Source organism: Glycine max, chromosome 17, assembly GCF_000004515.6.
Source record: "Glycine max cultivar Williams 82 chromosome 17, Glycine_max_v4.0, whole genome shotgun sequence".
Taxonomy (NCBI): Eukaryota; Viridiplantae; Streptophyta; class Magnoliopsida; order Fabales; family Fabaceae; genus Glycine; species Glycine max.
Window position 1 is genome coordinate 11,490,422 of NC_038253.2, and position 72,089 is coordinate 11,562,510.

The following is a 72,089-nucleotide window of genomic DNA, read 5'->3' on the forward strand; positions in this document are numbered from 1 at the left end:
AAAAGCATTTATTAAATAAAAGCTATAAAAAGTATACTTAAAAAAGCATTTATTTTCCTATAAAAAACATTTATTTCAGGTAATATTTACTTTTTAACAAATAAGATAAGATATTTAAGAATTAAGAGAGACATTCAATGTCTTTTAATTTTTTCCTATATTTTTTTTTTCATTAACAAATATTTTCCCATATACAATGACTGCAACAAAATTTGAACCTTAAATATTATCTAAACTTTTAACTACTAGATTAACTTTAGTTGGTTTGATTTTTAATCTAAACGCTGAGCATATATATTTTTTATCAGTAAACGCTGATTATATGAAATAGAGAAATATATATTTTTATTTAAAAATCAACCATATGAATACAAAAAAATGAATTTATATCTATTCAACTTGTTTCATTTCAATCAAGAATGAATGAAAAAAAAAACAAAATGGGTCAATTTTTTTGGTTTAGAGAAACTTGTTTTCAATAGTACGAATTAACGTGACAAGCTCAATTCTTTTCGTTTATGCATCCATTTGTTACAAATTATAGTAAATTTTGATTAGAATGCATTGTCTACATAATCTCAATTAATTTTATGATTCAAGAAACCATATGTGATAAATTGAAGAAAGGACTAAATAGAACCAAAATTGTTAAAATAAAATAATAAAATAAAAGGCTAAAATTATAATTTTTCCTATTTTTTTACTTTGTTTTACATATAGAGTATTAAAAATTAAATAATGTATTGTGAATGACGAGAGGGTTAAATATTGAAAAAATTTAGATGAATGAATCATGAATAATAATCCAAGAAAATCTGACACAATTTTAATCTAAAATATGAAGGTTTATCTATAAAAAAAAAACATTAAAAGTAAACTATGACTTATAAGAGTAGATTCCTTTTCGTATGGGGGTAGCAATAGCATCTTGGGTAGCATTTAAAAGCTGCCTTCCTCCTTTCTCTTCATTCAATCCTTTTTTCCCTCGGTTTCCTCCCAAAACTGACTAATTCCAAGACTATTCCTCCACCTTCTCACTACTTTTCGACACGCTCAAATTAAAACAAGAGTTCCACTACTGCAAATAGATATTTTCACTTCCTACATATAACCCTATTCCACCACCTCTCTTTTCATCATCGCTTCAATTAACACTTCCTTTCGTTGTTTTCCTCTGATTTTTTTGGTGGTTGATGGCGTGGGCGAATAAGCGAGGTGACTCAAAAAATGCAGGGTTTATGAGAACGTTGGTGGTGGTGTTGTTGGTGTTGCTATCGGGGTTTTGGTGTGTTTCCGGTGTGAAAGAAGGAAAAAGAAATGCTTACGCGACGATGATGTACGTAGGTACGCCGAGGGACTACGAATTCTACATAGCCATACGCGTGCTTCTCAAATCGCTGGCTACGCTCGACGCTCAAGCCGATCTTGTTGTCATTGCTTCCCTTGATGTTCCTCCTCGATGGATTCGAGCTCTGTAAGTCCCACTCCTTCCCCATCATTTGCCACTTTATTTTTATTTACTTTTATTATATTATTATTTGTAACCTGTGTTTGCATTTGGTTTCGGATATGTGTTGCTTTATTATTCACCCCGGAATTTGGTTGATTTTATTATTTTTGAAAAAGAAGGAAAGAGATTTATTTAGTAGTAATTAAGAACTTTGCCATTATTGTAGGACTTCGAAGTATTCTTACAAAGATCATTTGACTTTCTCGTAGGATTTTATTTTTGAAAAATAAGGAAAAAGATTTTAGGAATACTAACTTAATTATTATTAAAATTCTTCATATATTCTCAGTGTGTTTGAGTAAAGAAATTAAATTTTAAATATTTTAACTGAAATTCTTTTATTTTTAAAATTTTGTATTTAGATAAAAAAAATTAAATTTGTTTATTTTTAACTAAAAAAGTACTAATTGCCACCATGAATCAGTAAATATTGTGTATGGCAAAAATATATAATGTTTGTGCTTAAGAAATATTTTATTTGAAAATGTTAATTGAATTTCTTAAGCACAAAAAATATAACTTCAAGTGCACATTCGATTAGTAATATTTCTTAAGCACAAACATTATATTTGTTTGGTAACAACGCAACCCTCAAACTTGAATCAAATTCAAACTAACCTGTGCAAGTAGTCTGCACAATACGATTCATCATTCATGCGTTTGCAAGCACAACACAAACATCTCCTCTATACAAACAAAATTAACAAAAAAAAAGTCCATGTCACAGCCCCTTGTTAATCTAGTTGCAAAGCTGCATGGGGTTCACAATTTCCTTTATGTGGGTCTCCTTTGTCATCAAAAGGTTTGCCACCTCCTTGTAACTATCTTGCTCCTTCACCGCACTTGATTTTGCCTCCATGACTAAATCCGCGGCTTACGAGTTCATTTGACTTCGATTCGAGGATGGGAGCTCAGCAGCTTCTGGTGCAGCCGGCATGTCAACTTCAGCATGCTTGTCCTTTTTGAGGTTGCAAGATCTACGAGAGATCTGGAGTGAGTTTCATTGGATTTGGGTTTTGAAGATGAAGAGAATGGTTTTCACTAAGTAAACAATGGAGTGAAATCTGATGTTGTCTTTGCTCGTCAATGCAGCACCACTGTCGGCACCGGATCGATCTGCGAAGAGGAAGAGCCATGTTAATCATAGATTAGAGAAGGAAAAAAAAACAAAGATAAGAAATTAACGAACCAGAGAGCAACGGAATTGTGAAAGTAATAGTGAATGTGAGGGTCGAGCGAGAGAGTGAGAGAAAGTCGAGCAAGAGTTTGAGGAAAGGTCACAGGAAAGAGGAAAGAGCGAACGAGAATAACAAGAATTTTCAAATTCTTTCCTTTTAGTTAGAATTTAGAATTCCTTAATTTTAATCAATTGAAATTTTTGTTTAAAATTTCTTGAATTTTAAAATCTTTCAACTAAAATATCCACAAACACCAAGTTTTATCTTAAAGAAGTTTAAATTTCGGTTTAAATTACTTTTCCACTTTATTTAAGTGTTTATTTCATTTAATTTTTTTCAGCTCTCTTTTACCTTTATCAAACTGAGGAACAATCACTTAAAAACTTAAAATCTTTGTCCCTCGCCAAGGATAGAGATTGAATAAAAGGAGGAAAAATAATAGGAAAATGAAAAGGAGTTCATATCATAAAAAATGAGGATCTGGTTGGGGAATTGGGACCCTTAGTTCGGTTTGGGTCGATTTGACTGTGTAGTGACTAGTGACAACCCATAATGTTAATGCCTTAAAGGATTTATGGGCATAGATGCTGATGTCCTAGTCCGATTTGAAAATTTTCAAGTCCCGTTAACTACTTTGCCTGGCTCCACGCTCACTTTCTGTGTTAGGGTAGAGCTAGGATCGGATTTTCAATGGAGTTTAATTTCTATGGATTTCTTTTCATCCTTTGAGATATGCAAGGCAAACAATACAGATAATTCTTAATTTTTTAAAAAAAAATTGTAAATTTAGTCCCTCTTTTCCACGTAAGAGTCTTGCCCCCACTCAAGTCAATTTGAAATGATAATTTCTATTAATGAAAAATATTATAAACACACTCATAATAATTTATTTTATTTTTACAGAAAACACACTCTTAATTTTTGTCATTTTGACTAATGAATATTTCTCTTAATTTTGTAGTCAATTATCCAATGATAGTAAGAGTGTCTTGCCGTGTATGCTGTTACACTCCTCTTATATGGATTGTCTAAAATTTGTACACTATTCATCAATAAATGAAGAATTATATCAGGTTGTTTAATTTTTAAATTAGTTAAAAAATGACATTATTATTATGAAAATGTATTATCAAGTAGTTATCTATAATTTTGTTATTATATATGATAATTTTTAATTAGATGATTAGATAAAAAAATATTAAAAAAATTTAATATAATAAGTTAGTATTTTTTTTCCTTCCTTTTTTAAGTGTAAGTTGTCACATCAAGTGTTATGTGTTGTTTGTTGTGAGGGGCGATGGTGTTCTTAGGGACTTTAGGATTGCGCGTGAAGTTCAAGAGTGAAGAGTGTTTGACGATGGTTTCAACGTCCTTGAGAAATGGGATGGTTGTTCAAGGTTCTTTCGTGTCTTGTTCCTGTTTGGTTATTGTTTCTTGCGGCCGGCAAGTACTACTCTGTCAACAAAAAAATGCATTGAATTTTAATAGGATAAAACTTAGTCCAAATATGTTTTGGTACGTCAATCTAATTAGAATTTTGAAATTTTATTTTAATAGTTTATGTATTAAAAAACATTATAAATCAATATAAGTTATTAAAGTAAATTTTAAATGAAAATAATATAATAAACTATATTTAAATTTTTCTTTTATTACTTCACAATTTTTAATCAATTATTTTATTAAGAAAATTGTTTGACGTTCTTTTAAGATATATATACACTATGGAGAAAAAGAAATTGGAAGTTCCCGAGACAAAAAAAAAATAGAAAGTTTCTAAAAATTTAGTTAAAAGTTAAAAAAATTAGGTTAAAATTGAAAAAAAAAAGTTTAAAGTTGAAAAACTTTGTCAAAAGTTATTAAGTTATTTTATTAAATTAAAGTGTTTGTAAATTGAACCAGCTGAAAAATATAAAATAAATTAAATGAACATATTTTATGATATTTCTATGTAAATTTTAATTTTATTTTATAGATAAAAATATATTATGAGGTGTTATAATTTTAAAATCTTATATTTTTTATGGATAAATTATTTTCATTGTATTTTTAGTTTCAACTATTATTTTTTAAATTATTTTTAATCAAGTTTAAAATAAAATAAAGAAAACATACATTTAAGTAGATATTTTTTTGCAGAGTTTCATTTTATTTTTATTATGTTAATTAATGTAATAGTGAAAATAAATTGTCTAATATAAAATTGTTCGAAAACCTTGTTTTATTTAGAAAAGGATAATAAAAAATTAATAAATATTTTAAGGATAAAAATTTAAAATGTAAAAATTTAAAAATTAGAAATTAATATTTTAAAAGACATTATTTTAAATAGTCTTCTAAAAATGTTAAAAGTTATTAAAAATATTTATTTATCAAATAATTAAATAAACTTTTAACTAATAAAAAAATAGAAACCAATTGAAATGACTTGTTGAAGATAACATAAGTGAACATTTGGATTGGGTACTAATGTCTAATTTAGATAGCAATAAAAATCAAATAATTGATAAGTAAAGGTGTAGTTGAAGTATAGCTGAAAGAAATTTATTTCATTCAGCATAAAAAAAAAAATAGGTGAAAGAAGTTATAAATTTAATCTTAAATTGTAAAAATTAATAATTTTGAATAAATAAAAAATGCTAAAATATCTCTAGTTTAGGGACGTAAGAAATATTAAAGATGTTAGATAGGAGTAATAACGTGCTTACTAATTAATAATATTACTATTAATGAGGCTTCATAATGAGTTGTGACAGGTTTAATGAAATTGATGGCTAGGGCTGTAGACGGTCGTGTGCAGTGGTCCCTAATTTCATGCCATAATTAATTAGATAGTAGATGAAAATTTTGTGGGGACATCTCCACACTTGTTTGTAGAGTACGAGACTGCTCCTTCTTAGATGTGCTAACAAGGGTTCTTTAATCTTTGAGAACAGGCTTACTCATCATTTAGTTTAATCAATTACTCCAAAGTCCAAAGCATGGAGGAATCATGAAGACGAGCATGGTGCCTAATTTGATTGCCGGCTATTTGTCTTATCTGAATTTTCACAACTTTAGCTAACAAGTACTAATGAATGACTAATCATATTTTGATTTGATCCCTAGTCCCTTGGCTAGTGGAACTCTCAACATCTAGTTTTACACTTGGAAGTCATTACATTATAATATTAGTTATCAGAACAATTTGTCACTCAAGCGACTTTGTTGAAAACAAAAGCTAATCACTCAATGAAAAATAATGAGAGAAGAAGAAAAGGACGATTATAAATATTGGACACATCAAAATCAGCAAGAAAACCAATTTGTTGGAGTACCCCTGAGTCTGACAGTGCACAACTTGAAGTATAATTGCCTTTTACTATTTTGTACATTGGACATAATTGCGTCGCGTGTATGGACGTGTTATTGGCATTAATTTGATGAATTGATAATTGACTAGCCTTGATGTTTTTTATTGGTGGATCGTGTAGTGAAAAGGAAGATGGTGCGAAAGTAGTAAGAGTGGAAAATCTGGACAATCCTTACAAGCATCAAGATAATTTTGACAAGAGATTCAAGTTATCGTTGAACAAACTCTACGCGTGGAGCTTAGTGGACTATGACAGGGTGGTGATGTTGGACGCTGATAACCTCTTCCTCCAAAACACGGACGAGTTGTTTCAATGTGGACAATTCTGTGCGGTCTTTATCAATCCTTGTGTCTTTCACACAGGACTCTTCGTCTTGAAGGTACATACCATTTCATTTTTCCAAAGAAAAACCCTACAATTTAACTATCTACTAAACTGCAATATAGCTCCAAATTTCACATAAATTATTGCTACCTTTAAATCGTGTTAAATTAATGCTTCAATATTGTCCTTCTCTATGGTGTAAAGCAGCTTAATAAATCAATATTCTAATTAAGGTGATTCATATACGGGGAAGGAAAATATTGACTCCCTTTTGGATGGATTTGATTAATCGTTTTAATAGTGTATATTACCTCAAAAGATAAATAATAGTATAAGCTGAAGAAAGTAATATTATCAGTGCTTTGAAAAAAGGAAAATGTTTTGTTGATAGGTGCTCTTAGGACTTAGGAGACTCGTCAGGAAAATAAGAAAATACTGTATTCAATTAAATAAAATTATTATACTAAGAAAATTATTTCAGTCTTGATTGATTTGATAGCATTTAATAGATCACATGTCAGTTGGCAAATATCTTCTTCTTCTTTTTTTTTATACCGTTGGCGAATATCTGTGGTAGATATCTATAAAGTAAAGTATATTAAATGCTACTCCTTAACTAGCATGACACACTTTTTTGTGTTAAATGTTTCGGGGAGTTTCGATTCTGAATGAATTAATTTTATAAAATTAATTTTGAAAGTGATGTTATCTATATTTGTATATTTTTATTTTAGTATAAATATAAAAGTTATCGAAATTATTTTAATTTAAAATTAATTCTGAATCAAAATTAATTGTTGAATATGTCATAAGAAAAAAAAATTATTCAATATAAAATTAAACATGAGAACATTTATCTAAAATCATATTAAAAGCAATTACACATGAAACCAAACACACACTTGATTATCTCTATTTTATAGTTTCTAATTATTTGATATTTGCAGCCATCAATGGCCGTGTTCAAGGACATGGTTCATGAATTACGGAATGGGAGAGAAAATCCTGATGGTGCAGACCAGGGTTTCATAGCTAGCTATTTCCCAGAGTTGCTTGATAAGCCAATGTTTCACCCACCACCTAATGCCACCAAGCTTGATGGAACATATAGGCTTCCTTTAGGTTATCAGATGGATGCATCTTACTATTGTAAGTATATACCTTAGTTTTTGAAGCTGCACTTTTGAATGCTTAATGCAATTCTGATCAACCCAGTTCATGCTAATATGAGTCCTATAACTTCTTCAGATCTTAAACTTCGCTGGAGCATACCCTGTGGACCAAATAGTGTGATCACATTCCCAGGGGCACCATGGTTGAAGCCATGGTATTGGTGGTCCTGGCCTGTTCTGCCATTAGGCCTCCAGTGGCACGAAAAACGTCGCCAAACTTTGGGGTAAGGTCGATATTGGATGCATTTTGTTTTTTTGCAAACAAATAGTGATGGTGATCTTTTGTGATTTACTAGTACATTTTAACTTGAAAACACTGAATTTCAGAATAGGATCCTGTTTTAATAAACTTTTCAATAAACAGACACTTACAAGAAAAGAAAATAAATTAAACTTCTTTTGGTAAGTTAAAATTAGCTTATTATAAGTTAAAATCAACTTTTGAAGAAGTTAAACGAGAAAACTGCAATAAAAGTTGAAGTGTATAAGTTAGGAAACTAAATTATCCTCTAAGTGTTTATTGAAAAGTTTATTCAAGCAAGACCAATTTCTATAAACACATAGATAAATCCACAGATTATTATGTTTATTTTATTTTATATAGTAGCACTTTGATTTCTGTCACATAATTTGAGTTAATTTTTAACCCTTTTAAAATGATCTTCCCCTCAAATATTAAGTCATTGTAACAATTGGTCTATAATTTACTACAGGTATGGTGCGGAGATGGCTGTGATACTCATTCAATCAGCAATATACTTGGGAATAATAGCAATGAAACGTTTTGCAAGGCCAAGTCTCTCAAAGCTATGCTATAGGCGTTCCGACAAGAGCATCAACTTGGTGCAGAACATCCTCAAATTTGTGGCACTGTGGAGCATTCTTGCGGCTTACACAACACCCTTCTTCATCATTCCTCCCACGGTTCACCCTTTGTTGGGATGGCCTCTCTACTTGCTTGGTGTCTTTGCATTGTGCTCAATTACGGTCAATGCCTTTCTGCTGCCAATGTTGCCGGTTCTGATGCCATGGCTCGGGATCGCCGGTGCCTTGATTGTCATGGCTTTTCCTTGGTATTCAGATGGGGTGGTGAGAGCATTGTGTGTTTTTGGTTATGCATTCTGTGCTGCACCGTTTGTGTGGGCTTCTATGACTAGGATAATGGCAGGGCTTCATCAGTCTCTAGAAAGGGAAGCTTTTTTGCCAAGATTAGGAGAATCCTCACCACCTTCTTGGTTTAACAAGTTGTACTGAGTTGTCTAATTGAGCATGATTGAATGCTTGGGGACATGGATGACAATTGAGAAGCTCATTGGAAATTGAAGGGGAGGAAGTGCCATGGATTTAGCACCTTTATGATGTTACGGTTGAAATTATATACATTCTTTTGGAGTGAGATGGCCATGCTGCACTTACTAGGAGGAGGAACATCGGGGACTTAGTGTGTACATAGATTGTTTTGCAATTTTTTCGCATACATCTGTATCAATTATTGCACGATTGGTTCTTGTATTCAAATTTTTAAAATTGTTATTAGATAGTTAAATAAGATGAGAGAGTTCTGCATTAGTAAAATTAGTAACAACCAATGAATTTCTTTGCTATATTATTGGCACTCTTAGTAAAAACTGAAGAAAACTCGTCTCAATTATGTATCACAGTCATGAAAACATATTAATATTGGACAAAAGTTAGATGTACTTTCATGCGTCCTCCGAGTACGCTTCTCCAATTAGAATTGGAATTTTATCTTGATAACGCATAATAAATATTTGCATCAAGCCTTAAAGGTCAATGTTGATTACAGAGGCAAACTTAGGGGAACTTAAGGATCATACTCATGCACGCATGAACTAATGGACGAACGAATTCATAACGCAACAGCTTCAATGTCCAAACTGACTCTTTAATAGTGAAACCAGGATTTTATGCTTTACAAAAAAGAGGAATGGTATGTTAGAAAAAGAAGAAGAAGAAGAGGAATGGTGTACCAAAATAAATACTCTTATAAACTAAAACTAACTTAAAATTTCATGAATCATATTAAATACTCGTTATTAGTAGAAATATAATCAATAAGAAAATTTACTTAAAAATACATGCTAAACTGTAATTTTAATCTTCCTAATTTTTAAAATTTATGGTTTTAGTATTTTTTTATTCTATGCAAAAAAAAAATCAAAGACTATTAATCCTGACCTCTTTCACTCAACCTCTCTTCAAATTGCAATTTAGCCATATATAAAAGAGTTTAATGTAAAATAATTTTATACTATTATTCAGTCATCATAAATCATTGTTTGAGTTGTAATTGGATGACAGTGTACATTATTTTACACTGTCAATGCATAATTTTTTTACTTTATGTAAAAAAGTTTAATATCTAAGTACTGTTATAGAACAATTTTATACAATAATTCAATCACAAATAAACGTGTGTTATTAGGGTTTTTTATAAAACTGTTTTCCGGTCATTATTTGATTGACTTTTTGGCAATCGTTAATTGGTTATCTATTGTGTGCTAGACTACTTGTTATTCAACAGCAACAAAAAAATGATAGAGTACTAGCTGAGATGGAAGAAAAGGTGCCATAGGACGAGGGAGCCCAAAGACGCGTCCAATTAGGCCTCAAGACCTGAAATAAATTAATGGGCCTAAATTTTAATATTGCAGCATAGCAGTGGTATAGACGTTCTGTTAAACAATTCTAAGCTTAAATAAGTTTTTAATTGGCTTAAACTTTTTTATGATTCATCTAATTTGATCTTTTCCGTTTTTAGTCGTTCACATTTTTTATTTTAATCTCTGTGATTTTGATTTTTTTTAGTTCCTATCGACTACTTCTGTACTATCAAGTGCAAATTAAAAAGAAAAGGATCCAAAACTATGGACACTAAAATAAATAAAAGTTGTAATACCAAAAAAAAAATGGGAGTAAAACTAAAAAGTGAAATCAAAGATCAAAATATATTTAAATCTTTTTAATTTCTAAACTGATACTTTTACATCAGCTTTTACTAAAAAAAATGTTTTTAATCTTTGAACTGTAAAATCATGTACGTTTTTTATTTCAAATGAAAGACTAACAACACATTAATTATTGAATAGACTAAAAAAAGAATAACATTTTTATATGAATTAAAACTAAAAGAATAATAGACTTATAGAAAACAGAAACGTATTTAAGCTAATTATTTAGATGCTAATATTACTTCAAACTATACTTAAACCATATTTATAGTTTTTTTTGTTGTCATTGTAGAGCATAATACAGTTATTTATTTATTTATTTATAATGAAAAAAAATGAGGTAATATGTGCAAGTGAATATTACCGTTCTCACGATTTTTACTATTTATAGGCTATACTAAGCACCTCTTGAAGGACAAGAAATAAATTTATATTAACACTCTACTAGCTAGAAATTAATTTTTTACTAGCAATGACTTATTACTAAGCATCATACTAGACGTTTATTTCTCACTAGAAATAATTTCTTACTAATTAACCATTACAATGATTCATTAAGACTCCCTAACCATCGTGATGGTTTAGGAAGCCTAAAAATAGTAAAACTAACCTAGGAAAAAAATACTTCACACCCATCCTTAAATATAATATACTTATAATTAATTTACAGCTATTAAAAAAGTTCATTAATTTAGTAAGTAGTGTTGAATTTGTCCTATATAAAAGAATAAAAATATTTCAAAAAATATCTTATATTTAGGAATGGAATAATTAAAAAGGCATATGAACTTATTACAAGAAAAATAAGTGCAAAATTACATTAAAAATAAGAAACTGGAACTAACTATTCAACTAAAAAACTAATTAAACTCCAACCCATGAATGTTTCTTGATAATAATGTGAATTCAAATTTTTCATGTTGTCTTCAAGTTGAGATTAAATAATCATGAACTTGTATAAGAGTGATCCAGTGTAGCCTCTAATCCACTTTGATCATGTGAATACTTCTTGATCATATGAATTTAAATTTTTCATGTTGTTTTGAACTCAAATCGTCATCAACTTGTATAAAAGTGATAGTTGAACTCAAATCGTCATCAATTTGTATAAAAGTGATTTAGTAGTGTAACCTCTAATCCACTTTGATAATGTGAATTTAAATTTTTGATGTTGCCTTCAAGTTGGACTCTAATCATAGTCAACTTGTATCAAAGTTATTCATTATTGTAGCCTTTAATCTACTTTGATTTTAACTTTCCTTAATTATCTCCACAATTAAGCCTTGCAAAATCTCTTTCATTATTTTAGTTTTGCATCTAGTAATGAGACCTTCAATTTCACAGAAAGGATCTTTGAATTGATTGATTAGTTTCTATTTGATTTTAAGTAGTCTAATTTAGTAATTCCATAAAGTTCCAAAATTAATGTGTGGTTTAATGAATAAATTATCAATATTAACTCGTTAACAGATTATAAGAACCCTATACAAATAACATCGTATTTTTATAATCCTCTTTTTTTAAAAAAAGAAAAAGCTAAATATTATTTTTATATTCCTCGTTAAGAAGAGAAACGTCGATCCCACTGAAAAACTAATGTGATTTAGTGAAGAAAATCACAAATCACCTCTGGTACCTGATTGGATATTGTTAGGGTGATTTTGCAATAGTTTATACAATCAATTACAATAAATTCATATGTTTATCGAAATCCATAAAATCTTGATAACCTAATGCTATATATATGGTGTAAATTCCAAACCTGTCAACATTTCATTTTAGAATGTTTACCTGAAATCGTGATTATAGATTAAGAATAATATTTTTTTATCCGAAAGAATTAAATATAAATTAAATATGGTATCAAGATTTACAACAGTTTCAAGTCTTACTAGAATAATACTTGTTGTTAACAGCCAAAAGCCACTAGTATTTTCGAAACTGCTTCCATGAAATGATGAAACTACAATCATTTATTTAATTTTTTTTGTTTTTATTTCCATGATCACTGTCGAATGTCATTGACCTCTGCTGCCCATTTCACTTTTAAATTAAGCATATATACACAACGAAATTTACATCTATTTTCTCCGACAGCAAAACACTACAAAGTATGTAGTATAATGTGTGTTTGAGTAAGTTTTTTTTAGAAGTATTTTTAAAATAAAAAAATGAAATGAATTTTTTTTCATAACTTAAATTAATTTTTTATTAACTAATTTGTTGTAAAATGTCACTCATATAATTTTTCTAAAAAAATGAAATAATATCTATAAATTAATTATGATTAACTAATAAAGAACTAATTACAATTTAGAAAGAAATTCATTTTTTTTTTGTCTTAAAAGTGATTCTAGAAAACTTTAGGCAAAGAATCATAAATATTATCATTAACCCAATTACCCAAATCGAGGATCGTAGACTGTGGTTCTGTTTCCAACTTTCAACGTTCGAAAATATTGTTAAGTGGGGGCCAACTTGTCTGCCCAGAAAGATAAAAAGGTTTGTTCATCACTTTCTTTAGGTTTTATGGAAGGATACCAAAAAATACTACTATTCATAATGCTGGGACCATATCATGCATGTGTTATGCACACACTACTCCAAATGACCGTTTGAAGCACAAAAACACATGCTTTACGACATTGGCAATTGGCAACTTCATTCGACGTGGACAAGGAAAATACTATTAAAAAATAATTAATCTGTTGAATTCCATAAACAAATATCAGTAATTTTTTTAATATATATTTTTATCTCTAATTAAATAGTATTTTTACTCATTTATTTTCATTATACAAAATTTTCATTATTAATGACAAATTCATATACAAATTTGATGGATTAAGAACTTTTCACCTCACCTAATTAATTAAAAAGTATTTATTGTATTTGGTGTTACTAGTGAAAAACAAGTAACTTTTGGAATTAATTAATGATATAAATGTATAAGTAAATATTAATGACTTAGAAAAAAGAATTCACATAGACTTAAAAAGACTATTATATTAATGTGTGAAGTATTGATTAAGGGTAATTTTGAAAAAAATATTTAATATAATATTGATTTTATAAAAAGGATTATATTTTGAAAGAATTTTATTAAGAATATTAATTAATATCACAACGGTGATGAATAATGAATCTTTAGACTTGGACTTTCTTTAAGTAACTCGAGTATTAATTAAGTTGCATCAAGTAATGTTTTTAAAACTAATTTTTATTTTTTATATATAAAATGTTATGTGTATTTAAACTATCACGTTAAATATTTAAGCAATTCAATTTTAATTAAATAAAATTATTATAAATAATACATTTTTCTTACGGATAATAAAATACAATTTTCCTTGCCAAATTTTTATTCAACTGTTTTTTTTTTAAGGATTTGAAGTGAAGACCACTACTAACCACTAATAGTGAAAATTTAGTTATCAAAATTCTTTTGTGAAAAGTTGATGTAGAATAGTTATAAATACTTTTATATTAATTTCTTATATTTTACAATAAATGTTGAATACGTTTTAGATTTCTATCCCATCAAATATATTTATTCTCATTTAATATTTTCATAAAACAATAGAAAGATTTATAGGAAAGTTTAGAAGTAATATTTTGTATTAATGTGTATAGTACAATTAGCCTAATGGCCAGAATTGCAATTTACAAATGCCAAGAGTGGAGAGTGAAATGGGGAATTTATCAAATAGAGTCACGGGTTAATAATAGTTGGACTTTAAGGACATGACGACAGTACCTGAGGCTGGGAGGAGATGACCCACATGTCTTAGGGTATTAGACTTTGTACGCACTGCCACCCCAATCAACGTTCTCAAATCTCAAATTCTCTAATTAAGCTAGTGCTAAGCATGTCATTAGACCAAAAACACGTTATCTATCCGTTTGTAACTATGTAAGTAAAATCAATGGAGGGAACTATTGTTTTTTGTTCTGATGCAAGCAGGGGTCCGGTTTATATCCGTTAATATAATAAAATATTTATTATTTTATAATAGAATAACTGTGAATATAATTAGTATAATTATTAATAGAATATTTAAGTTTATTCTATTTATTACTACATGCATGCTAATAAAGTAAAATATTTATTAGTAAATAACAATAGAACTTTCAATAAAATATTTATTATTAAATATATTTTTCTTGATTACATTAGACTAATTGAATAATTATTTTTTATTTATCATGATAGATTTAACGGATTGATTTGTTAATGCAATCATAATATATATATGAATTATTATATACACATCTTAATAACTATAATTACATGTAATAATTATTTGTTATTATGAATAAAAAAATAAAAAGGAATTGATATACACCTATTAGACACAACTTAATGAATAAAATATTTATTACTAAATACTAATATATACAATTAGCGTCAGAAATTTTAAATTGTAATTTTCTATTTTTGTTATAGTAATTGAACAAAATAATTAAGAAATGTGTAATTAGGCTAATTGAATTATTATTATTTATTTATTATAATAGAAAACAATTTAAAATTTAATGGATTAAATTGTTAATGTAATCATAATATATGTAGAAAAGAGATTCATTTATTTCAAAAGTAATTATTTTAGAGTTATTTTTCATCTTTATCATTTATTTTTTTAAGATATATTGAAAAAAATGATGATATCTCCTCATATTTATATATATATTGTAAACACCTTTATTACAATAATTAAATGTAATAATTTATTATTATGAATAAAAAAAATGGAATTGTTTGTGTGTCGAAACAACATACACCCTAACAAAAAGTGACCGTTGGAAAGACGAGGATATATCTTCGTCTATATATGTTCTTAAAATAGAAAATTATATTATATATATAGAGATATATAGAGTAACACTAACACTGCAGTGATCGTATTAATCAGCTAGCCACAAGGTACCCAAATAGCCTCAGGCTATAAATTTCAATACCCCTCTCGCCAATTGATCTGTTTTAATTTGTACTTCCACTTCCACATTGCATCTGGTGTGTTTTTTCTTCTACTATAGCTATCTTTCATTCTCTCTCTAGCTACACACAACCTCTGTATATTCTCCGCGCGCGCTTTCGATCGATGCTATTATAGTGTTCCCTACCTACCTTATGGCTCCTCTCTTCATCTCAATGCAAATGCTTCTTCTGGTTTTCACTTGCATATTATTGCATGTCACATGCACAACTTACCACGACAGCACCCCCAAAACAGTGCCTTCTACAAACTCCTCTAAGTGGGTGGGGCCCATCGGACACCGAGTAATCACCGTTGACGTTAACGGCGGAGCCCATTTCCGCTCAGTCAAAGCCGCCGTCAATGCTGTCCCGGAGAACAACAGAATGAACGTCCTTATTCAAATAAGCGCCGGATATTACATGTACTATTATTCTTCCACTAATTAATTAATACACATTACAACTTATTTTTTGGTCGGCATCTACCATAGATTAATTCTGCTCGTAATACTCTCATGATCGTTGGTCCCAACGATTTTCATTAAATAGATTGTTTCCACAGTGTATGAGCGCAAAGTGTTTACACTAGAAAGTTGTTTAATTATTTCAGTGTTATTAGCTCACTCTTCACTAATAATAATTCTGACAATTAATGATATAATTAGTAACTAATAATAAGTTTTGCTGTTGGGTTTTGTGGGTGTAGAGAGAAGGTGGTAGTGCCCGTGACGAAGCCGTACATTACGTTTCAAGGTGCGGGAAGGGATGTGACGGTGATAGAATGGCATGATAGGGCTAGTGACCCTGGTCCCAACGGCCAACAACTGCGTACTTACAGAACTGCTTCTGTTACTGTTTTTGCCAATTATTTCTCTGCCAGGAATATCAGCTTCAAGGTAAAATCAATTCAGCTGTCATTTTTTAACACTACATTATTTCTATTCTTAGTCACATTATTACTAATTATCATGCTTATTTATTCTCTCTTTAGCTGTCAAATAGGTTTTTAGATGTCCAAAAATATTTTTTGAAATGATCGAATTCCTTAAAATGACACTCTTATTCTTCTTCAATATGTCTTTTTGTAATTACTACGTCATGTGAAGCATGTTTTAACTAACAACCCCAAAGCCTGTACTCTATGTCTTGTCACCATCGATATATTTATTAGCAGTTAGCGACTTTTTGTTGCATGTGTAAAGATTCTTTTTACTACTAACACTGCGGTTAAGGTTTCATCAAATTTTAAACTTCGATCCTATCTCATTATCATATATGATTTTTTTTTTATTTCTCACTTAAATTTTATTTTTTCATAAACATGTATATCAAAAAAATATTTCACAAAAATCAAAGGAACTGTTATACACAGAATAATTGTACAAAAATCATTTTCCTAGCTATTTGTAAAGAACAGAAGAGAAAAACATTCCCTTGTTGCGTCTTTTTAAAAGTAGCTAGGGTTCCGTATTAATATATTTTTTTTCTTCTGGATAAATGTGGAGTTTAATGTGCAAAGCTTGAGTTGCGGTATAGCTAAGATGATATCATAAAGTCAATAATTAAGTCATAGATGGGTCCATTTCCATGAATCACTACTTCATACTATTATGAACTTTGAATATGTAGAGTGCGATTCCTTTTCCGCCAAAACTTTAGAAGCAATTAATCAATAAATTAATATCAAATGGTGCAGAACACAGCACCGGCACCCATGCCGGGAATGGAGGGGTGGCAAGCGGCGGCGTTTCGCATATCCGGAGACAAAGCCTATTTCTCCGGCTGTGGATTCTACGGTGCACAAGACACTCTTTGCGACGACGCTGGCCGCCATTATTTCAAAGAATGTTACATCGAGGGCTCCATAGATTTCATCTTTGGCAATGGCAGGTCCATGTACAAGGTAATTCATTAATCAATTTCACTGGTGTTTGTGTATTTATATACTATTTTACTTCTTTATTTTTATTTTATTGTCTGCAGAAAATTATTTTCGTCACACTATTCTTATATATTTATATATAATGAAACAAACATTTCAATAAATTATTGTTCCATCTTTTTTATCCATTTGGGTAAGATCAGTAGTTTTAAATTGGCTAGGGTGTTAGTGGGGCACGACATGGTTGCATGAAAAAGGGTATGAGCTTTTTGCCAATTTGACATATATTAATGTACCTTTAACCTTTGTTTCAGAAGACTCATCACTTATCAAAATGTCAATGTGTCACGCACTTTAGATTCTTTTGTCATTTTTTTTAAGCCGGGTGCAGATTTCTAACTTCTACAGCTTTACTGTTTTGGCTTTTGGTTTCATAATGTCTGTGGCTTTTGATATTTGGAATGCTCCATCGCCCTTGGCTCTTTGGGAAAGAGTCTTGTAAACTCTTTTTGAATTTTCTTACCTGCTTGCACACGTGACTTTCATTTATGCTCAATTGTAAGATGTACTCATATAAGCCTAATTTTTTTTTTCTTCTTTATTTAATACATTGGAATTCCTTATTGTAAATTGAAATTTGTAAAAAAATACTTTCTAAACCATAATCTAAATATAAAGTTGATAGAGTAACATGTTTGGGTTATTATAATCTAAACAAGCCTTTAGTTAGTTGTTGGGGTAACTGAGAGTATAGATTGGTCCAGGATTGCAGGCTACACTCAATTGCGACGAGGTTTGGGTCAATAGCAGCCCAAGACAGGCAATTCCCATACGAGAAGACGGGCTTCTCATTCGTACGGTGCAAGGTGACAGGAACAGGCCCAATTTACGTGGGCCGTGCAATGGGCCAGTACTCCAGGATTGTCTATGCCTACACTTACTTTGACGGCATAGTTGCACATGGTGGTTGGGATGATATTGATTGGAACACTTCCAACAATAACAAGTAAGACCTAACTTTTACCAACCTTTTTTTTATTATAAGCTAGAGAATATTACTAATCGTGTTAGATCATGCAAATTTTCTTTTGGCTATAATTCATAGCACACTTCTTTGTACGTGTTCATACTATACATATAATTAATCACTTTACTAATTATGGTATTTTATTATGATTTGGGCTAATATTGAATTCCACTGCCTCAGGACTGTGTTCTTTGGAGTGTACAAATGCTGGGGACCAGGAGCAGCGGCTATACGTGGAGTCCCATTGGCCCAAGAGCTAGATTTCGAATCTGCACATCCATTCCTTGTCAAGAGTTTTGTCAATGGAAGACACTGGATTGCACCCTCTGATGCTTAGTTAACTGATAATATTCCAATCAACCAAAGAAAAAAAAAAAAACTCCATAGGAAATTGCACAGTTACAGTCTATCCAATACTATTGATGTCATTATCTCCTTTTTTTCTGGGTTTAACCATAGGAAATTCATTCATTCAATATTTAATAAGAGATATTTCTTCTTGTTAGGTAACTGACAAATATACTCGATGGCCTGGATTTTATATTGATTATTCTTTTTTATTTTTTATGGATATATTGATTATTCTTTGATCACTTTCAAATGCAATAAATTCTTAATTCTTACATGAATAAACTTTTTCGTTGTGTTTATCTTAATTCAATACATTCTCTTATCACTTTCATATTCAGGGATCTCGAGAATGATAGGAAATGTTTGTCAAAAAATCAGAAAGCAACTTTTTTTTATGAGAATGAAAATAAAGGCCACAAGGCAAAAACTAGAAGAAAATTTTGTTTGCAACTAGCAGTAACTCGTAATGTAATTGCTTTCAGAAAATATTGATAGACAAGCCCTTAGTATCTTCATCTTTCTATAACGGTAGAACCTATGTTGAGTACTTAAATTATTTTTTTTTAGTCCCACAATAGATTTTACATTTTTATAGTTTTATTTTAAATTTAAATAGTTATTTATATAACATTTTAATTATCAAACAACAAATAAAAAATTAATATTATATTTTTTTATTTATCATTAAAAATTAAATTGATTAGAAATTAGAAATACATAACCTTGAGAGAGATAGGGAAATTAAAAAAAAAATTACAACATTAAATTAATTACTTAACTTACACCTAATATACAATTTATAGTTTAATCGTTGACTTCCACACATGATAAATGTATCCTTCATTAGGATATCATATAACATCATTATGTTCTCTATCTATTTTGTCTCGGTCATTTTTATTGTTCCGTACCACACAAATTGATATTATTAGAATTTAGAAGATGTTGTAACTTCTTTTCGCTTGCTCTTCTAGATTGATGAGGGTGTGAATTGAACTCATGAGGATCCATTTAGAGGGAAAAAATGAATTGAGATATAGATTGTGAAAATGAAACTAAAACAAGAGAATGAGATTAGAAAAAATTGAGTTTGAGAAATTAAGAATGAGAATGAGAATAATAGTTGGGATACATGTGATCACCAATCTTCTCAATTTATAGGATTAAGTTGGTATCTACTTTTATAATATTTTAATAAGAAAGAGAAAATACACAATACTGATCAGATGCCCTAATAACAAACGATTAAATTTTATGAGTAAAGTGTAGATTTTTGTAACATTCTCTTCTTCACCTACTCTGGTTATCTGAGTGACAAGCAACTACACATTTCACAATGACACTTTACCTTCCTCCTCCACTTTCTTTTATTTTTTTCCCCCCCAATTCCCACATGAGCCCTCCTCTTCCTCCTCCTCCACTTTTTTTTTTTTTTCTTTCATTCCCACACAATTACCTCTGTTGCCCCACCCTACTCTATTTCTGGAATCAAGATCATCGGACCTCCTCTGTCAAGGAATGACAGTTTGGGGGAAAACCTGTTCGTGCATTAGATTTGTCTTTTCTTTTTTATTATTTATCATTTTGATTGTTGTTGTTGGATGAATTGTTCTTGTTGCCTGGACTGTATTTGATTTTGATCTGGTGTTCTTTCTTTGGCTCTTGAGTTAGTCGTTTCCCTCTAGAAGTCATTAAACAATGGACATTAAAAAATACTTTTTAAAAAAAAAAAAACAATGAGATTCTTCGGGGTTCTTCTTCAGGATCAGTTCTTACACAGTGTAGAACCTGCATCACTCTCTATTGCTGGTTCTTGGGAAGAACCATTCTTGTGTGCAAGAACCCACTCCAAGATCATACAGTAAAGATACTCTTATGATCACCAATTAGTGCCTTATAATCAAATAGCTTATGTTACTTATTATGGACATCATCATATTCAAGGATTCAGGGATCTCGGGAATGATAGGAAATGATTCTCAAAATATCAGAAAGCAAATTTCGTTTGCAACTCGTAATCTATTAGCTTCCAGAGAAAATATTGATAGACAAGCACTCATCATATACAACCTTAAAAAGAGGCTTTAATTGTGGATTCCTCATAACCTTATAGTAAGTAGGAAAAAACATTGTAGCGCATAAAACTATTTTATTCTGACAAGTGAAAATTAAATATTCCTAAAAAACTGTAAACCAGCAGCTGCAACATAGTAAAAGGGAAGAAATAGCTTCACATTATGCAACAATTTGGCTGAGTTTCAAGCATCTCTGGAGATCTGCAAAAGAAAATGTTCCTTTCAGTTGATGCAGATACAATAATGTAGTTGAAAACTACATGATATATATATATATATTAAAAAAGTAAGTTTCCAGAAAAGCTAAAAGAATAGAATGACAATGCATGCTGCCCAGTGGAGGATCAAACGTTTAATGTTGGTGGTTCATTCCTCAACTAGGGTCTAGTCAATCCTGCATGAAATTGTAGCTTTTATATGATGATTTAATACCCATTTCAGCAGTAGTAATTCCTCCCAAGTTAGATTACTGAATTCCTACTGCATTTATGTGACATATAATGCTACCCTACCCCCCGCCCCCCCCAAAAAAAAAAAAAAAAAATTTACAGATTGTAAGTAGCCATTTTATTTGGGTGAGTACTGATTATCAACTATAAGTTTCAACTGATATGATATAATAAGCTTCACCTATAAACAGCAGCTCTACAGTTAACTTATAACTCTTATTAATGCAAGACAAATCATTTACTTGAGTATTTAGGGAGCTAAAAATAAACAATGCATATTTTCTAATGAGGGTCTTATTTCAAGATAAATAAATAAAGATTAATGTTACATACATAGGGTAATAAACAACAGCACATGCCCTAAGCTTGCATATTCAAGATTCCAAGGGGACTTACAACTGGCCAAGACTGGCTAAATCAAAATCAGGAGCAAGCTCCTGGACGATATCATTTGGTGGTTGTCCACATTCTTGCATTTTTTGCATAAGCTCAACAATCTTGTTGAAGTTTCCGGGATCATTATCGTAAACTTCATTAAGATTTCGTATCAGTTCATATTGGTGTGAATAGCGATCATACTCTTCTTTGCTTAAGCTGGATTTGTGCTCTTCCAACCACTTAGGATACTTCTCTGCTATTTCCTTCATTGGTTCATGAAGAATCTCCTTGGACAGAAGTTGCTGCATCATGGTCTCCACAATAGATTCCATGTCCTAACAAATTGATAACATTGTTAGCATTAAATCCAGGGAAGGAAGTCAAGACATGGTCTTCCCATCATGAAGAATTTTAAAATAGCACCATAAGTAGTTAAAATATCTTTGATGACCTTAATCACTTGCTTCATCATAGTAAAAATCTATAACCAAACTTGGCGAATTATTTTGGTTTAGTTTAATTCACTTATCCCTCATCTCATTTCACAGAAGATATAATAGATGCCAAGTTTGTAAATGAAAGCAGTATTTGAGGCCCCAATGGTATTGGTTGCTCTGCTCAACTATCATCAATCACTAATCACTTTTCCATGCGAACCCCAGAAAAAGTCACATCAAAGTTCATACGGTCCAAATTTCTCTTAATTTTCATTCTCCTAATTAATAGATTCCAACTTGAATTCTTCATATATTTTTGGACATCTTTAAGAAAAATGGAAGTTATAAATTGAATATAAAAAACAAATAAAATAATTTGCAATCATGATGACAGACACCCATCTGAATGTAATATATGAAGCAGAGGTATTACATTAAGAAATAAGATCACTGCATTCCATTAGAGAAAAACTTGACATCCCCAAAATATGTGCCAAAATCTAGGATGAACTGAATGCATAATTTCACAAGGCATACAAACTCAGAAAATACAAAACGTAGTAAGCCATCACAATGGTAGTACCAAAGCTTTGTAAAGTATTAGCACTCAGATTTTGTCATTACATAAAAAATAAGTAATAACCCAATTTTCAATTTAAATATAAACAGAGAGCATAATAGAATAAAGGCTATATATGAGCAATCCATTTCCTTAATAAAGTAGGTTCTAGCAAGCATCAGTTCAAAAGCACCTCATAGGTGGACCACTCCAAAATACCAGAGCTATTAATGGTTAAGTTCTTTTTTTTGTTTTGCCCTCCCCCACCCCACATCTCACCCTAAATATACCAACATTGCAAGTTAATATTTTAAGATATGCATAAACGCATGTTTTAATAAGCGGAAGAACAATCACTTATAAAAGTGGAATTCTAATATGAGTAAGAAAGAATGTCACAGTACAACATATGGTTTTAATCCTTGATGTTCATTTAAAGCATCATAAACATCAAACTCGACAAGATACAAATCCAAGAATCAAGTGGTGGTTGCTCAAGAGTGATCAACATTTAACTTTTAGAAAATGATTGAAGGTAATTGGGGACAACAAGGTAGTACTAACCTCATTTGGGATGAGATGCCTAAGAATGTTACGAAGGTTGCTAATGCAGTCTTAGGTGAATCAAAAGATTTTGGACTGAAAGACAAGGAATTTTGTTAAGAAATTACATCTCAACCACATATCTATTTAATGATCTCACCTCTCACAATAAGACACTCCTCTCACCAGATAGATATGCATCTAATACCTGTATCGTATCAGTGCATCTTAGATGAAGTCCCTTAATAACCATCTCTTCACCACCAATCCATACTTAACAAAACACACACTTCTATCACAAACAGAACATGCCAACCAGGCCACAGTTCACGATTGTCCAATGCAGCAGCAGGCAAATTAATTACCACAAGTACAACACAACAAATGACACTATTGTCAAAATTTAATCTTGTTCCAATTTTCCAGAGTATCCCCACCCAATAGGTGAGAGACTAATCTCCTGGGAGAGGAGCGGAAAACATTTTTTTCTACTAGCTCAGTGAGGTGTTTTCTATCTAAGGACAATACATTGCGCACTTCAACCCAAGCTAATCTAAACTCTTCCTCTGTTATATTTATCCTATGTATTAATTGATTGTTATTATAAGCATTCCTTGTGTGTTTGATTCTCTGTGTGTTGTGTATGGCTCATATTTTATGGGTCGGACAAATATTGGAGTGGAGCGTAAGGGCCACCTTTTGTTGGATTACGAAGCAGGTTGGGGTATGGGTAAAGCCCATGGTATGCGTGATATTATATACTGTGATGTAACTTTACTATTTATGAATAAGAAATAGAAACAGTTATTTTGCTCCTAAGGACGTAGACATACTTCCCGAACCTTGTTAAATCTCTTGTGTTTGCATGTGTGCATGTGCTTTCTCTCATTCTCTTTAGAATTCTGGTTACTATTGTTAATATTGTTAAATAATACTGCTATGCTTGCTGTTTTGGTTTTCTAATTTTTGTTATCTAACACAACATTCTCAAACTGTAAGACCCCATGAGAATATGCAAAACACAATCAACTGCCCGTTAAATCCACAACCGATATTCACCTCACAACTAGATAACATGGAGATATAAGGCGAGTTGGATGGTTAATAGATAACATGGAGATATAAGGCGAGTTGGATGGTTAATAGAGAAAGATAGGGGAGAAAGGTTGTGGGTTTGATCCCCTCTCCTAACAAAACTGACATTCTAACCACTAACATTTGCCGATAAAAACAAATAGATAACAAACTTAAAGCGCTTTGACAAGAGAAATAATTAATAACTGATATCAAATTCAAGAACAAATTGGTTAGAAGAAGTTAAAAAAAGAATACCTGAGAGCCAGCAAGCTGCTCAAACTGTTTCACCCAATCCTCCATCAAGGCATCCTTCCCCAAATCATCGGCAGTGGGTGTGGAAATAGACTCCAGCCCTTTAACAGCCTCTTTGGTCTGCTCCCTGAGCTTGTTGAGCGCCTCCGACACGTGGCTGTCTTTGGAAGCAGCCTTCTGTTTCCCCTTTTTCTTCGTTCTCAAATCGGGTAAACCCATGCCCAATCCTTGCACCCCCGACGCCAAAGAAGGACTCTCCTTCTTCTTGTTCGCACTTGCTTCCCCACTACCAAAACATCACATAATAATTAAACAACGACCTTCAAAATTCAGTATGATAATAATAATGATAAAATTGCAGGGACAAAGGGGGAAAACCTTGGAGGGGGAGGATTGAGGTTGAAGGACTGAAAATCATCCAAAGCACCTGAAATTATCGAATGGAGCAATCTCAGATAGAGATAAAAAAAATGATTAAAAAATAGAGAGTAGGGAAGAAAGAGCGTACTATCGAGGAGTTGGTCAAGGTCTTGAGATGAGTCGGCCATGGTTGTCACCGCCACACAACGCTGCTACTACGGCCAATGGAGGGAATAAAATAATCCCTCCCTATGCAATGCTGCTTCTGGGTTCTCATCCATATTCATATTAATATTTTTATTTAATTTCTTTAGATTTTTTTCCTTTTTATTACTATTTTAAACTTTTAAGATATATCTATCAAAAAAATTATTAGATGGTTAAAGATTATTATATTATTCACGATCCCTCATAATAATTATTTGATGTGTGAACAATAAAAAATATATTCACTAAATTAAAAATATTCATTAATCATCTAACAAAAATAAAATGTGTTATTCTTTAATTTAAGGAATTTATCAATTTAAAATATTAAATTATGTATATATCACCGATCAAGATTATTGATGATGATCTTAGATGCTAATAATTTTTCTAGTTGAGGGGCATACTTTAAATATTATAAATGCTTTATTTTCCTTTTAAAATATGTTTTATATTAATATTGTAGCTTGTATGGTATGGTGGCTCTTCCTTTGTTGTTTTGGTGCAATAAGAAACTCATCATCACGAAGACATAGGTAATTTTGCAAGTTGGTTCATCTTTCTTCCAAGAAACTCATCACCACGAAGCAGGGACGGAGGATGAACCTGGCATAAGGGTTCCATGAATGTCAAACAATGGAGTTGGTGGTTCTTCCTCTGTTGTTTTGGTACAACAACAAGAAACTCATTATCACGAAGGAGAGACAAAGGTAATTTTGTAAGTTGGTTCATCTTACTTCCAAGAAACCCATCACCACAAAATAGGGACAGAAGATGAACCTAGTATTAGGGTTCCAAGAATGTCGCAAAATGGTGTTGGTGGTTATTCCTTTGCTGGCTTGGTGTGACAACAAGAAACTCTTCATCACGAAGTAGAGATGAAGGTAATTCGCAAGCTGGTTCATCTTTCTTCCAAGAAATCCATCACAAAGCAGGGATGGAGGGTGAACTTGGTATTAGGGTTCCAAGAATATCGAACGATGGAGCTAGTGGTTCTTCCTATACTCTTTTGGTGCGATAAGAAAAAACTCATCATGGAGAAACAAGGATAGAGGTAATCCTATCTCTTATAATTTTTAATTTTAATTGAAAATGTGTTAATCTTGATATTTTATTTTAATTTAATAATTGAGATTAATTATTCTCATTTTCACATAAAATATTTATATTCATATGATATGTCCTTTCTATACCGTACACAAATTATATATTAATGAGTGGCTTTTTCTTTTAAAAAATGTGCATTTTATTTCACCTATTATTAATATTTGAAATACAAGATGAGTTTGGTGATTAAAAGAGAACCAAAAAAAAAAGGATGGCAAGTTCAATTTCCTTTGCAAACAAAAAAATAACGTTCAAACCAAACTAACATTATTGATAAAAAGATGATTAATATTTAATAAACTTTTGTTGACAAAAAAAAACTCAATAAATTTTTCTCAACTAGTTTTTTTTGGAAATGTCTCTCTTAGAGTCTCAGGCATCCAAAACTACTTCTTTTATAATTTTTATCATAATATACCTTCTCGAGTGCTTAATTGTTTTAATTTATTATTTTTTTACCCTTTATCTATAAATTAATTTTAATATATTTTAAAAAATTCACTAAATAAAAATATTCTCATATCATAATTTTAATTATTTATTATAAATTTAAAGTATAATTTACATATTTAAAATATTTATTTATTATTAATTTGAAAGAATATAATTTATATTAAAAAAATATTTATTTATTACAATTCTTATTTATATAAAGATGTTTATCATTTCAAATAATTCACCATAAACACAAATTCAGAGGTGAAAACAATGGAATGATACCCTTAAGTGTCATAAGCATAATTGAGTCAATTGTGAGAGTTTATGTAGAGTTTCAATCTCTTCTAGAGTCAAACAATTATAAGAGTCTTGTAATATAATACTTAGGTGGAATTGACATGTAAAGATTGAAACTCTGCAAAAATTTCTCATAATTAATTTAGTTGTGCTTATAACACTTTCCATAAGCATCAAATGATCGTTTTTGTGTCTGTACTTATAATTAGATGTATGTGGTTGATTTTCTAAAATGACAATTAAACAAAATGGTCCAATTAAAAAAAGTTCAAGGACCTAATTAGAAAATATGTGAAAGTATGGCAACCTTCAAATCGATTTAATCTTATATAAATATGAATAAATTAAGGCAAAATTGCAAATTTAGTTGCCTATTTGTCTTAGAATTCTATTTTGATCCCCCTATAATTTAATTAAGGAATTTAGTCCCCCAATTTTTTTGTAATTCCATTATTTCAGTCCTGACATTAATTTTGGAGGTTGACTATCATGTGTTGTACTTTTATTAGACATTGACTGTCATGTGTTACGCGTTTATTGAACATTAATTTCGTGTACTTAATTAATGTTAACCTCCAATAAAATCGTGATATGTGAAAGTCAACGTCCAATAAAAACACAATACGTGGTAGTCAAGGTAAGTAATTAACAAAAGTCCAATTTTGGGATTGGTGACTGAAATAATGAAATTACAAAAAATGAGGGACTAAATTCGTAAATTAAATTATAAGGGGACCAAAATTAAATTCTGAAACAAATAGAAGGACCAAATTTATAATTTTTTCATAAATTAATAAAAGGTCATTGATGACGGAGACCTAATTGAAAAAAAAGAAATAAAAGTTGTTGAAAAAAAATTAATTCATAGACTTGTTTAAAAAAATTGTCAAATAATTTAAAGACATGCAAATTAATTAAAAATAATTAGTATTATTTTGTGGTTAATAATTTTTATTTATATGAATATGTACAAAATAATAAAAGTCTGATAGGTCGGCTCGATCCACATGAACTGCCTTTTTTTTTTTAACCAGTTAAAACAACATGAAATTAACAACTTGGTGGGTTGAGATCTTTCAAGTTTCAAACAACCTCACTAAAATTAAGAGTGAGTTTGTTTTTGTGGTAGTGAAAAAAAAAACGGAAAAGAATGGAGAACAATTATTTGAAATAAATCAGAAAAAAAAGTCCAAAACCACAATTTTTTTTAAGTTACTCATGAATAGTAATTTCTTTTTCACCGCCAAACAAGCAAACACTAACGGATTAATCTGGTAGCACAACGGCTAGTGCCGCACGCACTCACTCGTTTCTTGTCTTACTCCACACTGTGTCCTTTGAACTTTGAGTCCAAATTTCCCTCTCATTAATCTTTTTCGCTCACTTCATTAACTCCACTCCTTCCATCTCCAACAAAACACCACCACTGTTGGCTTCGGTCTTTCCATCTCTTTCGGCTTGCCTTCGCTTCGTGCTCTAAGGCCTCCATTTTTTGTAAGTTATTATGCTTTATTTTTATCAGTGTTCATAATTATGGAGGAACAGTGAGCTCTGTTGAAGTTTGGATTCAAAGTTCTCTCGAGATTTAAAAAGATTTGTATGTAGATTGATATTAGTGTTGAGAAGCTTGTGTTTTGTGTTTGTGTGCTTCATCGACTTTGCACTGATTCTTGTTATTTAATTTGCTTTCAACTCACTATGCAGACTCTAGAGTAGCTTGTTCAGTTGTTTGATAGAATGGAATCAAAGTGAGAGTTGGAACCTACACATTGAGTTTCACTACAACAACATTAACTAATAACTATCCTTATAATACAGTAGGAAGCTTTATTGAATATTTTTAAGGTCTCACCTACACTAGGAACATTCAGCTTCATTTTTTTTTGTGCTTCACATGCTCAGGTTTCTGACAAAAAGAGTGTCATCTATACATTGTTTAATTTTTTTTTAGATAAGCCTTTATTTGATACAAATTGTTCTGTTTATTTTCTTTCTTTTTCAATGTACATATATATCCTGTAGTTGTGTTTCATTATTTGATCAGAAACTTTGTTTTTGTCCCTTCATTTTTAATGGAAGGCTACTAGAAAGATTCATTGTATTCAAGTAAAAAGCATAAATTTTTTCCATTTTTATATATGCAGGAGAGTTCATACCCTTTAAATTCAAGATTTTACACGTTTGAACTATCAGAACATGAGAATACTGGAGGCCTTCAGAGAACTCATTGACAATCACTGAACAAACAACTGTAAGCACGGTTAGTTATGTTTTATGCTTCACTTTCCTTCATTGCACTTTTCTATACAGTACTCCATAAAACCATTGTTACTACGGAGATAGTTAGTGTTGGAAAACATTGTTTGGCCAAATCATTTCATAAAATCTTTACTGTTAATCGTGTGATAATGTCCTTATGAGCTAGATCATTGCATTGCATATTTTAATTTCAATTGGTAAAATTCATCATGTTCCTTTTATTGCTGACTTATTAATTATGGAGAAAAATAAAAGCAAATAAGGATACATTTATTCCAGAAAATTGTCTCTCAGTTGCGCATGTTTTCAGTTCAATTTGATCTTGATGAATTTTAGATTGTTGCTATCAAGCTTATGATTTGGGCTGAGTTTCTATTAAGCTTATCAAAGAATTTTGTCTCGCGTGGTCTTTAAACAAGAACAAAGTGTGTGTAAAATTAAATGAACTTTGAAAAAAGTAAACAAAAACATAAGAAGCTGTTAAAAAACTGTTTTAGGCCCGATAATCCTGACCCAATAAAGGTCCAACTTGTTTTGAAGCAAATCAACTAACCCACACAACTCAAAAGATTTGATTTGAAACTTGCCTTAGTTGAAGGCCAAACACCTGGAATTAGCTAGGTATGGAATTATTGTGGTTGGATGGACAATTTTGGGTCGGAACTCGATCAAACTCAATTGTTGAGCAAATCCATCATCAAGGATATAATCAAGATACGAAGAAACAACTAAAATTATTCATTGTTAAAACTATGAATCTATGTAATGTAATGATGTTAGTTAAATTAACCATTATTCAAACTTTAAACTAGTCATTGTTAAAACTAAACAACTAGTCATTAGTCAAATTAGTCATTATTTAAACTAACTTTTAGTTAAATTAGGCGCTATTCAAACTAACCGTCATTCAAATTAGTCATTATTAACATTGATTGTTAGTCAAATTAGTCGTCATTTAAACTAGTCGATAGTCAAATTGGCTACTGTTCAAATATCTGTTAGTCAAACTAACTGTTATTCAAACTAGTGTGCAATCTTATTTCATTTCTTATCAAATTCTTTCAAAACTCAAAGGTAGTGTTTGGTTTAAAACTTTCACCTCTACAATTTACTTAAATTTAAATATTTCACTACTTTTCACTTTCACACCTCTTTCATTCATTTAAACCAGGCTAAGTTTCCAAGTATCCTTCCACAATGGACTCTAGTGATTCAGACCCTGAAGAAACGCTTGAGTGGAAACTCATCGAAGATTTAATAAATGATGACCATCCATATTTACCATCTTTTCATCCGAACACATCACCAGATGCTAATGTAGAGCAAAAGGCAGGAAAAAGAAAGAGAAAATCAAAAGTAAATGAAGCATCTTCTTCTACTATTGTTGAGAAAACTGCAATGCTAGAAATCAAGTTGAGGGAGAGAGAGTTGAGATTGAAGAGGCATGAGCTGATGATGAAGGAGATGAACTTGATGAAGGAGAGAGAGTTGAAGATAAAGGAGATGGAGTTTGAGTTGAAGCTCCTTTGCAAAGATACATCCAAGCTAACGGAGAGGCAACTGCAAGATTATGAGAAGATATGTAAGTCAATTAGAGAAAAATATGGAATCGCATGATATAATGATATTAATCAAAGTAGTCAGTATTCAAATGAGTCATTATTTAAATATGTCATTATTCAAACTAGTTCTTCGACTTAGACATTATGTTGCACTTGTATCTTTATCTTTATTCATAAAATTTAAGAGGATTTTCACACTTCTCAATTGTGTAATATTGCCTCATCTTCTCATCAAATTCTCTCAATTTAAATTATTTATTCAAAATCTAAAACATATTTTATATAATCAAAGTTATTTACTTATTATAAATTATAATTTAATTCATATATTAAAAAACTATTTATTCATACTAATATCAATTAATTAATTTCTTATGCAAACAATCAACAATAATATTTATTTATTTATCAATAGCGGTTCACATCCTGATTATAAATCTGGTTAGAAATATCCCACTATCTCACAATTCAGACTAAAAAAACATTAATAATTATTTAATTATTACAAAAACAAGGCGAGGACCTGAAAAAAGAGTTGGTTTTACACAGTGAAAACAACTAAACGGGGGGATAAGACGACTTGTCGGAGAGTGAGTAGGGTGTGGTCGGCGAGGCACCACCACCACCAACAAGCAAATGGCTGCTACCATTGGCGTTGGCGCCGCAAAAGCCATATCAATCGCAATAGCAGTTAGGCACCTCCGAACAAAACCTTACGCAGCAGCAACAACAACAGCACTTGCTCTTCTTTCACTCCACAAACCTCTCTTCCTCCCTCATTCCTCTCCCTTCTCCTCTCGCCGCGCTTTTTGCGCCGCGACGCTTCGCACCTCCGACAACAGAGTGCAACAGTTCCGCAGGAAGCTTAGGGTTTCCGAAATCAAAGAAGGCGACGGCGCCGACGTGCTCGGCCGCAACCTAGTCGTGCAGGGCTGGGTCCGCACGCTTCGCATTCAGAGTAGCGTCACCTTCCTCGAGGCAAGGCATTATTAGGCAAATGAATTTCTATCGCAGTTGGCATTCATACTTACATCGTAATTACTGATTGAGTGGTAATTTGTTGATTGTGTGTAGATTAACGATGGTTCTTGCCTTTCTAACATGCAATGTGTGTTGAATTCGGAGGCTGAAGGTTACGATCAGGTATGCTTGCTTTTTGCTATGTTGTTGTTTGTGGATTTTTATTTATTACTGTCTCTCTTGAATTGAAGGTTTGGAGGTTGTTATTAGGTAGAATCTGGCTTGGTTACCACTGGTGCTTCAGTGTGGGTGCAAGGAGTTGTGGTGAAGAGTCAAGGATCGAAACAGAAAGTTGAATTGAAGGTCAACAAAATAGTACTGGTTAGTTCTCCTTCATTCTTAACAGTCTTTTAACATAGAGTAAGTAGTAAATGCAGTTTTTGCGCCGTCAACTAATCAGAAATTGCCATGTATGGTTATATTTTCAGATTGGCAAAAGCGATCCCTCCTTTCCCATCCAAAAGAAAAGAGCCAGCAGAGAATTTCTAAGAACAAAAGCACATCTTCGTGCGAGGACAAATACTTTTGGTGCAGTATGGTTTCCCTTTTTTTGGCATATTTATACCTTAACCTGCTTGCTTAGTTACACCTTTACTTCATTATGTAAAAAGGAACAATTCCTTAATCTTCTTTAGTTTAAATTTGTCTTAAAATTCTTCAAATATTCTTGTTTTTCATCTATCCTATTATGTGATGCCAATTTCTAGATGATTGAGTATGCAGCTGGTTTCCTGTCATTCATCATGAAGAATTTCTTTACGAGCAAAAATTGTTTGAGGGTGGGGGTGGGGTAGGCATCTCCAAAAATTTGATGCATTCTATTTACTGGTGGGATGCCATTGATGTTGATCATGCTTCATGTGGAGTGCAAAAAATAGTCTGACCTAACTAGTTATGTTGTCTCTTCAATTTGTACCTTATCAATTAAATTCATTGCAGCTACTTAGTAGTTTTTGCAATTTATCTACCAAGAGGGTACTCAATCAGTTTACATAATCTTCATATGTTCATGAAGAAAATTCGTACAGTGGCAATGAGTTTTTAGGTGCTGGTTGTTAATTTCCTTCCCCATATTTTTTTATTACATATAATGTTTTGATGTTTAATGTACTTTATGCATAAAAGTCTGACTGGGTATTAACTCATATAAGTTCTGTTACTATTTTCTTCTAGGAAGTTACCTTATTTTATATTTTTACTATTATCATTTTCTTTTTGTGATGCAAAATGTATTCAGGTTGCAAGGGTTAGGAATGCATTGGCATATGCTACACATAAGTTCTTCCAAGAAAATGGGTTTGTATGGGTCTCCAGTCCTATCATCACGGCATCAGATTGCGAGGGTGCGGGTGAACAGTTCTGCGTTACTACCTTGGTATTCACAATTTTACGAGCTGCTTACTTTTTATATTAATATTTTTTTATCAAATTTTATGTTATTGATGCACTTTGAATACTTAAGGGCTCAGTTTTTCCCTCCTCTTCCCTGTCCCACCAAAAAATCTCATTAGTGGGAAATTTGTTACAAAACAAATGGTTGCGGGGGAAGAAGTCCTGCATCCCAAATTACTATGAAATAGAAGAAATAACTCATGCAATTCACATTATAGAGCAAACTAAATCTTTAAAAGAGAATATTATATTGTCCTTTACTAAGGTTTGGTTTTAGGCTAGATTCTGGAGTAGGAGGGGACCTATGGCCTATGGGGTGCTGCTCTTTGGCTTATTGAAGAACACTTGTTAATATTAATTTAGCAACAACAACCAAATCTCATTATGTGCAATCAGCCACATGTGTCAATCAACATCATTGAACTCCCTCATAAACAATTTTTTTAGTAAAACTATTTGGAGCAAAGCCTTTTGAATGGTTTTTCCTAATTTTTTCATTTATGTAGTCACTCTTGTCTGGAAAATATTCTCAATACTTAAAAAAAAATTCAAAATTAACAAATCTTATATGGTCAGATTTTATTTGAATTCTTTAATACATCTAGTTTTTGAACTTTAATCTTTAAATTCTACAGAGGACATGCAGAGTTATTACTTTGTTTAGTCAGTACTCAGTAGTCACAACTCACTACTATTGGTCCTTTGATAATTTTTTCCCCTCAACAAAGGAAGTTCGTTTCCGTAATTCAAAAATGGTGCAATGATAGTGTTGTAACTCATAAGTCTGTTAAGCACCGATTTCTTGTCTTGTTAAGCATTTAGTTTTAGATTTTTCTCTCTTCAATTTACAGATACCAAGTTCTCATGAAACTAATGATTCTCCTGTTGATGCTATTCCAAAAACAAATGATGGATTAATTGACTGGTCACAAGTGAGTAAGATCAATGTCCCTACTATTTTGATACAAGTTGTCAATGTTCAATTAGTGTGCAAGTTGGTTATTGTATTTTATGTACTAATCTGAAGCATTCTGTGCATCAGGACTTCTTTGGAAAACCAGCATTCTTGACTGTTTCAGGTCAACTCAATGGTGAAACTTATGCCACTGCTCTCTCTGATGTACATAGTCATCTTCTCTCTCTAAATTTTAGTAGTTGTTTTTGTCTTCTTTAGAATCTAGTATTTTAAAATTGATAATTGAAATAAACTTTGAATCTTGTACTTATGAAGGTGTATACATTTGGTCCTACATTCCGAGCAGAAAATTCTAACACTTCTAGGCACTTGGCTGAATTTTGGGTCAGTGATTTCTTTTTTTCTTACGTGTTCAATTTGAATAAACAGGAAGCTGGTGTTGGCATCCCTTTTTGTTTCTAAGCTACTCTGTCTTTCTTATTGGTTGTTGTTATGCATGTGTAATCGTAATGGAACAATAATTAAAGGACATATATCACATTGTTTGTTCAGATGATTGAACCGGAGCTTGCATTTGCTGATCTAAATGATGACATGGCTTGTGCAACTGCTTATCTCCAGTTTGTAGTATGTTACATTCCACAAATACTACAAAGTTGTTATGGCCTTTGGATTATTTCTGCAAAGCTTAATTTTATATTATGATTTATTTCTTCGTATTAAAGTTTGTGCGCTTCATTTATTTGTTTCTTGAAGATAAGACATGTTCTCGATAACTGCAAGGAAGACATGGAGTTTTTCGATGCATGGATTAATAAAGGAATCATTGATCGCTTGAGTGTATGAGTTCTCAGTGTAACCATCATATTGCTGTCCTTTATCTGATTTATACTAGGGCATATTAATTTTAATCATCAGTTTGATCTCTTCATATTATTTTGATGTTATTATAAAAAAGGATGTAGCAGATAAAGATGTTGTGCAAATAACCTACACTGAAGCGATAGATCTGCTGTCAGGAGCAAATAAGAAATTTGAATTCCCGGTAACTCACTAATATAGATTTTTTTATCATTTTCAGTAATCCTGATGAATGTGCAGTTACTTTTGTACAGTGCTTTTGCTTTATTCTATCCCATGACCATTTTTTAAAATCAAACATGAAACAAGTATTTTTTTGTGCTGTAGTGTTTATTGTTTAGCAAATCAAACACACCAAGAGGATGTCTTGTAACTTCTCTTTTGTTGCTACCCACCAACCCTTGGACATTCCCCTTCCAATTCTAATCTGCATTTCATTCAGAATGTGTTATCTGCTAAAATTATTATTCCCAATGTTGTTCATTGATCCTTGTATCTGGCTCTAACTAATGTGACTCAAGTTTTGTTGTCATTGTTGTATAATGTTGAAATGTAATCAGGAAAAATTCCTATAATTAAGCTGAAGATCATTCTTGTAATTAGCCCAAAGATTTAGGATGATTTGCATTTCCTAAAATTAGGAAAATTTGATGTGATTTGATTTGATTTGTATAATTTTTATTCTTTTATTTCCTTGACTAGGTGAGATAAAGTCTATAAATATCATATGTAATCTCTGTAAACACAAGTAAAAAATACAATTCAGATGCATTCCTTTCACGTCTTTCTTTCAACATATAAGCTTGTCAGTATTTGACATATTTTCTACTTGCATACACAGGTGAAATGGGGTAGTGATCTTCAGAGTGAACATGAGCGTTATATAACTGAAGAGGTATTCAGTGGATGCCCTGTGATAATTAGAGACTATCCAAAGGCATGCTACTTTTCCCCTCATCTTTTGGATATGGCATATGGAAGACATTAGAGGATGGCATTGTAATTATTTTTTAGGTCCCTCATAAATGACTGTTTTGTTTTAGGTCCCTTATAAATTTTTTCATTGCATTGGATCCCTTATATATCAAAACTTTTGTTTTGAATCTGTGTCGTTAATTAAGTGATGATGTGACACCTTGTGAATAAATTTTTTCAATATAATCAGTGGTTCAAATGGTGTCACATCATCACTTAATTGACGGTACAGACTCAACAAAAAATTTGATGTATTAGGGATCCAATGTAATGGAAAAATTTATTAGATACCTAAAATAAAAATCGATCATTTATCAGGGACCTAAAACATATTAAGCCTATTTTTTAAAAAGAGTGTCAGTGTAAAAGAAAGACCAACAACTTTTGACCTTGGAGGCAAGATATACAATCCACAAAATCTGAAAGAAGTGGCTGAGAAAATAGAGTAGAAGTAACATTCTTCTAAACTTTTTTTCTTCTGCTCAACTTACACCCCTTCTCCTTTCCCTGCTCAAAAACTATAAAGGAAAAAAAATGCAAAATTTTACCTTCGGTTTGTCATCTTTTTACTAAGGTCACCACCACACACTTAAGTAGTATGAAATGAACCAACCGTCAAGATTTATTGACACTCTTACTAAATATGCTCCACACACATATATTGAACCAAATGAAATGAAGTTATTGACTTTTATTTTTTTCAGGATATTAAAGCATTCTATATGCGACAGAATGATGATGGAAGGACAGTTGCAGCCATGGACATGTTGGTTCCAGGGGTAATCTATAAGATATCTCCTTTACTATAGGCATCAAGTAGTGTTTGAGAATATCAAATTTTCAGTACTATCCAAAAGAATAGTGATTTAGGTTTGATATTACATAAAAAAAGAACCTTATTTGTGTCAGAATGTTATTAAGCTGGGGCCTGGCATGTTTGCCTGATAGGATAACATGGGAGTTCCATGGTATATAGCTCTTTGATTTGGGGTTAAGCCTTGTGATTATATACCGGTATTATGTTCTTATTTATGGACAATGCATACTTGTGTATATGTCCTTATGATGTGTTTGTCGCTTTGTTAGATTGGTGAACTTATTGGTGGAAGCCAAAGAGAAGAAAGGCTTGAGTATCTAGAAGCTCGTTTAGATGATTTAAAGCTGAACAAGGATGCATATTGGTGGTATCTTGATTTGCGTCGATATGGTTCAGGTCAGATGTCTTCCCCTTTGAGCCTCTTTTCCTATTTGAACCACATTGTGTATAAGACAAAAAACATTTTCAAAACAATAGATCGCCCATTCTTTTGCTAACCAGCTTTGTTTCTCTTTTAATTTCAACGGTCTCATTCCATCTTTTGGGTCTTTTGCCCTAGTCTAAAATTATGTCATTTAATTAAAAAAAATCTCATTTCCCAAATCCTCTACAATATTATCATCAAGTTAGAGTATATAAAACAGTTACAGAATTCATACTAATGTTGGTGTCTTTCGCAAGGACAAACATTTCTATGAGGAATTAATTTGTTGATAGAAATCTTCAAAAGACTAATGGGTGATGCCATTCTTGTTCTTATTTGTACTTTTTTTGACTCATGATATGACATGATACAGTGTCTTCTTGAATGCAGTACCTCATGCAGGCTTTGGTTTGGGGTTTGAAAGACTTGTCCAATTTGCAACTGGAATGGACAATATAAGGGATGTTATTCCTTTTCCTCGAACTCCTGGCTCGGCTGAGTTTTAGACCTTGCAGATATAAGGGACTTCACAATTCATTTGTACGATTCAAACTGTATTTTAGGCGATAAAGTATCTTGCGTCTTTTTTTTCTTTTATTTTGAAAAAGAAAATTTCTTGCTTCTAAATGAAGTATTTATACATTCTGAACTGAGTAGAATGCAATTTTGAGGCAATATAATGGTGTCTTCCACATTGAGCTTATACATTATCAAATTGTATTGGATATTCATGATATATAGAAATTGGATCCTCTCCTGCAGCTTACCTCTCCAGTTCTCTCCAGCATCATTTTCAGCCTTTGGATGTAATTACCCGGATGAAATTATAAGTTTAAAGTCACTTAAAGTTGAGAGGATCCACATCTTGATATATATATAAGACAACTTATAAATGAAATTTATCGGCACTGCAGAGACCAAAAACAAAAAAAACATTAGATTGCAATAATAAATACGAAATTGGAGTCCAGGAGGGAAATCCGTATTGGTGACGGGATTGACCATAGAATCGAACCAAAAGAAAATAGAATTAGGATATATTGAATAAAGTTCTCCATAAATATATTTAAGAGAAGAAAATAAGGACATGTAAAACAAGTTTTTCCACAAGTTAATACTAAGTTAATGCATAAATTAGAAATAAGCTTTTAAAGACGTTAATGGAGAGAAATTTTATTTATTTATAAATAAACTAATTTTAACTTATTATGATTTTTATTTTCCATAAGCTAATACTTAGTTAATGCATAAATTAGATTTTTTTTTCTTCATGGAATGATTAATATAATCAAACTAATGCAAACGTCCTCCAATATGACTTTTTGTATATTGACTAATGCTTGACTAATTTGATAAACGCGTAAATAAGAAACAGGAAAAAAGCACATAAAAAACAGAATTATAAGAAATAGAAAAACAAGACATATAATAACAGAATTGATGTTTAAAACCGCTTTTCAGTTAAGTATTTACTTTCAAAATAACATAACAAATTACAAAAAGTGTCATAAATAAGAAAACCCAAAAAGATATGAGATTATGCAAATCATGAACTATATATATTAGGAACAGACAATATGAAATAATGCACTATTTCAAATGTAGGGATATTTTCATTCGCTTCGTATATTTAACGGTTTATTTTGCACTTTTTATAGGACACATGAAGGACTAATTTATAAAGTCGTGATTAATTTAAACGACTTCAATATTAATAGAATAATGTTACATCTTTCCTGTTCAAATTTACGAAGCACCATAGACGAAGCATTCTAACCAACTGCCTCTAGTGCAATAGTTCAAGACTATAACTGAAGTTAACAATACACAGCTCGATAAAAATAAAATAAAAAATCAGAATTAACCAATAGTTTTTTAAGTAAAATAATTAAATAATGATTATAATTTTATACTTGCTTTTTTTTAATATAAAAATACACCCCACTAATGTATCAAATCGATAAATCAAAACTCATCAAAAGCGCGTTGTGGAAGAGCCAAACAAAGGATTAATCCAATATACATGGACGGACAAATCCCATTGACGCATAGATTAATCCCACACAAGAAAGACGACAGTATGTAAACACTAAAAGCATGGCGTAGTTGGTAAGAGAACATATTTGGTTTTCTTATTTCTTAATTTGCAATTACCGGAAATTGAAACAAAAAAAATTAAGCAATGAAAGACGACATAAGAATAAGACAACAACTACAAAATCTAAAACCCGCTACAATAATTTAATTGATGAGCTTGGCATTCCCTGTTTACCTAATTGCACCCCTATTTCTAATTTCTAATAGAAACAAAACAACACAATCGTGTGTAGAAGAAACTCTTTACACAATTGTCAGTGAGAAAGAAACATATTAACTAGCAAAAAACTCCTTCATTGAACCATAATAAGAACTATCATAAAAGTTTGAGTTCATCAATCAAATCAAAACAAGTGATACATTTCACAAACTAAGAAAAACCATGATCTTCAACACGCCTCCCTCACTTCTCCGAGGAGTTTGGTCCACGCTTCTTTCCGAATCCCACCACTACAATAAAACAAAACAGGAAAAAAAGCAAAATTAAAACACACGTCATGGTATCCCCAAACTCACAAGCCCTACTATTCTCTACCACAAAAAAAATCAGATTTTTCGGCAGGAAATCGAGAAAAGGATAAATATTAATGGGGTTGAACATTGTGGGGGGGGGGGGGTGCATGAGGGTATAGACATCTGAAAAATCAAAGGAAAAAAGAGAGGGAGATAAAGTTACCGGCGGTGACGAATCGGCGGTTGTATTGCATTCTCTTGTGAGCGCGTCCGCGTGGCTTTTTCTTCTTGTCTTGCTTCGCCACTTTGGGAGTTTGTCCTCTCACTTTACCCGCACGTGCGAGAGATCCGTGAACCTTACCTACAATCCAAACATCATCGTTTTCGTGTTCAGAAGAAAACACCGGAAAACCACTGAAAAGGAATTGGAGAACAACTCACCCATTGTGATGAATCGCTGCTTCTCTCTCTTCTCTTTCTCTCTCTCTCTCTCTCTAGCTCGCTCTGTTTCGTTGAGATGCAGCGGCTACCACTAAAACCTCAGACACTGAAAGAGATGCTCTATTTGTAAAGTTAGGGTTGAAGTTCTGGGCTCAGTTACGGGCCTTTTAATAAATTTGCTGAGCCCACTTCTCTTGTGGGCCGCATCATAGCCCCTTACTATTTGCATACGTATATTCACAAAAAAAAAATTAAAAGTAATTTTTCAAAAGAATATATATATATATATATATATATATATATATATATATATATATATATATATATATATATATATATATATATATATATATATAAAGAATGCTGAAACTTAAAGAAACTAGCTCGTTAAATAGTGTAAAATAAGTCATATTAGTCTAGTTATATAAATATTTTTCATTTTATCACTATTTAAAAAAACAAATTATTCTATCAATGATTTATGTGAATAATTACTGTAAAAAATTTAATCAGTCAAACAATCAATTAACTCAAATGGTTTAATTAATGAATTTTAGTTGAAATTTATTATTACGACAAAACATGTCATAATTAATTTTATATATTTTCTTATTTTTATGGTAAAATTTGTAAGAAAAATAATTTGTTTATAATTTTCATAAATAATTAAAGTAAAAAATTAAGTGAAACAAATAATTGCTTAAATCAAATCAAATACCTTAATTGATTTATTAAAGGTAACTAATTGATTTATCAAAAAATAGGTGTTTTTTGTGTGCTTACCATGATTTTAGTATCACAAAATATGCTAAAATTACTGTATATGTTATGATATTCTAAGTCGTATGATTAATCTGTATTAAAATCGTATGATCAATCATAGATACATCACTTCTTGTTTTTTTTAGAAAGAGTACCTTAATTCTTTTTAAATGGAACTAGGGAAGCTCAAAACGGGATTTGATTCAAGATTATGTAACAGAAACACACTATGTTCATATATATATATATAGAATGATGGTTGAGAATCTCACAATTGAAAATCAAGTACCTTTAACCCAAAAAATAAGCACACATTTTCACACCCCTTAGCTTAGCGGAAAGTGGTTCATTAAACGTCAAAAAATTTCTATTTGAATATGTTGGCGACGTACATGTACATTGATGTTTAACAACTATTCTATAAGCAAATAAGGCATAAAAAATCTTTCTAGTTGGGGGTGTTCTATCATTGTTCATGTAAGAAATCAAAACCAAGAAGATAGAAGAATGGGAAACCTCCCTTACACTTGAAACCAGCACTATGATTGTCCCTCTATTTAGATCAGAGTAATTAATTGTTCTTCCACCGTTCCTGTGTTTCCAACTGCAATTCCACCAAGAGTTTGAAAGTTAGTTAAAGAGGAAAGGGTCACTAATACCACATTGCACGCCATTTTTTACACTTGTTTTGCAAAAAGTAAAATGGACAGAATGCCTTTGAATTAATGAGTGTTTTTTTCTTATTTTATTGTTCCTGTGTAGGAATGGTATGATAAAAACGGTGTAGAATTATTATTATTGGGAAAGTTGAAAGAACAAAAAAAAAAGACAAATATTCATCCTCTCCTTTTCTCCCCCTCTACCATGGTAAAGTGCAAATTCATTTATAAGCAGTATGATAACTCTAGCTATGCAATTCAAGAGGCATTTAAAGGTCTCAATTTCACATGGGATGATGAGTCCACCACTTTGATCAAACCCAAATTCTTCTGCAACCTTTTCCAACAAAACCTTGAACAACGTGTGGCTAAGGTAGCTTGTGGGAATGATAAACCTACGAAGCTCAGGCCCAACATAGACGGCTAATTATCCTTTGGGAACATCATATGGTGGTTGAGGGCTGTAACAACTTTCCTCATCAGAGTCACAATACACAAGATTTGTTAGCCCCCATGATTATGAGACACATCAGAATGATTGCTGGAATCTTTTCAGCCTAGAGTCACATTTTGCCACTTCTGAAACATTTCCTTCAATCTCACAATCTTCTTAATTCCATGCAATTTGGAAGCTCCAGCATCTTCCATTGATAAACTCAGCAGATCCAACCCAAACTATACAGGCTATGTTTCGATTTCTGTTCAAAATGCGGTGCACGAATACAGGTTATGTTTTGCAAAAGGAAGGATCCGGCTGCCTTTTCATATTCTATTTTGCTTCAAAAGTCTGTTTGTAACAATAAAACAAACATGCATACAGTCTCTTCAGATGTCACACTAAATGCCGAGAAATACCTGAAATAAGTCAACTTTTAAATTCTTTAAAAAAAGTATCATGTTTTCTTTATTATCTGGCTGCAGCATAGAAGTATTTAAAAAATAATCAAAAGAAAACTAAAATATAGAGTGAGATTTAATCATCCAAAAATATTACAAAAGGGAAAAAGGAAACTAGAAGGTTAAAAATTGAAAGCAAACTAAAACGTCATCGTTTCAGGTGCAGCCACCACTAAACCCTCGCAAAGCCCTAATAATACGTTCCTCATATCCGAGATTGCATTCTAATAAACACAAATGGCTTTTCGTTGGGGTTCTCTGTCGCGCTTCTTAATGTCCATAGCTAGGGCCTCACTTCGACCGGCGGCGCCGTCACCACTCGCCGCTTCCAGGTGCCGTTTCAGGAATCGTTTCAAAACGCATTTCCTATCAGCCGTCGTTATAATTTTTGTAATTTCCTATTGAGAACGTGTTGTTTTGGGACGGGAATTTGGGGCATTTGGATTTGGGGTGCACACAATCGCTTTTATCTCCGTCACATATCATACAGGGCCGGCCCTACGATAAGCCAGGCCTAAAACAAATTTGGGGCAATTTTCACTTTATACTACAAGCTTTACATGTTTTACCCTTGAATTGACCCTGCTATGGGATCATATTATACCCCAATGGTAGACAACTTGAAATCTTAGTTATAGCAGAGTGCTACTAAACCTCAATATTCACATGGCATTAATATTCTCTTCTCTACCTGACTACCTCCCATAGTGCATAGCATGACGAGAACATCTAATTGTATTGAACATATTCAACTAATTTTTCTTTTTCTTCTTTATTTTAATTTGACAGGGAATTGTACATCCTTGTGTGGAGCAAGATATCATTACAAGCAACCTACGGTTAGTCATTTCTTTTTTTCCTTTTCCTTTTCTTTTCCTGAAATTATAGTTATGCATTCAATTTCTTGACAATCTGGAACAGCTGCATTAGTTTTGAATCGTTGTATTTGACTGTTAATTGCTATTTCCACATGGTGTTGGTTTTTACGATCTCAATAGATAGAAACAAATAAGTTTACTTGATAGATGGTTAGCATCGGTGACACTAGTCTGATTTATAGCTTTGTTTGTATGAGAATCAGCTTATATTTTGGGAGTTTTTGTCTATTTTGTGATTGTCTTATGAAATGGGATTGTTCATGTTTTTGAAGTGTATGTGACCTGCACTTTGATGAAATAACTACTAGTATTAAACTATGATTATGGTTGTCTGTGTCAAGTATAAAGATTGGAGATCAACTACTAGTTTGCTGTCAGCAGAGGAATGAAAAAGATGGAGAATGAATTGGGGGAGTATGATAATTTGTGCCATGCTTTTCACTATTTCTGATTCTGACTATTCTGAAGATGCAGATAAGTTTAACATTGTACTATGGTTTTATGTACGAGTTTATTGGTTTCATATACTCATCTTTAGTTACCAGGATCGGAAATTGTGTTCATTTGATTGAGAATTACTGGAGAAATTGGTTTATTACGAGTAACTATTTTGTGCTTCTTCTAAAAATAGTTTCAGCAGCATTCATTTACTGAGTTATACAAGGGAGCCATGATAGAAAAGCATAATTTCCTTTCTACTATGACTACTAACAACACTACTGAAGAAGGGAGTGAACAAGAACAAATGCAAGTTCTTTTAATTTGAGAGGACAGATTTGTGAGAGTGTGCAATCCTTTTATAAATATGTCATAGCATTCAAAACTTACTATTGATTGTGTTATAATTTTTGATGCAGGAATGTTGATTATCTATATATAGACCATTTCTCCATTTTTTGTTAAGATTATGGGCACTTAAAAAAAACCATTGAGTATTGTAAAACACCCATGCAAAATTTGGTAATTTTCTTAGTGTTAATGTTATATTTTGACTGACAACATGTGTACACTTTGCAGACTAATTGTTAACGTGTGTACAAGCATATGATTTGGTCATTGAACAAGGACTCTCCAGTGTTATTAGAGTCGCCTTTTTTCTTATTGTCTAATTTTTACCTAGATGAGTGGTTGCTGAGAGTACAATCTATAAGTTCAATGGCTACATAGCTACTTTATCATACAAATGCAATAATTTGACCCCCCCCCCTCCAAAAAAAAAAAACAGAAGACTTAAGAGCAAACATTATGTACTTGAGCTTGTTGGAAATTTACTTCTATATATTTCTTCTAATGATTAAATTTTTTAAGACATTTGAGAACTTCAAAATGCAGAGAATAAAGTCATGTGAATATTGAGGCTTAGTAGCACTCTGTTCTAACTAAAATTTCATGTTATCTACCAAGAGGGTATGATATGATATCTGAGCAGGAGTTAGGTTGCTGATTGATTCTGGCACTTTAACCAAAATGGAAAGAATAAGTTGTTGCAGTAGGTCACATTTCCTTGAAAAATTTCACAATCCAAGTCTCATATAAGATGGCAATAATCCACCTACTTATTAAATGCGAACCTACATGTCAGTGTTAGCTTCCCTTGTTTCAGAATACATAATTGTTGTTGTACCTTGCCTATATATTTTAGTAGATGACAATAGTGCATCATGCGAGTTTATTAAAATAATGCTCGGTTGTTATTTTGCACCTTACTCTTTAAAGACTTCCACATACATTTCAACCAATGGTCTACTAACTTGAAGGAAGAGCTGTCTTAGGGGGCTTTCTCTTTTTGTTATGGCTCCTGTGTTTCTGTGTTTTGTTCTGTTGGTTGGGTTAGGCAAATTTGCCTTGTACATTTTATCCTTCATCCAGTACACCTAGTACTGATTATATATAATACTATCTATTTTTGCTGTGCAAAAAAAAAAAAGGATGGTGAGGAGAAGCATATCAAAGTCCCTGTTGGAATGTCTATGTTAGAAGCTGCTCATGAAAATGACATTGAACTAGAAGGTAAAAGCTTTGATTTTAGAATTCTTTTATTTCGCCTCAAGATTTTAGTCTTCTGAATACTGCTCCTTTTTTTTTTTACAAAAAAAAAAGTCTTACATAGCACATTGGTTTTCTTTGATTCATCTAGCAACCCTAACTATTGGGATAATCTTTTTTTTTTTTTTGGTTAGTTTTCCACTTTTCCTAGAATCACTTTCCATTCTGGTAGTATATTTTGGGTGTTGCCTTTGTTTAGGAAAAAGTCCCCTTAAAAGGAGACTGTTTTTAATATTAAGGTTTAGAGACACACTACACTTTTAAATCAAATGAAGACTGAATACACTTTTACTTGCCTATTTTTGCGACAAGTTCACTTGAGAAGAACATTATTCTCTTCTTTGCTTACGATGTATATGCTGACCCTTCTCATGTGCCACATAGCATTTCAATTTGCATCCGGTCAATTATCTCACCTGGCCAGTTGCATAACATATTCATTTTTTATTTATACCTTTACTTGTCGTCCCTTTGCCATGTTATAGTCATGGTACATCATGAGTGATATGATCTATCTAGTGAAATGTTGCTCGAAATTAGTTTTAGCTTAATTTTTTGAAATACTGTTTTCTATTTACAAGAGGGTCGAATTACTGAACTTTGTGCAGGACGTTGAACAATACAGTAAACTGGAAGATCCAACTGATGAGGAAAATGACATGTTGGATCTAGCTTTTGGGCTTACTGAAACATGTTGGATTTGAAATTTTTGTTTTACATTTTTGTCCCCCCCAAATTCGACCATGACTAATTTTGGAAACTATGCAGATCACGTTTGGGTTGCCAAGTGATTATTGATAACTGTGAAATTTGAGTTAAATTGATAATTAATTTTGGTTAAGAATGATTATAATTTTTTCATTTTACTGTTATTTTTAATGAAATAATGAAGAAATTAGTATCATTGTATCTTTTTATCAGGAGAAGTCAAAAGAAGAAATTTCAAGTGCTTTGAAGGAAAATTGATGCAGAAACTACAAGAAAAAGCCTTGAAAAAAAGTTGGAGATTTGGACAGCTCGCTTAGCGCACAAGATCGGCCCAACGCGGTTGCTTGCTTAGCGGTCAGCTCACACTTAGCGCGAAGAAGGCTGACGAGAAAGTCCAAGGTTGTGCTTAGCACAAACTCCGCATTATGCGCATGATTACATTGTCACTCCCGCTAAGCCCAAGAATGCGCACTTAGTGCGAAGTCAGTGTAGAAAGTAAATTACCTTAGGTCTATGAGTAGGAAGTAGAAGAGAAAGACACACCGAGTCTCAGAGCTCTTTATTGAATATATTCAAAGTTTGAGCATCTCTTATAGGAGAAACTCTCATTCTCTAGTCATTCTTCCCTTTCCTTATTTTAGCCATCCAATCCCTTCTTTCATCCACGTTAAAGTGTAAAGCCTCTTATGGCTATGAGAGGTTAAACCTTCATTGTTAGGAGTGTGGTAGACCAACTCTTGTAATGTAATTCTTTCTTATTATTAATTTAATGTAATCTTGTTTCTATTGCTATTTTCTGTGCTTATCTATTTATTATGGTTTGATCATCGTGTTTAGGGGATACTGCGTTGAAAAATAATTTTTTTCTAAAGAACTAGAGAAGGGTATCAAAATGAAATCATTGCTAGAAATAGAGTGATATTCGTTTAGCTTATTTCATGCATCTCTAATCTTAATGCGATTTATTATTTTTATCTTTGCAAAAAAATTTGAGAGAAAATAATAGATAAATTAGATTCTTCATGCAGGAAACCAATGATAGAGTGTCTTAATAGATGTGGGTGAAAACAAAGATATCATTAGATAGAGAAAAACATTACCATTGCATCACAATCATAAGTAGTCTTGATATGTTAGGTCCTAACATATTGGCATTCTGAAATCATTTTTCTGCACTTAAACTATTGTTTATTTTTCTTGTTTTCTTTTTCTTTTACCCTCAAATTTCATGCTTATAATTCTTTATCTCTTCTATTTCTTCTAATTGCTTAAAATTTGGATTTTGCATAACTTCTAAGTACAATCAAAGTTCATGTGGATTTGACATTTAAATTTTCAAGTATTTTACTACTTAAGATAAATTAATATATATGTCAACAAGTTAACAATTATAAAACCTGAATGTGACGGAATTCGTTTAGCTATTCCTGCTGCCACTCAAAACTTCGCCATTGATGGCTATGTGCCAAAATCACACTAGTAATGACTCATTTTTTTTGGGTTCAATGCAAATAGTGCCTCTTTACCAGTTTTGTAGTCTCATCGATTTAGATAAATTAGCACTTATTGATCACAGGCATCATTTTTGTATTTTTCGTGTTCTGGAGCACATCTATATATCAAATTAGAGAGATCATGGCGTAATTTTTGAAGTGTTACATATTGTATGTCAATAGATTACTTGTAATGTATTATTTTTTTTGTACCAATAACTTGTGATCAAGAACTTCCAAAATATCTAAATTTAAAAGACAGAATGGAGGAGGGCATAATATTTAGTTCTGTCTGGATAGAGAGTATTGATTCAAAACCAAACCGATAGTAGTTTTCTTGTGTTGTTTAAGTTGCGACCTGATTTCACTATTTATGTTTGACAACATTTGTTTGCGAAATAAGGTCCGACAAGCCACAACAATACCTTGGTCTGCATCTTGAATTTGTTTGATAATTATGTTTGACATTTGTCGTCTATCACGATCAGATTTTAATTTCAAGTGATTTCTAACATAAAATGGAGTAAATTTGACTATCGAGTAGATCATAATTAAGGTGTATTAATTTAGTATTATTCGTGTGTTTCAGATCAAAAAGTGTGAAGTGTACATGCATATTAATGGTTAGGTTAGGAGGATCTAGCTGGGTTATGTTATCGGTCCTTAACTCTCATGCTGCATGTGATCGATGCACCTCTCAAATGGTTGAATCCAAATGTGAAACCAACCTTCCGTAGCGCGAATTCCCTAACAAAATATATTCAATGAAAGTTTGTGTTGGAGTTGATTGAGGAAGGTTACCGGCATTCTTTGTCGGGCTGCTTCTAACTTCTAAGCACCAAACACAAAATGTATCATGTCACATTATTATTACTTTTTAAATAAATATTGATTTGAAATTTTAAAAAGATTATATAAAAAAATCACGTGAAAGAAAAACAGGTTGTGCATGTTTGACGAAAAAAAGCTTCATGCTATTCAAAATTTCTATTTGTTGTTGCAGCATTCGTTTCAATATTTTTTTAATCAAATAATAAATAAAATAATTGAAAATGAATAAAAAAGACAGAATAACTAAAGCACAATTGCCTTTTTTTATTGTTTAAACTTTAAAGGAATAATAAAAGAATAGAACAAAACTTTAACTACTACTTTGCTTGAAAGAAAATTATAAGAAAAAGAGAGAGTAAAAATAACTTTTTTTTTATTAATTCATGAATAAAAACGAGTTTTATTATATTTTTGTTTTTTAAAATTTTATTTATAAAAGAGTGGAAGGGAGATGATAAAAGATAGAAAAGTTAAATTAAAAAAATTAGAAATATATTAGGGCTTGTTTGTTTCCATTCTCATTTTTATGTTTTACAAACCGATTTTTAAAATAATTTCATATTACACGATACTCAAGTTCACATCCAAAATCCATTAAAGTTATGTTTAACAAAAATAATTAAAAACTAAAAAAAATAATTGATAGTAAAAAATTGAAAGTTATTAAATTAACTTATTAAATTATACTTGTTTTGATAAAATTATTAATTGAATTAGTTAATAAATATATAATGACATATATGATCAAGTTAATATAATATAAAATTATTTAGATTGAAATCATCTGTAGTTTTTCTTACACGAAAAATATTAAAAAAATATTCACTAACATATTATTTTAAACGCATTCTATTGGTAGTTAAAATTTATTAAAATTCACCAAAATTTGTAAATTTCAAATCTTATTTAAATATTTAATTATGTAATTTTTAATAAATTTTAATTAAAAAAGAGTGTTGCTAACACTTTTCTTTCTTACAATTTAAAGGACTGATCCAGTCCCTTAATTTTTTTATGCTGTAATAATAAAGTAAAACTTGATTAATTAAGATATTATGAATCATTGGATACCAAACTGCACACAATGTAATTGTTCAAAAGCCCCAAACTAAAGACATTTTCATCATTTGTTGATACATTAGTGAAAGAGAAAACTAGTCTCTTTGACTCATCTACTTTAGAGGTTTTTTAATCTTTACTTATAGCATTCCTACCTATCTCTCAGGTTTGCGCTAAGCATTCCGTGTTATTTGAGAAATTACAATGGCATCCCTTATCTCTTTAGTTTATAAGTGGTCACTGTAGACTTCAGTCACTGATGAGAATCCTTTTTCTTTCTAAAGGAACATTGACCAAGTGCCATACACGTGACTCTTAATGCTCTAGATGTCTTTGTCACACACCCTTCTTTGCAGTAAATGACATTTTGATCCTTTAGTGAGTGTGAAAGGGATTTTCCTAGTCCTACTCTCCTCTAAGTAGTGGGAGTTTGGTTCAGCCTTGACAGGTCATTTTTCTTTAAACAAATCATTGTTAAACACCTAGAGACTTTGGTTCAGCTTTGACAAATCATTGTGCTTTAAAGAAATTTTATTTGTAGAGATTTTGTGAAGCTGTAATTTACCCAAATAAATAAGTATTGAGTTAATTTGTTATAGGTGAATGATGTTGATAACCTGCATGTTTAAGGGAATACTTGAGAAATATAAAAAAAGTTGGAATCATGGGTGATAATGTTTCCTATCATATTTTTTCTCTCCATGTTTCTTTGTTATTGTAGTTGTTATCCAATATTCCTTTAGTTGGAAGGGCCCTCTTGAAGATTCTCTAGACTCAAATATCATAGTAGTTTTTGTCAATTACTTAATCTATATCCTACCTTCCTCTGACGATTCTACTGATGTATCAAAGCCTTCTTTTCAAAACTATAATTATTTTCACAACGACGTTAAAATGCTGACCTATTTAGCAGTATTAGGGATGGGGGACCAACAATGGTTAGTTGAAGTAATTGAGGCTTAGACTTCTTAGCATGTAATTAGGTTTGAATCCTATCTGATGGTATAGAGAAATCATTCTGAAGAGGAGAAAACGTACCTTGAATGCTAATAAATTTGTTGGAAGAATTTAAAAATTCCAGTAACCGATTAAGATACTCCTTTGTAATCATATGAAAAAAAAATAGGGGTGGGGGACCTGCACCAAAAAGAAAGGAAAAAAAAGGTAAAATTGGTATCCGGTGTCAAATTGCAAAATGACTTGCAAAACGCATAGATTAGGAAACAGATATGTTTGCCTTTCAGAACACGGAGAAAGCAGCTAATGAAGTTTTGTAAGGTTTATCACAAATGACAATTAGCACATTGCAATAGAAAAGGTTGGGAATAAATAGACGACAATTTTTGTAACGTAAAATTTGTCGTTTATTCATCTTATCTATATGGCCAAATTTCACCCTCCAATCCCAATTACGCATCATCGTGGAAACCAAGCTAAAGTAGTTAGGACCAGGGCTGGCTTTCTGATTTGTCCTATTTCCCCCCACTTTCTTTGCTTTTCTTCATTGAATCTCTACCTTAGAGGATCCAAATCAATGATCCATAACTAAGTCTCATGTTCGGTTCACGTTTCTTACACTGGCTTGGGACAAAACTTAACAGAAACTCTAATGAATCCCATCACTGTTCAAGTAAATTCTCGTGAAGCAACGTTTCACATGCACAGCAAAAAAAGGTCCCATGCTTCCCCCATGTTTTTTAAAATTTCTTTGTCAAATTTATTGCCATTTACTATTATATAGATATATATAAAAAAAAGTCCTCGTTGTTTATATTTAGTTTATTAATTTATTTTAGCAGCATTTGATCGGCATATAATTTATCATATCATAAATCTGATAGTACGGGACCTCCTCCTTTTACACCGATATACTTCGTTGTTTTCAAGGAAGATAAACTGATAATGTCTACCATAATAAAACAAAATATACTTATCATTAACCCAACAACAGAATAACCTTATTCAGAAATTGAAAGGCTTTTTAAAAATCTTCCTAGTCATCTCCGAAACTCCAAGAGCATCAGAAGAACACACACAAATAAAAATTAATTGTATAGTTGTATTCTAAGTCTTTCTTAGGAATCATTGCTTTCACGTTTCATGCCAAGACCCTCAATACAAGCATAAAAGAAGGCAAAAACAAAGGGAAAAAGAAGCCATTTATTTATTCATTCTAACCAAAAGTGCAAGCTGGAAGGACAAATTAGAAACCGGTGAAACAGAACCAAAGCATTAAAACAGAATTGCAGCGGCGCTTTAGTACTTGAAAGGCCAGAGTTATTGGTCCACAACCAAATCTCAATTTTGCATTGAAACTACGTTTAAAACCTTATAGTACGATGAACCAAGTTGCGTACAAACCAATAAAATTCACTGTTAACTAGAAATTCACCATGTGAGTTATAACTCTAGCCGTATCTACCAGTTGAAACAAAACATAACTTATAGTTATATTCAGCTACCATTGTAGAATCAAAAGCTTTTGATCTGTCAATAAACATAATGAAATATTCTCAGCTACTTTTATAAAGAAGAAGAAGAAGAAGAAGAAAAATTCACTTTATGAGTAACACCACCAGACAACTAAACATTAAACAATTAAAACATATGCCAGATCGAATTAGGCATCAGAAACAACGCTAAGATCGTCGTCTTCGGCCGGAGCAGGCAAGTTGAGATCTATGAAGCTCTGTTTCAACTTGACAGAATGATTAACGGTTGAAGAGGAAGAAGGAATTAGGTGAGATCTCTTGTGTCCACCGAGCGCTTGGCCAGAACCAAACAGCTTGTAACAGAAGGGGCATTCAAAAACCTTAATGTTGTTATTACTAATGATGCTGTTATTTTGGGCTTCCTGACGGGGAGAGCACAGGGTTCTGTGGCTCCCAAGAGCGCGAGAGGATCGAAAGGATTTGTGACAAGCGTGGCAGAGGTGCTTGGAGCGGACTTTGTTCTTGAGCTTGATCTCTGATCCGCTGCTGCAGCGAGTCTTGGGTGGACCTGCATTGGCGAGTTTGTGTTCCTGCCACGTGTCGCGGGAGAGCATCATGAGGCACATGGCGAGGTCTTCTTCGGGGGAGGTGTCGGAGACGGAGCTGAGAGGTTCGGCTTCGGGGTGTCCGAGGCTGAGCTTGGGCATGGTAGATTTCCAGTTGCGCTTGGATCGTTGACGAGTCGGGTTCTTATTAGACTCTGTCTCGCTCTCTCTGTCTTCAGGATCCAGAATCCTCAAGGTTTTCTTAGGATTCTCCCTTAAAGATTGTTCTTGTTCTGAGTCAGAGGAAGAGAAACAAGAGTGAAGCTTTGGAGGGAGAGGGAGAGGGAGAGAAGCAAGGTGAGCCTTCATGTGCCCACCAAGGGCTCTGCCATTGCTGAAAGACCTTGAACAAAGCTTGCATTTGTGTCTATCCATCACCAAGACTTTACACACTACTACAATACAACAACCACTTCAACTCCTTCTCTTCTTTCTCTCACTCACTCACTCACAAAAGTGTTTTTGGGAGAACTTTAAAGGAGTAGGTGACAAGCATTCCTCCACCAAAAGACACACACAACCCCAAAAAAAAACTATGACTTTTTTTTCTTTGGCGTTCAATAAAAGATGAGTTCTTGTGTGTGCGAGCTAAATGTCAAAACACATTATTAACCGTCGCATTAATTATTCAGCGCCCAAAATTAAGAAAGTGTGATCGTGAACAGAGAAAGAGCCATAAGTAACATGCAAACCTTGCTGCCCAATTCGAATAACCTTTTTTCCATTTATTGCTTCCAGGTCTCTCCAAAGCACCATTAGGATACTTACTGCTTTTATTATTACATAAACAGCTGCTTTTAAGTATATTAATTATTTCAAAAGTCAATTAATAAAACTGTTCTGTTACTCCCAATTTTTATTTATAAGAATCAAGTTTAAATTAATATTTCTTTCTTACTATAAGACTCACTCTATAATATTTTTTATATTAATTATTTTTAAATTAAAATTATTTTTTATTAAAATAAAAAATAATATATTGATAAACCATTATAAGAGAGTAAAATATTAATAAGAAAGATAGTTTTATAAAAAAATTATAAATTTAAGATAAATTTATCTTTCAACTAAATTAATTATTTTCTTTAATTTTGATGAACTAAGTCTTTTAGTGACGGAGGAAATATTAATTTTTGTGACTTTTTGTGTGTTTAACTTTTTTTTTTATTAGTTTATAAGTTAGTTTGACCAAATTTTAATTCTTTAATAAACACTCAATAATATTTTAACTTTTTTATGCTTATATTTTTTAATTTTATTTATAAATCACATATATTTTATGTTCTTCAGACCTATGATCATTACGAATGATAACTTTTTTTTTCTAATACTCTATTAACAAGTTTTAATATATTTGTTTACCTTAAAACTTATTTCCAATAAAAATAATAAAATATAGTATTTAATATAATTATATATTTAAATTAGAACAATATCATATTATTTGCTTATTTAAGTTAGATGTAAATATGTTTTTTATTTAGCGGATTCCTGTCACATTGGGCAAATTTGGTATGTAGGTCTAGTTTGGAGGACCAGAATTGCATTGAGAAACAAAAATATGGGCCCCTGAAATATATTCATTGGAATGGAAGCCGTGATAATGGATAATTATTTGGTAGCGATGTGCAACTCACTAATCCTGAATGATTGGTGCTTCTATTAAATTTTGATTGCAAAATGCAAAGAAGATGTAAGATTGGATACAATATCACGTTACCGAATTTCCTTATTGTTTTTATCTCTTGATAATTTTTTCCATGTAAAAATAAAATTAACTTCTCTTTTTTATATAATCTTAAAGAAAAGGTTCTCTTTTTTATATATAGCCAAAAATCCCCAATATCAAATTCAATTTTAGATTTATCATAGTCATTTTCTTTACCATATCACTGTTAATTAGTTAGTACTAATATTTAACAAAAAAATTTATAATCTTATTCAAAAAGTAAGTAATCAAACTATATTTATTCTTAAATTTTAATACAAATAAACAGGCTTAATTAAAGGAGAATTAGAGAGCAGCTATAATTCTTTACATATCAATGAATAAAATTGTTTTACCTATTGTATGTCTTTAATTAGATAATCAACCAAGTATGTACATTGATGAATTCGTATAAAGTTATTTTAATTTCATTAGTAGTCTTGAGTTTTTGTTTTTATTTTTATAGTAATCTCGAATTTGAATCTTCAATATATAACTTCATTATTTATAGTAATGACTAACTCAAATAATATTATCTCTTATGAAAGATATATGTAATTTCTAAAATAAAAATGTCGGTTCATATAATCTGAAGAAATATAATTTATTAATTATTATGTGGTGTTCTTGGACATATACTATATGCCAACGTGCAGTTAACTTTTCCTTAAAAAAAAGTTATTCCACGAGTTCTAATATTTAGGATTTTCCTTTCACATGATGAACACATAACTTTACTTTTTAATTAAGCATGTAATTTAAGGTTCTATCTTCATGCTCATGAAAGATTATTCGTAGGAAAATGTTAACTCTTAAATGAATTTAAACATTTAGTATTTCAAGAAATTAGTTCTTAGTTTTCATTGGAGAATATCTCAAGTTAAAAAAATTATCTTCATTTCATTAATTGTTAGAAATTGTCTCATATTGAGATTTTTTTTTTGGGGTTTGCATTATTTTTAATTTGCTAAAATCAAAGGTGAATGAACATCTTCTAAAAAGTTGTAGGTATAAAATTATAGGAAGATTAAATATTTACTTTGATATTTGTAATCATTCTTTAACTTTTATAACTAGTAGAATTAGAAATTTGAGAGTAGGTGGCAAGCTTCTTAAAAAAGAGAGAGAAACAGTGACAATCATCTCAAACATCATTGTGTTGTCTCTTGTATTCCTTTTTTTTTTTTTCATCTCTATTTGATATGATGCTTATTTTAAATTACACAAAGGAGAAAGATTTTTGTAGCTTTGTTATATTATCAATTAAAGTCGTATATATGATAATCTCAAACATATTGTATTTTTCACTAGTGCTATCAAACCCTTTAACTCAGGAAGCTGTAGTAACTGTGTAAAGATGGAAGGAACAATTTCTACTTCACATGATGGTGATATGTCCACAGCAGAGGTTAAACATTTTGCTGCCACGAGATAATGGATATGTTGGTTTAAACTTAAAATAAAAACTTTAAAATAAACATTTTTTATATACCTATTTTTTAAGAAGAAGATATGATTTATCTTTTAAAATAAATAGAACATTATTTTTAAAAGAAAAACAGAAACAATTTAAATAAACATATGAAAAAATAAAAAAATATTTATTTTATTAAAATAAATATTTGTTTTAATAAATAAGTTTAAATAAATTGATCTAATATAATAAGTAGAATCTTAGGATGGTAATAGTTGATGTTGTACAAGTGTTGATGGCTAGTCTCCATGGAGATAATTTTGGAAAGAAGAGCAGGATATTGCTAACGGTGGGAATTTACACAACAATGTATGTACTTACTGTTGTACTCTCTTTAAATGTCCTAGGTGACTGCACAACTTTGTGTTCACTTTAGGACATTTTTTTAGTAAAACTTTAGGACATTTTTGCAGCATATCCTCTTTTGCTTGTTAAAAAAAAGTTTGAGACAATACTAGTTCACAAGACGATTCTTAATCTGCTGGACAGTGATCAAAAGATCGATGCTGGAAAAATTAATTAAATATCTTATTTTGAAGATATTAATTATGATCTCAATTATTAACTTGCTAATGAATAATTATTATTACATATCTTTTATATAAAATACACTCTATAGTTTAGAAAAACTAAATCCCTTACATGGTATAATATGCCAATAAGAATTTTTTTTACAAACATATAATTATTACCGAACAATTTATTGTTAGTATTATAAATTTGTGCATTAGTATATTATACAATATAGTATTTACTAATATATAGTTCATTTCCATTAGACAGAGTTATATTATTGGAAATAAGCCTAACAGTCAATATTTTTTTTAAGATAACAGTTAATGTTTTTTATTTATATATTAGAGGATAATGTTTTCCTTAATAAATTAAATAACTAATTATTATTGATGTCTATTATAATTCGCGTGGTAAGAAATTTATTTATTTTCTTAAACAATATATTGAGTTTAAATCTTGTGTATAAAAGATAAACATTGGTTAAGAGAGATTTCATTAGTCTATCTACTATATATAACTCAAATTAACTATAGACCAATATACCTGTCAAAGTTTAAGAGAAACATAGTTAAATACTAATTCCACCGAAATAAAATAAATATCAATATTTTTTTTATTAAAATGTTATAGTTACGAAATATTTATCTTCGCGAATGACTAACCCTCAATTAAGACTAATAAATACGATTATTTGAATGAGATTATAATTTTTTAATATAATAATATATTTAAAAATTAATTCCATTATGGCTTGTTAAGTATATGTATTTGTAATCTATTTCTGATTATACGGAGAAACAGCATTCAAAAGATGTTCTTATGTATTTTTTTAAAGAAAAATATGTTCTTATGTTAGAAAATAAATTAATGGGTAATTGGTCCGATTAGAATTAGACTTAAATAGTTTAAGATTTTGTGGTTGAAAGAGTAGATCCTATTAATTATACTTGTCATATAAATTGGATAATAATATAAAAACTTTTTGCTATTTTATTTACTGTATAATATATCTGATAATGTGATTTTAACTTTGATTATATATATATATATATATATATATATATATATATATATATATATATATATATATATATTAAGAGTTTTGTAATATAACAGTCAACTAGGATCAAAAACTTTAATTTGGCACATAAGCATCCAATATTAAAAATTCTCTATATCTCTTTTTTAATTCATTGTATCATTTCTAGTGACTACTAGTACAACATTATATTATTCGAGAATTAAATCTAACAACCGGTAAAGGAAAGAAGAAGAAATGTCACGACACTCGATCATGGTGCTCCTCAACAAACCCAGACTGATAGGGACACTAACAACCTCTTGCTAATTCGTGTTTTACAAAAAACTTGCACATTACGAAAGTCAACAAACAAAGTAGAATTTTTCCTCGTGTATACTTATAACTTCTTCCAGCCACTCGTACCAAGAACCACCGTCAAAGGAACCAGCACTTAATGCCACAGGAAAGCTTGCCATATATATATGGACCACTGTGGAGCAACAACTTCAGAAGAAATATGCGCTGTTGCCGTTCGACGTGCCGGTCTATACATAAAAAACTTAATCTTGTTATATTAACTATACTTATTATTATATCACTGAGTAATGTTTATCAAAGACCGTCAACTTATATAATGCGAATATATTTTTGTTCCATTATTTCATATCCAACGACACCAAGATTCAAATTTTAAATCATTAAATTAAAAAATAATTTTTTTATAACACTTATAACAACCATTATTGTTATATTATTGTTATATATCCTCTTTTTAAAATTGTTTTTTTTCTCTCTTTATGTAACTAAAAACAAAAAAATATTTCTTTTTATTTATATGTAGAAATCCATGCTAGTAATAAGGTGTTTATAATATTCACATATTTTGTAAAGACAAAAATATTTATGTTTATAGTATCATTTATTTTTTTTCTCTATTCTTTTAAGAAAAAATAATTTATTAATGAATGATAGTATTAAATTATTTTAGTATTTAACGTCTTTACTTTTGCAGTAAGTCTCCTCCTGTTTTTGCTGATTAGTAGTACCGAACATGATTTTGAAAAGTTATAGAAATAATCAGAACAACGTTGAAAATAAATTAACGGGTGCGAAAAACCGACGGCAACTTATTCTTACCTAACAATGTATCATATTTGGAAAGTGCCACGCTACTGGATAGTTAGAAGTTGGTTGCACTAAGTATTGATAATCGCTTCAACAACTTGGAGGCTAAATAGACCACGCACTAACTCAACATTGATTCCATATAGAAGGAGCACAATAAATTGGGAAGCCAATAAAACTGAAATCATACCAGTAGGTCCTTTAAAACCAAGTTAATTATGGCTACATGCTTTAGGAGTACGTCCACTTATCATATAAAATACAAAAAAAACAACTAAATATCTAGTAGGGATGCACCTTTTTTTTTTCTCCCAGTTAGTCATCTGTGTATAAATGAAATCAAATTCATTTGGGTACATTTTAAAGTATATGTGTATGGGAAGAAATTTGGCCCATTCAAGGTAGGAAATCCCACGATTCTGGTTTGTTCTATTGTTCTTGATTCAACATTTTTTAGTAGAATAAAATCGCATTATTTACGAATACATGTCTCCTTCTATTTTTTTTAATATACTAACACATTTAGAATAAAATTTATGCTTTCAATTCGGCTTACCAAACTTTATAAATTACAGACATTATATACAATTAATAGAGTGTGTAAATCAATTGGGACATGGTTATTGCAACTTATCTGAAATATTGGAAAAGAGAGTTTTTTTTTTTTTTTTTATGTCTATAATGATCTTACTTATGTTGATTACCATTGTCTTTCATAAAAAATGTATGAGGTTTATTAAAAAAGAAAACTTTATAAATTACAGTGTGATTATTAGGCTTTAAATTGAAACGAATCACCAACGGAGAATTGAGTCTAACAAAAGGGTTAGTCTCCAACAACTATGTCTTAGGATAACTTGCCAAAGAGAATGCTGGTAGGGAAAAAAATGAGTCACTTCCACCCACAATTAACTTTCTGCCTTGTGTTGTGAAGAAAATTAAAATTTCAATCAAATATAAAAAATTAAAAACTCTCGTTTAGGTGCTTAAAGGATTTTCATACTATCAATTTTGCTAGTAAAAATTATCACATTAATTTTGTCAATGATTAATATTTCTCAACGATCAAAATAGTTCACCTATTGCTTTTCTTTAGACAAAATGATACCATAATAAACCTTTTAATTCCCTCTTCAAATTTCAAGCATTTACAACCACTATTTTACGACAGAAGCTTCCTATTCTAAAATCAAGTCCTTATATCTAACTTGAAGTTACACCTACTTTAGTTGGTTACACTTAAAATTGATTGCAATTGCTTGCAACGTCAAAGATTCGAATCTACTTTGTGAAGGACTCTACTTGATGCATGTAGGACTGGCAATCTAGGATAGAACACCCCCCACCCCCCAAAAAAGAAAAACTCCATATAATGTGCTTGCTTGTCCTACAAACTGATCACAAAAGCAATTTTTCACGTTAAGACTCAGGTTTATAATTGTTATGCTACAAGAAATTTAAAACAAATTTTAATTATAGAAAGAATAGTGTTTAAATTTGTTCCACAAAAATGCTAGCGTACTTTCTTTGATATTTTCTTTCTAAGACTCTCTCTATGATTGGTTATGCTGCTCAAGCAATGATGCAAACAAGTTCAATACCTCAGTATAAATCTAGACAAGACACATTTATAGAAATCAAGACTAAAGTAGACTAAAGACTTAACGTTAAAAGGATAGATTCTCATCTCAATGGGGGTACGAAAACTCTTAAAATCTGTGGCTATAATTGCCTCTTTAGTCTTTGCACTATGCACCCATTTTAGTTCTCAAATGGTCTTACTTACTTGAACATTCAACAAAGCATGCAGCGGTACGAGAAAAGATATAATTGGAACTCTGCATACGCCTAAAGTAAAAAGGGAACGTATTTTAAAGATTTTGGCTTTTAACTTAAGCAATGTTAATTAACTGATTTGCAAACCTAAAGGCTAATTCAAATAAATGGATCACTCTTTTTTACTAATTTTTTTAAAGACAAATACTTGTTCAATGGTAATTGTTACAGAAGGTCTGGTCCAAACCTTCATGGACATGACAAATAAACAAAATCTCTACATGAATTTATAAAAGTACTATATAAAGATATAGTATGAACAATTCCGGGAAATGCCATATAGATATCTAATCCATTAAGGTATTCAATTTCATGTTGATGTGTACATGTTAAAAAAAATATTTGGTAAGACTCTATTAAAGAACCGTCTAACAACTTAAGCTCCAACTATTGTGAATATTAAATGTTTTGCATAAAATCACTAAAAAAAATAAAGGTATAGGTAAGACACAACATCAAAGTCTGCTAGCATCCATTAGTAGTAGTTGGTTTACCCAGTATCAATTCTGTAACAGTGATAAATACCAGCCTTTTTTACCACATTAATTAACAGCCAGGGATTTCAAATTACAAAATGGTAACTACTGCTTTAAATCATTCATGTCTTGTGACAGAAAATAAATAAATAATTAGATGAAATTGCTCCTGCATTCAAACTGAACACCAAATAATAAATGCTGTCCCAACAACAAACATAAAGTAGTAAATCTTTTTTTTTTTTCTCTTTTCTCTTTTGTTGATTTTGCTTTTGGCTAGCAGAGTGCTCCTACTGGCTAGTGTCTACTGAGGGCAAGTAAGTGACTGACAGAGAAAAGGATTTAGGCACACACTACACAACTCTTTCCTTGCACTTCAGTTCTAGTAGCATTTTTTTCATCCTTGAGGAGTTTGACTTCACTAGGGGGGAATGAAAATGAAATGAATGTAGGTCACATAAGGTGAAGACAGGCTTGGAAAAAATGAAAAATCTGCTGCACTTTGAGACTTTGGTTTGCTCCAAAAAAAGAACCAAATTAAACAAGCTTTAAGTCTCACCTATCAGATGCTTTTGTTTTTGGCTTCCAAGTCAAGTATATTATGACAGGCATGATGACAACGATGAGGCATTGCTTTTTTGCATACTAAGAAGAGATCGATGGATCAAGAGGGACCACCCTTCTTCGGTGCAATAGACCAAACATGAGAGACATGTGTCAAGATTGTGGAATGGCCTACAATACTAGACGTGTCGTTCCCTTTTGTTCCCCTTGTCTGCTGGAACTGCAACCAAACCTATAGAAGCTGCTATAGCTACAAAACACAAAACCCAAATATAAAACAACAAAATCCTTTAAAAAAACATATCATCAAATAGACTCATGAAAATTAGAAAACTATAAATGTTCTTCTGTTATATATAAATGTTCTATATTAAAAATGCAAAAGTGTTACAACTCAAGGGTATTGGCCATTGGCTAAGAATCAATGACTAATATTTGGAGTCAATATTTTAAATAACGGTTGTGGTTACGTTGCGGTTTCGATGTAATTGTTGACATCACAATAAATTACAGACAAAATACAGTCAATGCAATGCTATTGTGGTGATAAACAATTAAAAAAATCTTGTTTGAATTAAGATCTATTTATAACATATTTGGTTTCCATCAAGTCAAATAATATTTACGTCCAATTTCCATGTCTACCTGAAAACTACTCTTTACCACTTTTATCCATGTAATTTGGTTCTAACACAATTACACAAAACCAAAGATCTCCTAAAAAAAACACAAAACCAAAGATGGACATAAAAATTGAGCTTTTTTAACAGATATATTTACATACACATGAATCTAGTTATTGAATTACTAATTAGTTACTTACTTCTTTTGTTCTTAATTATAAATTTCTTTTCAAAAATTTAATTATTTTTTATAAAATTATTTTTTTAATTTTTAAATATATTAATTATTTTTCGTTATATATCATTACTTAATTATTATCTCTCTAAATCTTAATAAAAAAATAATTTTAAAATAATAATATAAATAATTAATAAATTTAATACGATAACTATTTTTTATCCTGTAACTATATTGATAATTACTTTACCTATTTAGTACTATAAGCATAGACTGCATAGTCTCTACATATAAAAAGAGAAAGAAATAATCATATAAAAATTCATTGTTGTGTACTTTAATCATTTGCCATCTGACAAGTTGCCGTTCCGCAATTATATCGGTCATTACAGATCATGCTGAGATAAGAGTATCTAGTAAATAAAATTAGATATTGCATTTATATATAAACAAATAGAAAACGATGGAAAGTTGGTGGGTCAATGAGAAATTGATATTTCATGGAATGCATAACTTGTATTATTGCCATGTTTGCGAATCCTCGTAACTGCTTGATCAACGCCGGCAAGTGCAATTAATAAATAAATGGTGCAGAAAAAAAAATAACTATGAGGTTTGTTCAATTGAATTAAACACAATAGATATGCAACTTGTACCAAAATTCTTAGTTTTTCCAAGACTGGTAAACGAATTGTGGTGACTTGTGGGTTTGTCAATGAGGACATGAAGATAGCCTTGGAAAGTTTGGCAGAACTCGGCACCTCATCCTTGCGGGTGTTGCTCAAGTTTTATAATTATTTAATGCTGGTGTTCTAAAAAAGTTAGAATATATTTTTATACCTATAAATATAAAAATGTTCAAAACTTATTCTATAAATTTTTACTATTATCATTATAAAATTAAAATGTATCATTTTTAAGTTTAGGATAAGATTTGAATATCTCAAATTACGTGTGTTACTTTGTTACATAGTTATAACATAATCAATAAAAAAAATATTACTTTAAGTTTGGATTTAATTATCACCTGTGTTTAGAAAAAAAATAACATTCTAATTTTGTGAGGATAAAAAATATATTAAAAAGTACAAAAAAAAAATTTTAAACATTTATATATTTATGACAACAAAAATCATATTTTAACCTTAAAAAAATAAAATATAAAATATCATACTTATTTTACAGCTTAAAACCTTATAATTTATTTTAGAGTGGGGTAATAAGTCAAATCAAAACTTTCCGGATAGGTCAGTTGCATTGACATTTCATCCATTTGAGAATTGAGACTAGACTTTGAAGAAACTTTTGAAATGAACTTGGAAATGATGACAAAAAGATGTTGTATTAATTCAGCTTGAAATTTTTGACTTGGTTTTGATAAGTTACATCGTAAAATACTTTGACATAATACTCCGAGAGTGAATGATATTGTGCAAAAAATGCACATGGAGTGTTAAAACAAATTCTGTGCTTTGAGTAGCCTAATAACTTTTGTGACTTGTCATTAGCATCGAAGCCCTGCACATGGAAACTGCAGAAAAGAGGGCATCTTAAAGCTATATCACAAATGGCAAAAATCATGTTGAAATGACCACGCCATACATTGGAACTCTAATAAAAAAAAAAGCAAAAGAGAAGCCATAACTCCTTACTAAAGAGACGAGCAGATAAAGTTGGCACATTATGGCCGTTGGCGTCTTAATAATAATAAATGGAAAATATATCTACTTTTAACCAAGTACTAACCATTAACAAAGCGATAGTTATAATTTCTCTTTGAATAGAGGGGAAATCAATGATCAATAATACTATCTATAAAAAAATGAAAGAATATGCCAGAAGATATTATGTGCATTTTTTTCTCTGAGATACATAAACTGACGGAAGATACTTGTATTTATAAGCGGAACTTAAAAAGAGACTCTAGAACCTCTAATTAATGTCTGACCGCAAAAACTTTCTCCTTCCAAGTTCCAACATTTATTGGTAGCAAAAACGTAGGAAACTTGCACCATTCATTTGCTACTTGTGTTTGATTAGTACTGTGGAGTACTAGTATTAATTAGTACTTCAGTGACTTTTTCATGCCCCAAAAAGTGGCTTTACCACTTGTAGAATCTACTGTACCTATTAAAGTTATTTTAGTCAACTTTCAAAACCTCTCTTATCTTAGTAACGACTTGTTATTTATGCATCTGCAGACATAGGCCATACGAAAATATACACCATATAAACTTGTTGGTATTGATTGATTTCGTCATGGCATTTATTAAGTTCTCAATCTTTTGCATGTTCATTCTTCTTTCTTCTACTATTTCTTAACAAAAAAATATCAAACTCTTACATATTTTGGGTTAAATAAAAGTTAGGTATGTGTTTATATGTGTGTTAATAGAATTAATTTTATATCGACATGATTTTATAAAATTGATTTTAAGTAATAATTTTTATTTGGATAATGCATACTAAAAAGTATTTTTTTAAAATGTTATTTAGATATTTTGAATATTTTTTTATCGGCAATTGATTTTGAATGTATAATTATCAAAATAAAGTTTAATGTCTATATGTATATTTCTTTTCCATTATAATTATTTTTTTTTCCACTGTTAATTATTAAATTAAAAAATATGTATATAATATTTTTACTTTTGAAATAAAAACCACAGCCCTAATAAAAATTAAAAACATTAAAATTAAATGAAAATATAATAAAAGTATTAAATTATCATAAGAATTAAACACAAAGTATCTAAATTAAAACATAATATACAATGCAACATAACTTTTACATATGGGGATATAAACATGAGGTAATTTAGAAAAGATATAACTAAAACTTCAAAATTAATTTTGAATAAAACAAAAGGGCATATTTGTGTTACCGGTATATTTTTTGTTACCTACATTTTGAAAAGCATCCCACTTGTTACTTATGTGGGGAAAAGACATGGAAAATTCACACTGCCATAATTAGAACCACATTACAAACATGCTGAAGTTCCATATTGCTTTAACTCCACCACAATTTTTCTAATTAAAATTGATTTTATTTTAGATACCAAACATCTCAATTTTGAAACAAACCAAGTTTGATTTACTCAGTCTACCATGATTGCAAGGGCCTTTTGTGGTCCCGAAATAGCATCACAAGATCTACTGCTCCAACATTGATTTGCTTCAGTAGCATCCTCCAACGTCAAGTCTAGCTAGCTGAAGAATTAGAGGAGAAAAATCTATGTTGTCATGATCCAGTCCTCGAACCAAACATAAGCCTCTACCTCCTTTCAGACTACTCAAGAGAAATTCAAAAAAGCCCTTTTTCACGAACATGCTTCTGCTAAAAAGTTGAAATGTGGGTACTTTTATAGACCTCCATGACCATCACATTCTAAAACACAATGTTGCCCACTTCAAGAGCCTGATTTACCATGTTGCCTCAATATTTAAAGTAAAATTTGAATATCACGAAATTTAATTGAAAAACTCAACTAATTGTGATTACTTAATAGTTCCTTTATACATTTATCCATATTTGATTTCCATCAAACACAATTGTAATAGTATTTGTTTCTCTTTGAAGCTAATACACACATAAATCACTCGTACAATTCGAGTGAAAAATGTTTCATTCTACTGACCACTTCTGATATTAAAATGCCATGATGTATATTTATGCTGGTTGCCATATACCAATTGTCATTAATCGCTTTAATCTAATTGCCTCGCTAATTTAATTAAAGAAGTAAGATTGGCACATATAACACAGTACCTAATCCGAAAACCCTTCTGAATTAAACTTGTATTTTATTTACTCTGTTCTATCATTAAAGTACATACTATACTACATACTACTTTTACATTTGAAAAAACGTCAACTTAATAGAGGCTTCTCTGCATCATACTCACTCTCTAAGCCACCTCCTTTTGCATAGCCTTCTGTCCCTTTGGCCCAAAGCACAAAGTAGAACCCAGTGAACATGAGGAACATACCCGCAAAGCTGCAACATAGTATTGTAGTGAATGTATATGATATGAAAAATCAATATATTCCTACCTCCAGTCCTTTTTATAAGAAACAAGTTTTTACAATAAAATTTAAAACTTGTTTCTTATAAGAAAGAAGCGAGGAGTATCAAAGTACCTTCCAATATTAATGGTTTGCCCTAGAGTAACAACTGAGAAAAGGACAGAGCAGACTGTGCCAATAGGGCTGAACATGGAGACCAACACTGGGCCTCTCTTCTCAAGCGCCCAACCATTGACGCTCAAGCATATTCCACTCACTGCACCTGCCTGTACATTAGAATTTATGCCTTTAAAACATCCATTCATCCATGTCATAGAGAATATAAAAAAGTATTACATTAAATCCAAATTCAATCCCTTTAAAATGCTACCACATTATAAAAATCAAATGCTAAATTATTTGTGACTGTCAAAACAAATAAAAGCATATAATCAATTGGAAAATGAAATTACCAGAAGAGAATAGGCAATCATGTCTCCAACACTCACAATTGGCCAACCTGGTTTGAATTCGTGATCTTCAACTAATTGAACTGCGGCAGTCATGAACGTCCCAAAAAACGAAGTTATTGCACACAAAGACATCGGTGCAGGAAAATCTCCTAGAGTAAAGGCCTGCAAGAATTGCAATTTTTGTTAATAGTAACATGTTTGGAAATATGATGAAAAATAAGAAATCACGTCTGGGATGTAGAAGTTATAACTATTAACGTTTTAGTAAATGTGGAAAATCACGTCTGAGACATGAAATCAAACACACTGACAAATTCAATGCAACCTGTATGTATCTATTTTCTTTCTTGTTTCGTTTTAAAGTTACCTGTAGGACAATGTTGCTTGACAATATGAAGATTGCAGCCAAGAGATAGAGACAACCGATTATCTTGTGTCTGTCCAAACATTACATTTGGTGGTGGAGATAATAATTGAATTTTTCCCTCTTTAGCGGAAGTAGTTTTTGTAGAGATGCTTTGCAGTATGCTCATTGCAAGAGCCCCTAAGACACAAAGCAATGTGCCAATGATTTTCACTCTACTATATGTGCAGCTCAAGTTGACTTTTTCCAACCTGCCTAACATTCAAATTTTCATTAATTAGCATGGAAATGATATCAATAATAATAATAATAGGATGGGCATTAGACCCAAAATTAAATTGTCCAAAGACTATATTCAGGGGCAGACCCATGATTTATCAACCGGGGAGGCCAACTACAAAAAGAGAAATACATTAACTAGCATCAAAATTCATATTGTGTATTTATAATTATGTGTTTTTTAAATTCATTTAAAAACATATAATAGAGAATATATTTACATAAAAGATAAATTAAAAAAGGGAGATAATTGGAAGATAGAATATTTGTTTACTTGTTTCAAAATTTAATTTATCAAGCCTTGTATAATGTTTCTAATCCTTTAATTCTCAAGTGAATATAATATAAAGGAAATGCAAATAAAAATATTCCACTACAAACAAATTATTTATAACTTTTAAAATAATAATAACATATTAACTATTAGACAGAAAATTATATGATACTCAAATATTTTTCTACATCAAGAAAAAAATTCAATTATCTCTACAATAAATATTACAAGGCAATAAATAAGATTTAAATGATTTTTTTAATAAAATTTAGTTGTTTAAATAATGTGTGTGAATTACTATAAATTTTTTGACACTATTTTTTATTCTTACATATAAAAAAATGATTATTAACACAATAAATCTCTATTATTTACATAATTAAACCACTAATAAAAACAATATTTTAATATATATATATATATATATATATATATATATATATATAAAATAAAAATAAATCAAAAAATTAAGGGGGCCCTTTGAACTATACGGCCATCCGTCCTTGACTATATTGGTTGGAGTTAAATATATAATTTATAAATTATAGTTTTTATTTTATTATGTTAGAATTATTTGATGTTGGCACTAGTTAGTATTCGTTGATTGATATTTCTTACGACTATAATGTACTCATCTTACTTATTATCATGAATAAATGAAATCAGAATTTTATGTTTGTGCCTTTTAGCTCTCCAATTAAGGAAGATTATCATCTTGATGCCTAACACTATATATACAAAATCTTACACCTATGACCTATCCTCTGCAATAAAATAAACCCTTTATCCCCTAGTGTTAAGATAAATATGGAAATTATCATGCTCGTGTAAAAATACATATATTACCGAAAAATCCATGCGATGATGAAGATAAGACCTGGTGCAAGGTTTGGCATGGCTGTTCCCATTGTTGGAGAGGTTAGATTGATTCCTTGGAGGAATAGAGACTGGAACAATGTTACCCTGCATACCATGATACCAACTATATATCAAGAGAGAAAAGTTAAATTGATTAAGCAAAAGAAGGGAAAAGTAGAAGAATAAAAAACATTATAGAGCCCATTGGGCAAGATAATTAGAAAATGGAGTGACAATTTGATTAGAAGTTTTTGCAAGACTTATTTGTGTTATACCTCTTAGATTCGGATTTGTCATTGTTGTTAAATTCAACACGCTAATGAATCTATGGATTTGTCATTGTTGTTAAATTCAACACGCTAATGAATCTATGAGCCACTAGTTCTACACAACAACAATTTATGTATTTTTACTCTCAAATTCCTTAAAATAGCACCTACCTTTGATTATAAAGAGAAAAGGATAAGATAAGCGTTCCTTTAATAGGCTGTTTAGCACCAAGTACGGTGTTTACACTTCATAGTTGAAAAATAAGGACAATTTCGGTTCCCAACACAAGCAAGATTGTTTTCAGAGAGATTCTAGGGATCAAATACTCCCTAAAACCCATGATAATGTATCCCCTTCAACAATTCCCTACATTTAACCTTCAACATTTGCAGTTCCCTTAAACTCCTTCCCATAACTGGGATTCAAAAACCCAGGATGCTCTATGAAACATTGAAACTTATTTGGTGGATTACCAGAGGGTGATATTCAAAACCACTTCCATGCCCGAATTTTAAAAAATGGAAACTAATTAAAACAATGTATACTTTAAACCCAAAAGAATTAAACAAAAAAAGGGACCTGAAAACAGGTATTGAATTCATCTAATTCCATGATCTATCGTCCACTATTTTTTTCAAAATTTTGAAAGGACAAAATGGGAAAGAAAATAGTTTTTTCTTAAAACAAAAGAGAGGGGATCAAAAGAATAAGCAAAAATGGACGTGATACTAACTAGATTGAAACCAATGCGTATCAGAAGAATCTCAGAAAATCCATAAAACCAAATTCAAGAGCATATAATAAAACATGGGGGACAAAAACCAAACTCGTGAAGGAAATTGAGAAGGTAGTAATAAGATTTACCTACCCTCCTAATGAAAGCGAGAGAAGCTGTATAAGCAACTTGAAACTAACTCTCCTTGGCCATTTACACCTGCATAAGATACATATATACCACCATGAAATTCATCATCAATTAACAATTCACGTGATCCAATCCCAAAAACAGATTAAAAAAAAAATAGAGAGATGAACCTTTCATAATAGAAGGCAAGGGGTAGGAGAATAAGGAAGGTAGCAAAGGAAGTAAAAATGACAAGGGTAAGAGATTCGACGCCCAAAGACATGAGATAACTAAGCAACACAGCATTCCCTGCGTAAACAAATTGCACCCCTATCAATCCTCCAATTATGGCAATATCTTCCAACATTCCTCCATTCATCATTGTCATAATTCTCCTCCCTACAAATCAAATCAAAATGCTTCTGTTGTCAAGAGAGGACATATATGGATGGCACCCTATCCTCTTCATTTTCTTGTGCCCTTTTGTTTGCGTCCCTTAACTTCATTTATTGCATTTGTCGGTACGTTACAGACAACAAAAATAATTAACTGCAGAAATTAATGTTGTATTTATTTATTTGATTTGACAATCAAAATATTTATTTGATTTGACTATTTGAGGTAAGCGCGCTCTGCATATGAAAACAGAAATCCTTGGTTAGAACTGAGCTACCACTGATTACGTTTTATGGCAAATTTACTGTAGAGGGGTACTTTTAAAAACTAATTACGAAAGAGGGTCTGTTTTTAAACTTTTTACGAGGAGGGTCTGTTCCTCCATGGATGCCGCCAGAGAAACTGGCGACATAGGTGTCCCGCCATTGCAGATGGCGAGAAGCATGCTGAGCTGGAGAGTGCCGCCAGTGGCACAAGCGAGATACACCATACTGGAATGCCGCCAATGCAAATGGCGTTATGCAGTGAATTATTATAATATATATTACAAACATTTGCTTATTACGCTGCTTTTTCACTTTCAGACGGTTGACTCACTCAAACACTTTTTATAAATATTCCTATAATATATATAAACAATTTTCCTAGATACATTATAAATAATTATAAATAAATTAAAAAAATTATAATAGTTTTCACAAATTAAAAAAAATTATTAACAAATAATTATTAACAAAAATGATTAACGTAATAGTTTTCAACAAAAATTATTAACACAAATATATTTTATAAATAATTTTTTATATAAATTAATAATTTTTTATATAAATAATTTTCTATATAAATTAACAGATATAAATAATTTTCTATATAAATTAATAATTTTCTATATTAATTATTAATTTGTATAGAAAATTATTTATAAATTATTAACAAATATTTAATTATATAAATTATTTATATAGAAAATTATTAATTTGTTTAATTATATAAATTATTGTTAATAATTTTTTTTAATTTGTGAAAACTATTATGTATGGATGCCGCCAGACAAACTGGCGACATACTAATGGCGTTATGCAATGCCGCCAATACAAATGGCGTTATTTGTTAATTATATATATATATATAAACAATTGCTTTTTCACAAATGCAGTGCCGCCAATACAAATGGCGTTATGCGCTATTTGTTAATTATATATATAAAAAATTGTTGCTTTTACACTTTCAAATTAATAATTTTCACAAATAATTATTAACAAAAATTATTAACGTAATAGTTTTCAAAAAAATTATTAACACAAATATATTTTATAAATAATTTTTTATACAAATTAATAATTTTCTATATAAATATTAAATATTTGTTAATAATTTATAAATAATTTTCTATACAAATTAATAATTAATATAGAAAATTAATAATTAATATAGAAAATTATTAATTTATATAGAAAATTATTTATATCTGTTAATTTATATAGAAAATTATTAATTTATATAGAAAATTATTTATAAAATATATTTGTGTTAATAATTTTTGTTGAAAACTATTACGTTAATCATTTTTGTTAATAATTATTTGTTAATAATTTTTTTTAATTTGTGAAAACTATTATAATTTTTTTAATTTATTTATAATTATTTATAATGTATCTAGGAAAATTGTTTATATATATTATAGGAATATTTATAAAAAGTGTTTGAGTGAGTCATCTGAAAGTGAAAAAGCAGCGTAATAAGCAAATATTTGTAATATATATTATAATAATTCACTGCATAACGCCATTTGCATTGACGGCATTCCAGCATGGTGTATCTCGCTTGTGCCACTGGCGGCACCCTCCAGCTCAGCATGCTTCTCGCCATCTGCAATGGCGGGACACCTATGTCGCCAGTTCCTCTGGCGGCATCCATGGAGGAACAGACCCTCCTCGTAAAAAGTTTAAAAACAGACCCTCTTTTGTAATTAGTTTTTAAAAGTACCCCTCTACAGTAAATTTGCCTACGTTTTATCTACAAGTTTTCTTCCGTTGCCGATTCTTCTTCTTCTTCTTTTGCAGGAACTTTTTGTTGATCCCTATGATCAGATATTGGCTGTGTGCATGCTTACCTACCTTTCTCTTTTTTGTAATGTTCATTTTTCCCAGATATAAATAGTGGGAGTTGGTTAACTTTCAAATGTTTTTTGCTAAATCTAAATCTAGATTTTTTTCCCCCTTGGATATAGAGGAGGATTATCCGATCCGTTCCCTTTTTTCTTACAAATAATTTTAACTGTGATATTT

At 30.9% G+C, this 72,089-nt stretch overlaps 7 protein-coding genes and 1 pseudogene across 7 annotated transcripts; 4 read left to right on the forward strand and 4 right to left on the reverse strand.

Annotated features, from left to right (window-relative positions):
• The first annotated feature begins 915 nt into the window (after window positions 1–915).
• LOC100795808 (putative glucuronosyltransferase PGSIP7) lies at window positions 916–9,106 on the forward strand. The gene is made up of 5 exons (XM_003550858.5): window positions 916–1,474; window positions 6,162–6,420; window positions 7,313–7,514; window positions 7,614–7,761; window positions 8,251–9,106. The coding sequence occupies exons 1-5, from the start codon at window positions 1,194–1,196 to the stop codon at window positions 8,789–8,791; spliced, it is 1,431 nt and encodes a 476-aa protein (XP_003550906.1). The 5' UTR covers window positions 916–1,193; the 3' UTR covers window positions 8,792–9,106.
• Window positions 9,107–15,389: 6,283 nt separating this feature from the next.
• LOC100796327 (probable pectinesterase 68) lies at window positions 15,390–18,989 on the forward strand. The gene is made up of 5 exons (XM_003550859.5): window positions 15,390–15,909; window positions 16,194–16,383; window positions 17,184–17,390; window positions 18,134–18,375; window positions 18,577–18,989. The coding sequence occupies exons 1-5, from the start codon at window positions 15,641–15,643 to the stop codon at window positions 18,731–18,733; spliced, it is 1,065 nt and encodes a 354-aa protein (XP_003550907.1). The 5' UTR covers window positions 15,390–15,640; the 3' UTR covers window positions 18,734–18,989.
• A 1,980-nt stretch (window positions 18,990–20,969) lies between these two features.
• LOC100500051 (uncharacterized) lies at window positions 20,970–25,132 on the reverse strand. Its single transcript, NM_001249227.2, is given in 5 exon segments — window positions 20,970–21,023; window positions 21,668–21,984; window positions 24,521–24,803; window positions 24,896–24,944; window positions 25,026–25,132. Coding segments are annotated over 5 exon segments (735 nt in total). The 5' UTR covers window positions 25,066–25,132; the 3' UTR covers window positions 20,970–20,977.
• A 6,074-nt stretch (window positions 25,133–31,206) lies between these two features.
• Window positions 31,207–37,855, forward strand: LOC100796860 (asparagine--tRNA ligase, chloroplastic/mitochondrial). The gene is made up of 15 exons (XM_003550860.4): window positions 31,207–31,725; window positions 31,822–31,890; window positions 31,978–32,088; window positions 32,196–32,300; window positions 33,005–33,142; window positions 34,011–34,091; window positions 34,202–34,279; window positions 34,391–34,459; window positions 34,628–34,702; window positions 34,832–34,915; window positions 35,034–35,120; window positions 35,778–35,873; window positions 36,616–36,690; window positions 36,998–37,124; window positions 37,543–37,855. The coding sequence occupies exons 1-15, from the start codon at window positions 31,384–31,386 to the stop codon at window positions 37,656–37,658; spliced, it is 1,653 nt and encodes a 550-aa protein (XP_003550908.1). The 5' UTR covers window positions 31,207–31,383; the 3' UTR covers window positions 37,659–37,855.
• Window positions 37,856–39,522: 1,667 nt separating this feature from the next.
• LOC121173836 (40S ribosomal protein S30) lies at window positions 39,523–40,330 on the reverse strand. The gene is made up of 3 exons (XM_041011207.1): window positions 40,144–40,330; window positions 39,926–40,063; window positions 39,523–39,699 (listed from the first exon to the last, which is right to left on the reverse strand). Exons 1-3 carry the CDS (start codon window positions 40,145–40,147, stop codon window positions 39,653–39,655), a joined length of 189 nt encoding a protein of 62 aa, XP_040867141.1. The 5' UTR covers window positions 40,148–40,330; the 3' UTR covers window positions 39,523–39,652.
• Window positions 40,331–41,769: 1,439 nt separating this feature from the next.
• On the forward strand, window positions 41,770–47,573 carry LOC121173814 (adrenodoxin-like protein 2, mitochondrial). The gene is made up of 6 exons (XM_041011042.1): window positions 41,770–41,937; window positions 45,112–45,369; window positions 45,846–45,875; window positions 45,994–46,076; window positions 46,154–46,172; window positions 47,475–47,573. Exons 1-6 carry the CDS (start codon window positions 41,770–41,772, stop codon window positions 47,571–47,573), a joined length of 657 nt encoding a protein of 218 aa, XP_040866976.1.
• A 4,223-nt stretch (window positions 47,574–51,796) lies between these two features.
• ZFP5 (zinc finger protein ZAT4-like) lies at window positions 51,797–53,046 on the reverse strand. The gene has a single exon (NM_001317661.2). It carries the CDS (start codon window positions 52,886–52,888, stop codon window positions 52,097–52,099), a length of 792 nt encoding a protein of 263 aa, NP_001304590.2. The 5' UTR covers window positions 52,889–53,046; the 3' UTR covers window positions 51,797–52,096.
• Window positions 53,047–65,712: 12,666 nt separating this feature from the next.
• Window positions 65,713–69,866, reverse strand: LOC100807651 (WAT1-related protein At5g47470-like; annotated as a pseudogene).
• Window positions 69,867–72,089: the final 2,223 nt, after the last annotated feature.

Bases quoted from the DNA above. Each gene is read 5' to 3' on its own strand.
- LOC100795808 (XM_003550858.5), top strand. From the start codon at position 1,194: ATGGCGTGGGCGAATAAGCGAGGTGACTCAAAAAATGCAGGGTTTATG. The intron at 7,515-7,613 runs GTAAGTATATAC...TAACTTCTTCAG, and splicing joins GATGGATGCATCTTACTATT to ATCTTAAACTTCGCTGGAGC. The intron at 7,762-8,250 runs GTAAGGTCGATA...AATTTACTACAG, and splicing joins AAACGTCGCCAAACTTTGGG to GTATGGTGCGGAGATGGCTG.
- LOC121173814 (XM_041011042.1), top strand. From the start codon at position 41,770: ATGGTAAAGTGCAAATTCATTTATAAGCAGTATGATAACTCTAGCTAT. The intron at 41,938-45,111 runs GTAGCTTGTGGG...GAGCTGTCTTAG, and splicing joins TTGAACAACGTGTGGCTAAG to GGGGCTTTCTCTTTTTGTTA. The intron at 45,876-45,993 runs GTACATCATGAG...AACTTTGTGCAG, and splicing joins TTTGCCATGTTATAGTCATG to GACGTTGAACAATACAGTAA.
- LOC121173836 (XM_041011207.1), bottom strand. The intron at 39,700-39,925 runs GTAACTTTATCT...GTTTTATTGTAG, and splicing joins CCGCCGATTCGTCACCGCCG to TGGTGGGATTCGGAAAGAAG.
- LOC100796327 (XM_003550859.5), top strand. From the start codon at position 15,641: ATGGCTCCTCTCTTCATCTCAATGCAAATGCTTCTTCTGGTTTTCACT. The intron at 17,391-18,133 runs GTAATTCATTAA...AGATTGGTCCAG, and splicing joins ATGGCAGGTCCATGTACAAG to GATTGCAGGCTACACTCAAT. The intron at 18,376-18,576 runs GTAAGACCTAAC...CCACTGCCTCAG, and splicing joins AACACTTCCAACAATAACAA to GACTGTGTTCTTTGGAGTGT.
- LOC100796860 (XM_003550860.4), top strand. From the start codon at position 31,384: ATGGCTGCTACCATTGGCGTTGGCGCCGCAAAAGCCATATCAATCGCA. The intron at 34,092-34,201 runs GTGAGTAAGATC...TCTGTGCATCAG, and splicing joins GATTAATTGACTGGTCACAA to GACTTCTTTGGAAAACCAGC. The intron at 35,874-36,615 runs GCATGCTACTTT...TATTTTTTTCAG, and splicing joins TAATTAGAGACTATCCAAAG to GATATTAAAGCATTCTATAT.
- ZFP5 (NM_001317661.2), bottom strand. From the start codon at position 52,888: ATGGATAGACACAAATGCAAGCTTTGTTCAAGGTCTTTCAGCAATGGC.